Source organism: Cherax quadricarinatus, unplaced genomic scaffold (assembly GCF_038502225.1).
Source record: "Cherax quadricarinatus isolate ZL_2023a unplaced genomic scaffold, ASM3850222v1 Contig760, whole genome shotgun sequence".
In the NCBI taxonomy this organism is placed as follows: Eukaryota; Metazoa; Arthropoda; class Malacostraca; order Decapoda; family Parastacidae; genus Cherax; species Cherax quadricarinatus.
In genome coordinates this window covers 9,376-81,464 of record NW_027195786.1, presented here as the reverse complement: position 1 = coordinate 81,464, position 72,089 = coordinate 9,376, and the positions used below count along the sequence as shown (strand labels likewise).

At 40.6% G+C, this 72,089-nt stretch overlaps 2 protein-coding genes across 2 annotated transcripts; both read left to right on the top strand.

The window, feature by feature from the left end:
• Positions 1 to 11,432: 11,432 nt before the first annotated feature.
• On the top strand, positions 11,433 to 62,228 carry LOC138851480 (uncharacterized). The gene is made up of 2 exons (XM_070080649.1): positions 11,433 to 12,289; positions 61,596 to 62,228. The coding sequence occupies exons 1-2, from the start codon at positions 12,131 to 12,133 to the stop codon at positions 62,226 to 62,228; spliced, it is 792 nt and encodes a 263-aa protein (XP_069936750.1). The 5' UTR covers positions 11,433 to 12,130.
• A 47-nt stretch (positions 62,229 to 62,275) lies between these two features.
• On the top strand, positions 62,276 to 69,167 carry LOC128691813 (zinc finger protein 84-like). The gene has a single exon (XM_070080650.1). The coding sequence runs from the start codon at positions 63,645 to 63,647 to the stop codon at positions 64,683 to 64,685; it is 1,041 nt and encodes a 346-aa protein (XP_069936751.1). The 5' UTR covers positions 62,276 to 63,644; the 3' UTR covers positions 64,686 to 69,167.
• The last annotated feature ends 2,922 nt before the right edge of the window (positions 69,168 to 72,089 follow it).

Below are 72,089 nucleotides of genomic sequence, written 5' to 3'. Positions count from 1 at the left end.
TTACTTATAAATACAGGTTGGGTCCTATAGCCCCATAACACCTCCACCTCCAGACGAAGTCTCACAAAAGCTAGCCGTGTCCCTCAGGATACGGCTAGTAAGAAGTATATTGCTCAAGTCTGAAGGCGGTAAGCAAGACTACTAGAAATGCTACATATTTCCCAGCACCATAACTACTCTTCACTTTACTGTTATTTATAACAGATTGCAGAATTTTTTTAGAAAGCATTTTAACCATACCCATATACTCAAGTGTGTAACTATTTACAATTTTAGTGGCTTTTAAAAACAATACACATTACAATGCAAGAATTGCACACAGTGTCCACTGTGAAAGCCCGCACCAACAGGCCTGTGCCTCTGCTACGGTAATCCACCAAGCAACTGGTACTCCAGGGTGGCATCTTCCTGATCAGGAGACGAGAGTAGAGCCAAACCCAGAGCAGTCAGGTGTACACCAGGCAGGAAACTTAACAAAATATGTCAAGGTGTCTCTCACTTGGTGGCCGAACCAAACAGTGAGACTTCCAGTCAACACTCAAGATCCTTAACATGGTCAGGCACTCAAGCCCATCTTCCGAGGTCCCACTCCACACAGATGCTCCAAACTTATGAATAGGAGGCTGACATAGAACATGGAGGGGTCCAAGGGACCACAAAGGCAAATCGTTGGGCTGTTTTGTATATAGAGCACACCAAGACACAACATCACATACCTTCCTGAACGTCTCATGTTACCGAAGGTTGTCAACCACTGCCTCAACTCACATTTACGTACACACTGACCCTCGTCACACTTTTGGCTCCGACTCGACTCCTTCACAGTCAGATGGCTGGTAGAGAGTACTTAGGCCCACCGAGAGTTCACCACTGCAAAAACAACAAGGTCAGCACATGACAAACACTATGTACAAAGTACGCACCATGCATCTACATGAAACATCTAGAGAGAGCATCAGCAACCACATTCTCTGAGCCTTTTATATATTTAACTTCCAAATTAAAAGGCTGTAGGAACAAAGCCCATTTTAAGAGTCTGATTTTAGTCACCATACACAGGAACAGGATGAAGAGATCCTGAGACATGTACAAATGCTGAATAGCCAGCCCCAAAATGAAAATGTTCTTTCCTGTGGTAAAATGTTGACATTTAAACTTAGAAGGTTGTTCATAGATAGTAACAGTTCTGCAACCTCTCGCAGTGCAACAACAAACACCAAAGACATCTCTTTGCACCCAGGTTGGATACATCAAGTTTACACAAATACCATCACGTTCCATCTCGCACACAAATTTTAAGCACACAATGAACACAATTTGCATTACACACATTAAAATGGTACTGGAACACAGACCATGGAAATAACATCTTCCTGCCCCATGTTTTAGTTTATTTAAAATGTTTGCATCTCTTACTGCATCAGTATCAATCTTTCTAATCCTGTAAACCTTAGTTGTTAAATGTACTTTGTGGTAGTCAGTGTTTATGCCCAGGGTGCCATCTAATTTGGGAACCATGAAGCATGGGAATGCCCACTGACTCTCACTAAGCACTACAAACTGGTGGTGGAAGAATTTCACTTCTTCCTCTATATCCAATTTTTCATACAGATTTTTCCCACACAAAAATTGTTGAATTGGCTCAGCTTCCTTAACAATTTCCTCATGGAGTTTCAACTTTTCCCCACATTACTGACATCCCAAACTTTTATAAGGTTCCAAGGTGGCTGAGCCAACTCTCCAACATTTTTCTTATTAAAACCAAGCATGCATTTCCCAAAATCTTTTACACACATGTTATTTCTTAAATACACTTTTGGTATTTCATACAGATTATTGTTTTGAAGCCCTTTACATTCCATTAAAACATTGGTCTCTCTGAATTTCTGACATAACTTCAAACCCTTTAACCGGTTACTGTGTACACTATACTCATTCTTTTTTTGCTTGGGGGTGTGGGTTTTATATCTAACCCCTGGGAACTTTCCCCACAACATGTTCAGCTCACAGCAACTTGCCATACAGATTTTCACATGAATTGGCTCCAGTATCAGCACTTCCTCTACAGACTCCAGAGCATTATGATCCCATATCATTATCCTGGTCTGGTTGATGGGCACGTTCACTGGTACCATCCACCTCATACGAGCCAAACAGTGTCTGAAACTGAGAAAAAGCTCTGAGGGGGGAGCATCACCATCCTCCCCAAGCCAATAGCTCAGAGATTCCAAAGTGCTTCCCCACTCAGCAAATACAAAGGAAGGGATCCTCTCATCCCAGTTGTTAGTATTGTCTATACCATAGGCTTGCATCATTGTCTTGAGGGTTTGATGTAATTTCTCTATTTTCCCTTGAGATGGAGAGTGATACACAGTTGAACACTGAGGCTCTACTTTTAATCCCTTCAAAACATTTCTAAAAGACTTTGAGGTAAAGTTAGGCCCTTGGTCTTTTTGCACTGCTTGAGGGAAACCAACATGAAAAAAGAACTTCATCAAAACCCTTAATACTACATGAGCTGTTATCTTATGCAGAGGGACTGCTTCCAGGTACCTGGTAGTGGAGCAAATATTTGTGAGTAAATAATCATTTCCCAGTTTGGTCCTTGGGAATGGACCAAGTACATCTACTACCAGCTTGCTGAAGGGTTCACCTGGTGCTGAAATAGACTGAAGGGGAACAGGTTTAATACTTCGACTAGGTTTCCCTATAAATTGAAAGACATGATTGGTTTCAATATGCTCTCTGACAGTTTCCCACAGCTGAGACCAGAAGAAATGCCTGGAAACCTTGGACATCACCACCTGGGGACAAAACCCTTGTTCTCCTTCCATCCATACTGCAAACAGAGGTGAATTCTTTGTAAGAGTTTCCTCCCTGAAATGAAAACACTTATTTAACTGTAAAATCTCTTCTTCAGCAACAGCGACATTTTCCTGCACAGAAATTAATTGCACCCTAGTAGGTGCAGCCTCTCTCACACTATTTAACTGATCCATTCTCCAATCATGCTCAGCTCTGGCTGGAACATCCTTTTCTTCAGTTGACTGCAGTTCAACATCAGAAAGCAGAGTTACCAAACTTAAGCCCTCACCATCCTCATGAGAAATATCATGACTGTTGGTAGCATGATCATGAGCCATACTTCTCATGGTGGAACCATTAGGGAGAAGGTCTGGCAGGATTTTCCTAGCCATTTCCTCCCAACATTTGGGATTTGGCTTCCCCAAACTAGTTTTTCCTCACTGTCTAACAGGCCCATAACATTATTCCCTAATAAGAGGTCGACCCCTTCGAAGGGAATTTCATCTGAGATACCTACAGGGAGATAGCCAACTTGGTATGTAGATTCTACCCATAATTTGTGTACAGGTGTCCTTATGTTTGAACCCGTAATACCCTTCAACAATATATCTACCCCAGTATAGGTATCCTTAGACACTGGCAGCACTCCAGCACGTAGCAAAGGGTAGGTGCTACATCCATCTCTCAAGGACAATATGTTCTCAATTCTGCCTACATCCTTTTGCAAACCAACTGTGGACCTACTAGAAAATATACACATCCTGGGGTCTAGATCCAAAGGTTCCTCCTCACCTTGCCTTGAAGACCTAATGCAGGCAACTGGATGTATCTCTGCAGTTAGAGTCCTCTGGGGTGGTTCCTCCCTTTCCTGATCTCGCTGCTTTGACCAGCAAAACTTTTGTGTGTGTCCAGTTTTGTTACAGTAGTAACAGGCATAACAAAGGTATTTTTACCTTTGGTGTAGGACTGGTACTGTTTACTCGAGGACTTGAAAAATTAAATTATTGACTAGGCAAACTTTGAGCTCCAGCTGACTTGCCTTTTCTTTCTATTTTAGAGGGTGCCTCAGCCTTCATTTCTCCCTGAAAATTCTTGTCCCACTCACCTTTATGACCATAGGACTTGGAATAAGGTTTAGAACGAGTGGGGAAATTTTCAGAAGCATGACTGTTTTTACTTACCAATTCCCTGCGAGCCAAGAATCGGTCACCTAGATCCAGTGCTTCTGAAAGATTATCTGGGTTTCTGTCCTCCAAATATTCTCTGAGGTCAACAGGGATTGTATTGTACAATTCCTCATGAACCATCAGATCTACTAATTTGTTATAGTCTTTATTAACTCCTTTAGAACAAACCCATTTCTTAAAAAGGAACAATTTCTCATTCCCAAACTCAGTTAAGGTCTGCCCATCCCGAAATTTTTGATTCCTGAACTTTTGTCTATATTTCTCAGGTATCATTTGGTATGCAAGCAATAATTCCTCTTTAATCTTATCATAATCAGAAAAATTTTGCCCCTCCAGAGTCACTACTCTCTGGAATCCTTTACCCACAAGTTGTGTGCGAACTAGGGTAGCCCACTTCTGTTTGGGCCATCCTTGCTCCAAAGCAGTCTTCTCAAAAAAAGAAAAATATCTATCTGGGTCACTCTCTGTAAACTTAGGGACAAAATTTGCAGCTTTAGTTATGTTAAAGTACTGCTCAGGCTCTTGTTCTGAACCTCCTAACCTTTGACGCTCTTCCTCCTTAGCTTTCATTAATTTCATTTCAGCCTCTAGCACAGCTAATTTCAGTCTCATCCATTCCATTTCTGTAACACCTGGAGTAGGTGATCCCTCATGTTCACTGTTAACAGGCATGTTTACTGATGAATTATTACCTTCCTCCCTGAAGCCAAAAAAGTTTAAAGACTCATCTTCTGACATAGTTTTTATCTTTAAACACTTGCTTCCCTCTTACAGTATCAGTGGACAAAGTTTTCCCACAGGCACATAAAATAACACAAATTGAATGTAAACAATGCACATAGCACTTACCATAACCACAACAAAAATGTGTTACTCAACCTTTCTCCCACCTTAGGAGAAAAACAACCTGTAACCTAATATATGAAAACAACACTTCCACTGACACCACCTTGGTAAATCTTCTACCAGAAACATGCAACTGTTATTACTCCATACCAGTACATATAGTTCAAAGAATGTTTTGAGTTATTTTAGCAGTCAAATAACTCTCCAAGTCAAGCTCCCATGTTACGTTGGTTTGTCCCTTATTATTTTGATAGTAAGGTTCTCACTACATGTTCTAGTGTGGGGTAGCTTTTTACTTAATGTCCTTATCTGTCTAGGGGTAATACTTACATCATGGCTGATCATCTTGAGTGTCTCTGATATCCTTTCACCAGCCCTCTTCACAGGTTATGTAAACTACTACTACAAAAATATAACTGTATTCTCAATAGAAATGTACAGAATATACAATTACAGCCTCACATTTTCAAAACAAAGATCTACACACTCCATAGCTGTTCTCCACATGGTGTATCCCAACAACTTTTGTCCTTCTCTCTTCTTGACATAACTCTGGGCTAACCAGTGTTTTGACACACTTTATTCACCCTGGGTATGGTGGCCACAACTTAAGTTATAAAAACTCACCTCTGGAGCACACATAATGCCCCAAAAGATAGAAAGAAGGGCCCAGAGATCTTGCCACCTCCATGTCAACAACAGAAGAGAGAGAGAGAAAGAGAGGGAGAGAGAGGAGCCTAGCTAAGCTCCTCCCACCAAAACAAAAGACTGTTGTCAAGCACAATTCTCTTGTTACCACAATTCTACCACACCTTAATTTTACTTTTACAAAAAGAAATACAACTTCATAAACTACTTACTTAAATTGTGTGTTTGTGTCTATAGTATAACCTATTATATTGAGAAAATAGGCCTGACCCAGCTGCCTCTCAGTCATAAGAGTGATCAGCCCTTATGACATTTAGAGCAAAGTCCCCATCAATTCAATATAATTAGGTATTCCAGAGTAACTGTTACTTATAAATACATGTTGGGTCCTATAGCCCCATAACAATCAACAAATTACAAAGTAATGAACCACTGATACGTCCACACCTGGTCACAATTGCAATGAGTTATAAATAGAAATATTAAGTGGATCATACACCCACACTAGTGCACACGTGCACACATACACACGAGGCCGCATGCACGGACATGTGCACACGAGCGTACAAATATATGCATACACACAAGGACGCACACCCACATACACACACGCACACCCACACACAAACCCACACTCACACCCACACTCACACACCCACACCCTCACACACACCCTCATACACACACCCACACACACACACCCACACACAAACCCACACTCACACCCACACTCACACCCACACTCACACACCCACACCCTCACACACACCCTCATACACACACCCACACACACACACCCTCACACACACACACACACTCACACACACAGGATCCATACATAGCTTTAAGCAGAGGTATGATAAAGCTCACGGCTCAGGGAGAGTGACCTAGTAGCGATCAGTGAAGAGGCGGGGCCAGGAGCTCGGACTCGACCCCCGCAACCTCAACTAGGTGAGTACAACTAGGTGAGTACACACACACACACACACACCCACACACACCTACACACACACACCCACACACACCCACACACACCCACACACCCACACACACCCACACACACCCACACACACCCACACACACCCACACACACACCCACCCACCCACACACACACACACACACACACACACACACACACACACACCTATGACTCGACCCCTGCAACCACAAATAGGTGAGTTCATGGTAATGCATTATTTACAGCTAGCAAAGTCAGGGTATTTCTCCAGAATGGTCTGTAATATACCACTGTGGATAAAATACTTTGCCATTTCTTGAACATTTCTGAGTGAGTTGTTTCTAATTTTATTAATTTGGTCACACTCCAGTACATAATGATGCAAGGTGTGACAATAGTCCATCTGGCAAAGTTTACATTTCGTTTGGTCTACATCTGGTGGTGGTGATTTAACCTGCCAAAGATACTTGTAACCCAGCCGGAGCCGGGCAGTAGTGACATCCAAGAGTCTGCTTATCTTGTTGGATGCACCATAGACATGTGGCTCCTCCTGCATGATGGAATGATGATAGATGGACTTGTGTCAATCTCCCTAAGTCTTAAGTCAATAAAGTTCATTTGAAGTTCTTTTCATATTATTGTTCTCAAACTGCTAACTGACAACCCAAGATTGTAATCTACTCCCTCTTTGAAAGCATACAGCTTAGCCAATTTATCAGTTCTATCATGCATCTGAAGACCAATGTGAGATGGAATCCACAGCATGTGCACTCTGACTCCACTGTCCACAATCTTACCATACCTGTGTCTGGCTTCTGACACAAGCATGCCAAAATTTATACTTAATGAGTTGAGAGAATTTATGGATGACAGAGAATCAGTTACAATTAAAGTGTCAACCTTAGATACATGGACACATTTGAGTGCAAGGAGTATGGCAAACAGTTCTGTTTGAAGGGTAGAGGCGCAGTTATTGATGCGTGCTCTAATTTCTTTATGAGAGCCATCACTCTGTGTGACAACAACAGCACTACCAGCTGCACCAGTGGACTGGTGAACAGAACCATCAACGTAAATAATTTGTGAAAGATTGTTCTGTGTGACTAAGTTATCAGTACAGCTTAAGGCATCATGTTTAGCTTCAAGACGAAGCTTTGGTTGTGATTTAAGAAGAGTTTTGGTGGGAAATGGAGGAATTGTAGTTTGGAATGGGGTAATATCCCATGGAGCAGGGAAATGTCTCTGTTGTCTAACTTGATATAGATCATTTAGCTGGTTCATGTGGACCTGACAGCTGCCTTGTGGTCGAACTCCACGGCGCTGTCCCTACAGTGCCATCGCTGATGTGGTTGTGCTGCTGGGAGGTGGGTGGGTGAGTCGGGTGGAGTTGAATGGTTGAGGCTCAAGTTAGTTTACCATGCACCCCACACCCATCCCGTGGGCGGCAGACAAAAGATTACAGAGGGTCATTGTTTACTACACACGGGGCAAGGCCCGGGGAGTGGGGTTGAGGGGCACTTCCCTGCACACTGATTGTGCATTGGTGTTCACACCATCCTGCCTACAACAAACACAACATTCATTTGTTTCCTATGCATATCATGAACGATATGGGCATGTGACTCTCTAAAACCAACAATGTTCACTTCATCTCCACCCACACACTCAGCCTCCTCCCTCTGGCAGCATGGGGGGACACTGCCTGGTCCCAACCTGGCCACGCTCACCACACCAAACTCTCACAAACTGCACAACACTTCCATGACTTACGCTGAAACGATGCACTGGGATGTCCTCTCACTGCTCTGGAATCTTCACAAGGCATTCACACAGCGTCCTGCTCAGTTGTGCCCTGGTCAGCCCCTTGGATCAGGAGCTATCCTTGAAAATCCTGCAGCTAGCCCACCACACATTCTGCCATGTCGGCCATATTGGTGGATGTACTATGGTTGAGAAGAAGTCATTTATCTTGTTAGCTGTATCAGTGGGATGCAGTGGTGTTTCATTAGGTTTAGTTAGGACAATATTCTTGTTTTTTTGAGTTTGTGGGTCCCCAGAATCTGGGAAAGTGTTTTCCAGGTCTTTTTTATATCTCCTCTTGTGTCAGTGAATCTGCTGAGTAGTATAGTTGTTTGGCTTTCCTTATTACTTTGGTGAGAACTGATGAATAGTGTTTAAGAATATCTTTGTGTATTAAGCCCTGTCTATATTGGTAGGTAAGACACATAGGCAACATTTAGGCAACTTTATTCCAGAACGTTTCGCCTACACAGAAGGCTTCTTCAGTCGTGTACAGAAAGTAGGCAGGAACAGTAGAGATGTGACATCATGTAATCAGTCCATCACCCTTGAAGTCGTAGATTTGAGGTTGTCAGTCCCTCAGCCTGGAGAAGTTCATTTCCATAGTCTGGAACTGAACTTCTCCAGGCTGAGGGACTGACAACCTCATATCTACGACTTCAAGGGTGATGGACTGATTACATCATCTTCAAATCTCTACTGTTCCCACCTACTCTCTGTATTCGACTGAAGAAGCCTACTGTGTAGGCGAAACATTTTGAAATAAAGTTTCCTGACTGTTGCCTGTGTGTCTTACCTACCAACCTGTCAGTATTGTATACCATTTTGATATTCACCCTATCAGACACTGCAACACAATGGCATCTTGGTACAGAAAACACCTTGGACAACTTTTACAAGTGAGAATTGTTTGGTCTAAGAGGGACGTGACCTCTCAGTGGCTACATTCTCACTACTACTACTACTCTACACCTCTCCTTCCGACAGTATTTAAGTCTCTGCACTTTCGCTTGATCTTCAGATAGTTCCTGTCTATTGAACTGAACTTCTCCAGGCTGAGGGACTGACAACCTCAAATCTACGACTTCAAGGGTGATGGACTGATTACATCGTCTTCACAATCATGACACACATGTGTCTAATTTATCAACATGTTGGTTCTCTGTACCATTCATCTACAATCCTGTCAGACACTGCAACTTCTTGGGATCTTAATACTTGGGAATTCTTCACTTGCCTAACCCTTGGGCATGACCTACTTCTACATTGAACAAATGTGACACCACCTACCTCTGCTGCACCTCTCCTGCCTATGGTTTATAAGCTCCTTCTCCGCCCATATGCTGTATTCTATTCAAGATTGATGGACTGACCACATCGACTCAAGGTTGAGGGACTGATTACCTCATTCTCTTCCTGTTCTTCAAGATTCTCCTTGGTATGGACTAATGAAGCCACTGTGTGGTGAAACGTTTCCTCAATAAAGATACCCAGGAGTTGCGCATGTGTCTAATTTATCAACATGTCAGTTCTCTGAACCATTCATCTACAATCATGTCAGACACTGCAACTTCTTGGGATCTTAATACTTGGGAATTCTTCACTTGCCTAACCCTTGGGCATGACCTACTTCTACATTGAACAAATGTGACACCACCTACCTCTGCTGCACCTCTCCTGCCTATGGTTTATAAGCTCCTTCTCCGCCCATATGCCGTATTCTATTCAAGATTGATGGACTGACCACATCGACTCAAGGTTGAGGGACTGATTACCTCATTCTCCTCCTGTTCTTCAAGATTCTCCTTGGTATGGACTAATGAAGCCACTGTGTTGTGAAACGCTTCCTCAATAAAGATACCCAGGAGTTGCACATGTGTCTAATTTATCAACAACAACTTGTGTCGTTGGTGGATGGGTGTGATGGACTTCTGCATCAGCCTTCGTCGGGTGTGGATGTCTCTCACCTGAGTATCAGTGACAAATTTCCCCCATTCTCACTGGGACGCTTGTCCTCATCTATTTAGCCCGCCGGGCACTCTACAGGAGGGGCATCTGTTCATCGGCTTACTTTAGCCAGCTCCATTTTTTTCCGCTTTGCGGGAAATTCTTTAACAGTCTTTGGTGGGAAGCCGGTTACTGAACTCAGGTGGGAGTGTTGGCGTCCCTCTCTGCTGGGGCTTGGCAAGGGCGTCCCTCTCTGCTGGGGCTTGGCAAAGGTGTCTCTCTCTGCTGGGGCTTGGTAAGGGCGTCCACTGGATCTAATTGTAAACTTCAAGTCTCTATCTCTATTTACAAAGGAACTTTTATTCCTTGTCTCTCATCGCCCAGCCTTTGGCAACAATTTTCTCTCGTACCATCGGGAAACCGGGCTCGATACAGCATATGCTGTCAGTGCCCATGATAAACCCAACAAAGAAAGAAAGAAAAAGAAAGTGTGATAAAGTCAACAATAGTGGACATTGCATTGACTCGCCTTCGAGTCGGGCACTCACGACTGGCGGCTCATCTATATCGCCTTCGGATGATGGATTCTTCGTACTGCCCATGGTGTCCCTCACAGCCTGAGATGGTGGAACACTTCCTGCTATGGTGCCCACGTTATCACTCTGCATGGACTGCTCTCCGTGCGGCCTTGCGCACACTTGGGGTGCACACTTTCACTTTACCTGTCCTCCTCAATGGGGAGGGGTTTCGCCCTCTGGACCATCAGGAGATATTGGTCTCTACCTGCTCCTTCCTGCTGGCTTCAGGGAGTATCAGAGACATGATACAGGCCCGGTGGCCTGGTGGCTAAAGCTCCCGCTTCACACACGGAGGGCCCGGGTTCGATTCCCGGCGGGTGGAAACATTTCGACACGTTTCCTTACACCTGTTGTCCTGTTCACCTAGCAGCAAATAGGTACCTGGGTGTTAGTCGACTGGTGTGGGTCGCATCCTGGGGGACAAGATTAAGGACCCCAATGGAAATAAGTTAGACAGTCATCGATGACGCACTGACTTTCTTGGGTTATCCTGGGTGGCTAACCCTCCGGGGTTAAAAATCCGAACGAAATCTTATCTTATCTTATCTTAAGACATTCTTCCTCTTTGGTCGATATTCCCTCTCCTAGCACTGGATGGTTAGTTAGTTTAATATGTTTATTATGCACCCCATACCCATCCTGTGGGCGGTAGTCAAAAGATTACAGAGGTACATAATTGGTCCAGGGACTGGACTCCAAAGTTTTGATAGCTGAGCAAGTTACAGAGGTAATGAACTCACAATTTACAAAGGTAATGAACTCACAATTTACAAAGGTAATGAACTCACAATTTACAAAGGTAATGAACTCCAGGTAAGTCTGGTCACAATCATGACAAGTTACAAAGGTATTTACAGATTACAGAGGTACGTAATGGGTCCAGGGACTGGGCCCCCAAAGTTTTGATAGCTGAACTAGGTACAAAGGTAATGAGCTCACAAGTTACAAAGGTAATGAATTCTGTAGAATGGTTACTTACGTTTATACTTTGGCTACAATCATGAACAAATTATAGAGTAATGAGCAATTCACACTTCCACACCCGGTCACAACTGTAATGAGTTATTGGTGCAAATATTGATTGTTGAGTCACACACACCACACACACACACACACACACACACACACACACACACACACACACACACACACACACACACACACACACACACACACACACACACACACACACACACACACACACTTTAGTTTAATATCTTTATGCACCCCATACCCATCCTGTGGGCGGTAGTCAAAAGATTACAAAGGTACATAATGGGTCCAGTGACTGGACCCCAAAGTTATGATAGCTGAACTAGTTACAAAGGTAATGAACTCCAGGTAGATCTGGTCACTAATCATGGCAAGTTACAGAGGTAATGAATCAGCTTCACTCCTATATGCTCGATACGACGTACACTGTCAGTGGCCCTATAAACAACAACAACAACAACTTGTGTTATTGGTGAAAGGCTGTGATAAAATCAACAATAAACAGTGTTTGTGGTGTCTAACAAAGGTGAGTAACACCTACCTTTATTACAATACAACATTCATGTGCTAGATGATACATAGAGAGAGTTTGACCCATGAAATATAGTGTATTAAGGCGCCAGACATGATCATATCTGTGTCTTGTTGACTGTGTCAGGTGTTAGGTGCTCAGGGGTTGACTGTGTCAGGTATTAGGTGCTCAGGTGTTGAATGAATCAGGTGTTAGGTGCTCAGGTGTTGACTGTGTCAGGTGCTCAGGTATTGACTGTGTCAGGTGTTAGGTGGGTAAGACACACATGCAACAGTTACGTATCTTTATTTCGAAACATTTCGCCTACACAGTAGGCTTCTTCAGTCGAGTACAGAAAAGTTGATAGAAGCAGAAGATACTTAAAGACGATGTAATCAGTCCATCACCCTTGAAGTTTTGAGGTGGTCAGTCCCTCAGTCTGGAGCAGTATGGAGTTGAAGTGACAGGATTGAGCCAGGAGGTGAGATGTAGGCCACTAGTAGAGGTAAGAATGTTGTCGTTGGAAGGTCAGGTCCCTCTAAAATCAGCCATTCTCACTAGCAGAAGTTGACAAAGTTGATTTCAGGTCTGTACCAAGATACCCTTGTGTTGCAGTGTCTGACAGAGTGAGCATTAAAATGGTATAAAATACCGACAGGTTGTTAGGTAAGACACATATGCAACAGTTAGGTATCTTTATTTCAAAACGTTTGGCCTACACAGTAGGCTTCTTCAGTCGAGTGCAGAAAAGTTGATAGAAGCAGAAGATACTTGAAGACGATGTAATCAGTCCATCACTCTTGAAGTTTTGAGGTGGTCAGTCCCTCAGTCTGGAGCAGTATGGAGTTGAAGTGACAGGATGGAGCCAGGAGGTGAGATGTAGGCCATTAGTAGAGGTAAGAATGTTGTTTGAAGACCAGGTCCCTCTCAAATCCAGCCATTCTCACTAGTAAAAGTTGACAAAGTTGATTTCAGGTCTGTACCAAGATACCCTTGTGTTGCAGTGTCTGACAGAGTGAACATTAAAATGGTATAAAATACCGACAGGTTGTTAGGTAAGACACATATGCAACAGAAGCCTTCTGTGTAGGCGAAACGTTTCGAAATAAAGATACCTAACTGTTGCATATGTGTCTTGCCTAACAACCTGTTGGTATTTTATACCATTTTAATGTTCACTCTGTCAGACACTGCAACACAAGGGTATCTTGGTACAGACATGAAATCAACTTTGTCAACTTCTACTAGTGAGAATGGCTGGATTTGAGAGGGACCTGACCTTCCAACGACAACATTCTTACCACTACTAGTGGCCGACATCTCACCTCCTGGCTCCATCCTGTCACTTCAACTCCATATTGCTCCAGAGTGAGGGACTGACCACCTCAAAACTTCAAGGGTGATGGACTGATTACATCGTCTTCAAGTATCTTCTGCTTCTATCAACTTTTCTGTACTCGACTGAAGAAGCCTACTGTGTAGGCGAAACGTTTCGAAATAAAGATGCCTAACTGTTGCATATGTGTCTTACCTAACAACCTGTCAGTATTTTATACCATTTTAATGTTCACTCAGGTGTTAGGTGGTCGGGCAGCAGCAGGTGTTAGGTGGTGAGGCAGCAGCAGCAGGTGTTAGGTGGTGAGGCAGCAGCAGGTGTTAGGTGGTCGGGCAGCAGCAGGTGTTAGGTGGTGAGACAGCAGCAGCAGCAGCAGTTGTTAGGTGGTGAGGCAGCAGCAGCAGGTGTTAGGTTGTGAGGCAGCAGCAGCAGGTGTTAGGTGGTGAGGCAGCAGCAGGTGTTAGGTGTTGAGGCAGCAGCAGCAGCAGGTGTTAGGTAGTGAGGCAGCAGCAGCAGCTGTTAGGTAATCAGGCAGCAACAGTAGGTGTTAGGTGGTGAGGCAGCAGCAGCAGGTGTTAGGTGGTGAGGCAGCAGCAGCAGGTGTTAGGTGGTGAGGCAGCAGCAGCAGGTGTTAGGTGGTGAGGCACCAGCAGCAGGTGTTAGGTGGTTAGGCACCAGCAGCAGGTGTTAGGTGGTGAGGCAGCAGCAGCAGGTGTTAGGTGGTGAGGCAGCAGCAGGTGTTAGGTGGTGAGGTAGCAGCAGCATGTGTTAGGTGGTGAGGCAGCAGCAGCAGGTGTTAGGTGGTGAGGCAGCAGCAGCAGGTGTTAGGTGGTGAGGCAGCAGCAGGTGTTAGGTGGTGAGGCAGCAGCAGCAGGTGTTAGGTGGTGAGGCAGCAGCAGCAGGTGTTAGGTGGTGAGGCAGCAGCAGCAGGTGTTAGGTGGTGAGGCAGCAGCAGCAGGTGTTAGGTGGTGAGGCACCAGCAGCAGGTGTTAGGTGGTGAGGTAGCAGCAGCATGTGTTAGGTGGTGAGGCAGCAGCAGCAGGTGTTAGGTGGTGAGGCAGCAGCAGCAGGTGTTAGGTGGTGAGGTAGCAGCAGCATGTGTTAGGTGGTGAGGCAGCAGCAGCATGTGTTAGGTGGTGAGGCAGCAGCAGCAGGTGTTAGGTGGTGAGGCAGCAGCAGCAGGTGTTAGGTGGTGAGGCAGCAGCAGCAGGTGTTAGGTGGTGAGGCAGCAGCAGCAGGTGTTAGGTGGTGAGGCAGCAGCAGCAGGTGTTAGGTGGTGAGGCAGCAGCAGCAGGTGTTAGGTGGTGAGGCAGCAGCAGCAGGTGTTAGGTGGTGAGGCAGCAGCAGCAGGTGTTAGGTGGTGAAGCAGCAGCAGCAGGTGTTAGGTGGTGAAGCAGCAGCAGCAGGTGTTAGGTGGTGAGGCAGCAACAGCAGGTGTTAGGTGGTGAGGCAGCAGCAGCAGGTGTTAGGTGGTGAGGCAGCAGCAGCAGGTGTTAGGTGGTGAGGCAGCAGCAGCAGGTGTTAGGTGGTGAGGCAGCAGCAGCAGGTGTTAGGTGGTGAGGCAGCAGCAGGTGTTAGGTGGTGAGGCAGCAGCAGGTTTAAGTTAGTAAGTTTTAAGGTTTATGTTACATAATAAACAATATTGTTGGCAGAACATTCATATACAAGGTTCATTATTTAACCAAGAATAACCTAATAAGTTAATAAGTTTATTTAGTTACAAGTACACATAAATACACTTAAACAAATTATCATACATAGTAACATGTACATTAACCACCAGAGTAACACAAAAATTATCATACATAGTAACATGTACATTAACCACCAGAGTAACACAAAAATTATCATACATAGTAACATGTACATTAACCACCAGAGTAACACAAAAATTATCATACATAGTAACATGTACATTAACCACCAGAGTAACACAAAAATTATCATACATAGTAACATGTACATTAACCACCAGAGTAACACAAAAATTATCATACATAGTAACATGTACATTAACCACCAGAGTAACACAAAAATTATCATACATAGTAACATGTACATTAACCACCAGAGTAACACAAAAATTATCATACATAGTAACATGTACATTAACCACCAGAGTAACACAAAAATTATCATACATAGTAACATGTACATTAACCACCAGAGTAACACAAAAATTATCATACATAGTAACATGTACATTAACCACCAGAGTAACACAAAAATTATCATACATAGTAACATGTACATTAACCACCAGAGTAACACAAAAATTATCATACATAGTAACATGTACATTAACCACCAGAGTAACACAAAAATTATCATACATAGTAACATGTACATTAACCACCAGAGTAACACAAAAATTATCATACATAGTAACATGTACATTAACCACCAGAGTAACACAAAAATTATCATACACAGTAACATGTACATTAACCACCAGAGTAACACAAAAATTATCATACATAGTAACATGTACATTAACCACAAGAGTAACACAAAAATTATCATACATAGTAACATGTACATTAACCACCAGAGTAACACAAAACTTATCATACATAGGAACATGTACATTAACCACCAGAGTAACACAAAAATTATCATACATAGTAACATGTACATTAACCACCAGAGTAACACAAAAATTATCATACATAGTAACATGTACATTAACCACCAGAGTAACACAAAAGTTATCATACATAGTAACATGTACATTAACCACCAGAGTAACACAAAAATTATCATACATAGTAACATGTACATTAACCACCAGAGTAACACAAAAATTATCATACATAGTAACATATACATTAACCACCAGAGTATAGTAACATGTACATTAACCACCAGAGCAAAACAAAAGTTATCATACATAGTAACATATACATTAACCACCAGAGTAACATAAAAATTATCATACATAGTAACATGTACATTAACCACCAGAGTAACACAAAAATTATCATACATAGTAACATGTACATTAACCACCAGAGTAACACAAAAATTATCATACATAGTAACATATACATTAACCACCAGAGTAACATAAAAATTATCATACATAGTAACATGTACATTAACCACCCTAGTAACACAAAAATTATCATACATAGTAACATGTACATTAACCACCAGAGTAACACAAAAATTATCATACATAGTAACATGTACATTAACCACCAGAGCAAAACAAAAGTTATACATAGTAACATGTACATTAACCACCAGAGTAACAAAAATTATCATACATAGTATCATGTACATTAACCACCAGAGTAACACAAAAATTATCATACATAGTAACATATACATTAACCACCAGAGTAACACAAAAATTATCATACATAGTAACATGTACATTAACCACCAGAGTAACACAAAAATTATCATACATAGTATCATGTACATTAACCACCCTAGTAACACAAAAATTATCATACATAGTTACATGTACATTAACCACCAGAGTAACACAAAAATTATCATACATTGTAACATGTACATTAACCACCAGAGTAACACAAAAATTATCATACATAGTAACATGTACATTAACCACCAGAGTAACACAAAAATTATCATACATAGTAACATGTACATTAACCACCAGAGTAACACAAAAATTATCATACATAGTAACATGTACATTAACCACCCTAGTAACACAAAAATTATCATACATAGTAACATGTACATTAACCACCCTAGTAACACAAAAATTATCATACATAGTAACATGTACATTAACCACCAGAGCAACACAAAAGTTATCATACATAGTAACATGTACATTAACCACCCTAGTAACACAAAAATTATCATACATAGTAACATGTACATTAACCACCAGAGTAACACAAAAATTATCATACATAGTAACATGTACATTAACCACCAGAGTAACACAAAAATTATCATACATAGTAACATGTACATTAATCACCAGAGTAACACAAAAATTATCATACATAGTAACATGTACATTAACCACCAGAGTAACACAAAAATTATCATACATAGTAACATGTACATTAACCACCAATGTAACACAAAAATTATCATTCATAGTAACATGTACATTAACCACCAGAGTAACACAAAAATTATCATACATAGTAACATGTACATTAACCACCAGAGTAACACAAAAATTATCATACATAGTAACATGTACATTAACCACCAGAGTAACACAAAAATTATCATACATAGTAACATGTACATTAACCACCAGAGTAACACAAAAATTATCATACATAGTAACATGTACATTAACCACCAGAGTAACACAGAAATTATCATACATAGTAACATGTACATTAACCACCAGAGTAACACAAAAATTATCATACATAGTAACATGTACATTAACCACCAGAGTAACACAAAAATTATCATACATAGTAACATGTACATTAACCACCAGAGTAACACAAAAAACTCAAAGTGACTTAATTGTGCTCCTTGTAATATCTTATTATTTAAACATTAAAACAACTAAGTAACTCAACTGGATGAAAATTAATTAAAATTTTGTTTGGATTTTTAAACCCAGTGTGTAAGCCACACACAATAAATCAAGAAAGTTAGTGCATCATCGAGTGACTCTGTCTTATTTCCATTGTAACCGTAATTTTGTCCCTCAGTATGCGACCCACACGAGTCGACTAACACCCAGGTACCTATTTGCTAGGTGAGCAGGACAACATGTGTAAGGAAATGCATCAAAAGTTTCCACTTCCACCGCAAATCAAAGCCAGTTCCTCAGTGTGTGAAGTGAGAACTTTGCCAGCTAGGCCACAGGAAGATATATTAGGAATAAGGGTGACACATGGCCTGGCAAGGGTAGAAACTTTTGGGGTGTTTCCTTACACCAGGTGTCCCATTCATCTACCAAGCAGGTAGGTACCTGGGTATTAGTGGAATTGTGTTTACCTGGAGAGGGTTTCAGGGGTCAACGCCCCTGCAGCCCAGTCTGAGACCAGGCCACATGGTGGATCAAGGTCTGATCAACTAAGCTGTTACTGCTGGCCGCACACAAGCTGATGCATGAACCACAGCCCGGTTGGTCAGGTACTGATTTTAGGTGCCTGTCCAGTGGCTTCTTGAAGACAGCCAGGGGTCTATTGGTAATCCTCTTATGTATACTGGGAGGCAATTGAACAGTCTTGGGCCACAGACACTTATTGTGTTGTCTCTCAGTGTACTCGTGACACCCCTGCTTTTCATCGGGGAATGTTGCATCACCTGCTGAGTCTTTTGCTTTCATATGGAGTGATTTTCGTGTGCAAGTTTGGTACCAATCCTGGGGTAAAAGATTGAGAACCTCTTTAACACACTGACTTTCTTGGGTTATCCTTGGTGGCTAACTCTCCAGATTTAAAAATCCAAACAAAATCTTAAATTAAGGTAAACTGAGTTATTTATATTAACATTAAAAAGAGGATCAACTTACAGTAATAGGTACTTATTTATATTATAGTACTATTAATTTACATAGTCACATAGATACATTATTTAATGTAACAGTGAAATTCAATTCAGTTGAATATATTAGGTTACCATATTAACAATATGCTACCATATTGCTACCATATTACCAATACAGTGGAACCTCGGTTTTCGTCATTAATTCGTTCCAGAAAGTCTAACAAAAACTGAATTCAGTGAAAACTGAAGCAATATTTCCCAAAAGAAATAATGTAAATCCAATTAATCCATTCCAAACATCCAAAAGTATTGACAAAAAATACATTTTATAGAGAATAACAAAAGTTTTAACCCTTTGACTGTCACAAGCCCCTTTCTGAAACTGTCATTCTATGTCGCAAAAGTTTTGGAAAAAAAAAAAATATTTTTTCTTATGAAATGATAGAGAATCTTTTCTGGATGGTAATGACACCAAAAGTACGAAATTTGGTAGAAAACTCACGTAATTACTCTCCCACGAAGTTAGCGGTCTCGGCAACATAAACTCATCGGCAATTTTGCCTACTTTGAACCCTGTTTTTCGCCACTTCCATTGTTCCAGTTGACCAAACTCATAGCTATTTCTTTAGAACTCCATTTTTTCTATCAGTTGAGTACAAGAAACTGCCCATTTACCAATTTGAACTACCCAGTAAAGTGGTCAGAAATTGGCAATTTGACTAATTTTATGCAAATTAAAAAAGATGCCAATTTCAAAATAGGGTCCAGAATAAACAATGTAGACATTCGTGGCACTAAAATAACATATCCTCTGTTCATTAGTCACGTCTCTAGGCCCCTGTTATATAACTATTGCTTTATGTTTTGATTTTTTATTCATACAAAAAAAAATATTTACTGTTATGAAGACTACTGCATTATTGCAAAAATGGTATAAATAATATCAGTGCACTAGTGAAAGAATATTAGACTCCTCAGTTGACGTGTATTGGACATGTGGAGTAATTTGCTTACTCCTGAACATTGGTAAAAATCGAACATTTCCGCTACTTTGAGCTCAATTTCAAGGTCGTTTTCATCGTGTAAGTAATGAAAATCATCTCTATTTCTGTAATATATTTAACATTTTATCACCTGAGACCATGAAAACGTGAATACAATGATAAATACTATACGAAAATACACCTCTAGGCGTATTAATCCAAAAAAACGGTCAGAGTTTTTTTTCCTTATTATGCACTGCTTGCCGCAGGATTTTTTTATATGGTGCACACTAACCACACAGACCCATTCTCTCACATGCGGGCCTACCAGCTTTCTCCTGCTTGATTTGAGACCCACTTTACTGGGTAGTTCAAATCGGTAAATGGGCAGTTTCTTGTACTCAACTGATAGAAAAAATAGAGTTCTAAAGAAATAGCTATGAGTTTGGTCAACTGGAAGAACAGAATTGGTCAAAAACAGGGTTCAAAGTAGGCGAAGTTGCCGATGTGTTTATGTTGCCGAGACCGCTAACTTCGTGGGAGAGTAATTCCGTGAGTTTTTGACCAAATTTCATACTTTTGGTGTCATTACCATCGGGAAAATATTCTCTATCATTTCATAAGAAAAAATAATTTTTTTTTTCCAAAACTTTTGCGACATAGAATGACAGTTTCAGAAAGGGGCTTGAGACAGTCAAAGGGTTAAGGACCCCAATGGAAATAAGTTACACAGTCCTCGATGATGCACTGGCTTCCTTGGGTTATCCTGGGTAGCTAACCCTCTGGGATTAATTGTTTCTAGGTAATTGTTTCTCATTAAGCCACGCCAACGACACACTCTCCACGTCTTCGAGTAGTACAGCTGATGGTGAAGCAACAGCTGATGGTGGTGCAGCAGCAACTGACGGTGGTACAACAGTATTTCTCACCCTTTATACCACAGGGTTGGCACTAGAAGCTCTCTTTGGGGCCATGGTGGCTTATTTAGCAGTTACAAGCACTATAAACAATGGAATAATACAAAATGTATCGAATGTATGCATGCAACCGGCCACCCTGGCTTGTAAATAATAATGGCAGGGCAGTTGAGACGCTCAGGCTGGGCAGACAGGTTCGGGATGAATCATGTTGGTCAGCAGCAGCTGACTGCCATGCAGCAGCAGCTGACCATGGTACAGCAGCAGCTGACCATGGTACAGCAGCAGCTGACCATGGTTCAGCAGCAGCTGACTGTGGTGCAACAACAGCTGATTGTGGTGCAGCAGCAGCTGATGGTGGTGCAGCAGCAGCTGATGGTGGTGCAGCAGCAGCTGACTGGTGCATCAACAGCTGACTGTGGTGCATCAACAGCTGACCGTGGTGCAGCAACAGCTGACCGTGGTGCAGCAACAGCTGACCGTGGTGCAACAACAGCTGACTCTGATGCAGCAACAGCTGACTGTGGTTCAGCAGCAGCTGACTGTGGTGCAACAACAGCTGATTGTGGTGCAGCAGCAGCTGACGGTGGTGCAGCAGCAGCTGATGGTGGTGCAGCAGCAGCTGACTGGTGCATCAACAGCTGACTGTGGTGCATCAACAGCTGACCGTGGTGCAACAACAGCTGACCGTGGTGCAGCAACAGCTGACCGTGGTGCAGCAACAGCTGACCGTGGTGCAACAACAGCTGACTCTGATGCAGCAACAGCTGACTGTGGTGCAGCAGCAGCTGACCATGGTACAATAGTATTTCTCACCCTTTATACCACAGGGTTGGCACTAGAAGCTTTCTTTGGGGCCATGGTGGTTTATTTAGCAATTACAAGCACTATAAATAATGGAATAATACAAAATGTATCGAATGTATGCATGCATGCAACCGACTGCCCTGGCTTGTAAACATTGATGGCAGGGCAGCTGAGGCGCTCAGGCTGGATGGACAGGTTTGGGAGGAATCATGTTGGGCGAGTTTTTTATCATTAGGTGGGCCAAAATTTTTACACTCAAACGCTTCGTTAGGCAGATTTAACGTTACACGATGTGTTTAATTAGGTGAGGGTCCACTGTATTTGTAAAAATAGTACAGTGAACCTTTGGTTATCGGTCATAATCCATTCCAGAAGGTCGGCCTAAATCCGAAAAGGCTGAAAACCGAAATAATATTTCCCGTAAGAATTAATGTAAATCCAATTATGTGTAATCAATTTCAGACATCCAAAAATATTAACAAAAACTACATTTTTTAAAGATTAACTATAGTTGTTCATACAGAAAACAATGAGAAATAAATATATAGGTCAAATTTTAATGATAAACGAACATTACATACCTTTATTGAAGAAGGTGAGGAAGGGAGATGGAGTTAGGAATCCCCTCCATAAGGACTTCAGGTATAAAAACCCTCTCTAGGGCTACTTCCCTTCTTTGTCATATACTGCCGCAGTACATTCATTACTTACCTTAAAATATTTGTAGTCTGAATGTAGGGAAAAAGGTGAGTAATATTTGTAGGAAGTCAGTGTAGGTAGTGGTAGATGTAGGTACACAGAGTATGTAGCCCCTCTGGGTTAAGATAAGAGATAAAAAAAGATTTCATTTGGATTTTTAACCCCAGAGGGTTAGCCACCCACGGTAACCCAAGAAAGTCAGCGCATCATCGAGGACTGTCTAATTTATTTCCATTGGGGTCCTCAATCTTGTCCCCAAGGATGCAACCCACACCAGTTGACTAACACCCAGGTACCTATTTGCTGCTAGGTGAACAGGATAACAGGTGTAAGGAAACGTGTCAAAATGTTTCCACCTGCATGGAATCGAACCTGGGCTCTCTGTGTGTGAAGCGTGAGGTTTAGCCACCAGGCCACCGGGCCTCTACACAGCCATATTATTACCATGTTCACGGAGTTTAATAATTTCTAACTACCTTTAGATGCCATCATAAACAAAAGGAGAAGTAATGAGTAATTCATGCAGAGAATTGTAAACAAATGCGTATGAAGGGCAGTGACTGGGCCAGATGTGAGATTCACAGTTTTTTCTAACGCTGAATCAGAGAAAACAATTCACTGGTACTCACCACTCGATAGCATATTAACATTGCATGTTTATATGCTATGTATTACAACCCAGGGAAAATAAGACCTGTTATTCTAGGTGTAAAGGGGAGCAAGGAGCAGAACAAACACAGCTGAATGGCTTAGAAATATATTTTCCTTCACCAAGAGCAATGTGGATATTTACACATATGTACACTATATACAGTTGGAAATGTATGTGTACAACACAGTTTAGGCAAGTAGGGCTAACGTAGGTCCAAAATACCTGTGGATGGAAGCAGGACATCCCCTCACTGAAAAAAAATATATAAAAGGAGGGAAAAAAAGAGCTAGAAACTGGTTACCACAGGTCCCTAACACATCCTAACCTAATACATATAAAATCTAGACTCTAGATAATGAGTCTGCCAACTTATTTTCTTTACCAGAGATATGTTTTACCCTGATATTATATGGTTGCAACTGGAGGAACCACCTCATGATTCTTGTGTTGTGATTCTTCCTATTTTGGAGATAAATTAGAGGGTTGTGGTCGGTGTAGAATGGAACACCTGCGAAGTCTGGCCCACATAGGTATCGAAGTGCTCCAAGGCCAGTACCAGCGTGAGGGCCTCTTTTTCAACTGTTGAGTAGGCCCTCTGGTGCGGCTGGAACTTCGCTGAGAAGAAGGCCACAGGCTGCAACCCCTCATCCCTGATTTGCAACAGTACTGCCCCAACCCCAGACTCGCAAGCATCAACCTGTAATGAGAAAGGTTTGGAGAAGTCTGGAGACAAAACAATTGGTGCAGTACACAATAATCTTTTTGCTTTTGTAAAAGCATTTTGACATTCTGGGGTCCAATTAAAGGGAACTTTGTGACTGGTAAGAGAGGTAAGAGGGGCTACAATATCTGAACATTTTTTACAGAATCTTCTGTAAAATCCTATCATGCCTAGGAGATGTTGAACAGATTTCCTATCATGAGGAACTGGATAATCTTTAATGGCAAGAGCTTCAGCAAATTTAGGGGCAACTTTGCCACTACCTACTTCATGGCCAAGAAAATTAACAGTAGCCTGGCCAAAGGAAGACTTAGATAAATTAACAGTTAAATGGGAGCTCTGGAAGGTCTCAAAGAGAGCCTTAAGCCTAAACAGGTGTTGATCTCAAGTATCAGACACCACCACTATGTCATCTAGGTAAGCTGCCGTGCCTTCAAATCCTTTAATAGCCTGATGGATAAGTTTCTGGAATGAAGAGGGAGAGTTTTTTATTCTGAAGGGGGTAACTGTATATCGATAATGACCTGGAATTACGAAGGCAGAGATTTCCTTCACCTTATCCATCAAAGGTACCTGATATTAACCTTTAATGAGATCTAACTTGGACACAAAAGTAGCCTTACCTGCAAAGTCGATTACGTTATCCAGACGAGGAAGAGGGTAAGCATCTGTAATTGTGACCTCGTTCACCTTACGGTAGTCTGTACAAATTCGAAAACTTCCATCAGGTTTTTTAACAAGGATGCATGGTGAAGCCCATGGACTAGATGACTCCTCCACTAACCCATGCTCTAACAGAAATTCTACCTCCTGCTGAGGTAGCTTCTGTTTTCCAGGATTAGCTCTGTTGGGGGAGAGTTTAATAGGTTTAGAGTTTCCCACATCTATGTCATGATAACCTAATGTACATTTTTTTGGCATGTCCAAAAGAATATCAGGGTACGATTGTAGAAGTGCAGTTAAACTTGTTACTTGAATTTTAGATAGCCCCACCATTAAAGGGCTAGGATTGTTGAGGAGGACAGAGTTTGGAAGCTTTACAGTAATATCAGAAATAGAGTGCAAAGAGTCAGTCATCCTCAGAGGCAGAGGACAGAGTCATTACTGGGACTTTATCTGGTGTATTAAATGTTTTAATTTGATTAATGTGTTAAGTTTTAGTTTTTTAGGTCTTATCAAGGGGAGACACCACATACTTTACATCAGATAATTTACTTACAATTTGCATAGGTCCCACAAATCTAGCTTTCAAGGTGTGGCCAGGTATAGATTCCTGTACCAACACCTTGTCTCCTGGATGTAAGGAGCGGAATTGTGCATTTCTGTCATACCTCTGTTTCATCTTGTTTTGAGCTGTGTTTAAGTTAGTGTTGACTAACTGAAGATGGGTTGTAGAGTGTTGAGCTAGCTTCTTCTCCCATCCATCCTTCTTTAAGCACCCTAAGAGGACTTCGTACATTGTGCCCAAAGATCAGCTCAAACGGACTATACTCAGTAGACTCTTGCACAGTTTCTTTTATTGAAAACAGCAACAAAGGTAGTGATTCATCCAAGTCTGTAAGAAAATGCATACAAAAAGTTCTCATCATGGTTTTTAATGTCTGACGTAATCTTTCCAAGGCGCCTTGGGACTGAGGATGATAGGCAGTGGATAAATTGTGGATTATCCCTAACCTAGTTAATGCTTCCCTAAATGCTTTGGCAGTGAAGTTAGTGCCTTGATCACTTTAGGAATGCCAAAAACAAGAGATAAATTTTGTTAAAGCCTTGAGAATGGCTTTAGTATAAATACTGCGCAAGGGAATTGCTTCTGGGTATCTAGTTACTCTACCCATAATGGTCAATAAGTACTGATTTCCAGACTTGGACTTAGGTAGTGGACCTAAACAATCTATAATTAATTCTGGAAAAGGTTCTCCATTAACAGGTATAGGCTGGAGAGGTGCAGGTTTAATGGAATGTCCAGGTTTCCCTACTTGCTGACATTCTCGGCAACAGCGGATATGATTCTTCACATCCTTCCTTAATTTTGGCCAATAGAATTGTTTTGTGATTCTATATAATGTTTTAGTAATTCCTAGTTGACTTCCTAATGAAGTATTATGAGCTATATTCAATATTTGAGGTCTAAATTTTGTTGGAACCACTAACCTGTCTGACAGTTGCCTACCCTCTATCTCCTTACCAGTCTCAGTGCAGATCAAATAGTCATTTTTAAGTTTATATTTGACAGGATGATCCAAAAAGGATTTACCCATGGCTGCCTGTAAAGTGAAATTCAATAAAGGGTCCTTTCGTTGTTCCTCTCGGAAGGACAGTCCCTCTGGCATGGAAACAGAGATACCTGGCAATCCTGCAACCCTGGAATAGGAAGGTTTCATCTGGGTCTGTTCACTAAATTTACGAGGCTCTAGCCAGTTTTCCTCGTAAAACAAATTGTTTTTTATTATTATTATTATTAACACACTGGCCGATTCCCACCAAGGCAGGGTGGCCATAAAAAGAAAAGCTTTCACCATCATTCACTCCATCACTGTTTTGCCAGAAGGGTGCTTTACACTACAGTTTTTAATCCTTTGACTGTCGCAGCCGTATATATACATCTTACGAGGTACAGTGTTTGACGTATATATACTCATAAATTCTAGCGGCTTCAAATCAAGCAGGAGAAAGCTGGTAGGCCCACATGTGAGAGAATGGGTCTGTGTGGTCAGTGTGCACCATATAAAAAAAATCCTGGAGCATGCAGTGCATGAGAAAAAAAAACTCTGACCATATTTTTAATTAAAATGTTGAATTTGTGATCTATTTTCGTATAGTATTTATGGTTGTATTCTCGTTTTCTCGGTCTCATTTGATGGAATGGAAAATATATTATAGAAATAGGGGTGATTTTGATTGATTTTTTTATAAAAAGAACCTGGAAATGGAGCTCAAAGTAAGGGAAATGTTTGATTTTTGCCGATGTTCAAAAGTAAACAAATAATGTCATTGTCCAATAAATGTCCAACTAGCCATTCTAATATGCAGTCATGAATTGGTTGATGTTATTTACACAATTATTACAATATTGCAGTAGTCTGCATAACAGTAAATCTTCTATTTTTTGTTTGAATAAAAATTCAAAATAGAAAGCAAGAGTAATATCAGAGGGGCTTGGAGACATGACTGATGAACAAAGAAAATGTTATTTTAGAGCCAGGAATGTCTGCATTGTTTATTCTGGACCCTGTTTTGAAATTGTCATACTTTTTAATTTTCGTGAAATTGGCCAAATTGCAAATTTCTGACCACGTTATTGGGTAGTTGAAATTGGTAAATGAGCAGTTTCTTGTACTCAATCGATTGAAAAAATGGAGTTATAAAGAAATAGCCATGAGTTTGGTCGACTGGAATAATGGAATTAGCCAAAAATAGGGCTCAAACTGGGCGAAATCGCCGATTTGTAAATATCGCTGAGGTCGCTAACTTCGCGAGAGCGTAATTTCGTCAGTTTTCCATCAAGTTTCGTTTTTTTGGTGTCATTACAATCGGGAAAAGATTCTCTATCATTTCATAAGAATTTTTTTTTTTTTTTAAATTTTGCAACACCAGGAGACACCTCAGGATTGGGGGTTGCGACAGTCAAGGGGTTAAAATGCAACATTAACACCTCTCGTTCAGAGTGCAGGCACTGTACTTCCCATCTCCAGGACTCAAGTCCTGCCTGCCGGTTTCCCTGAATCCCTTCATAAATGTTACTTTTCTCACACTCCAACAGCACGTCAAGTATTAAAAACCATTTGTCTCCATTCACTCCTATCAAACATGCTCACACATGCCCGCTGGAAGTCCAAGCCCCTCACACATGAAACCTCCTTTACCCCCTCCCTCCAACCTTTCCTAGGCCAACCCCTACCCTGCCTTCCTTCCACTACTGACTGATATACTCTTGAAGTCATTCTGTTTTGCTCCATTCTCTCTACATGTCCAAACCACCTCAACAACCCTTCCTCAGCCCTCTGGACAACAGTTTTGGTAATCCCGCACCTCCTCATAGCTTCCAAACTTCGAATTCTCTGCATTATATTCACACCACACATTGCTCTCAGACATGACATCTCCACTGCCTCCAGCCTTCTCCTCGCTGCAACATTCATCACCCATGCTTCACACCCATATAAGAGCATTGGTAAAACTATACTCTCATACATTCCCCTCTTTGCTCCAAGGACAAAGTTCTTTGTCTCCACAGACTCCTAAGTGCACTGCTCACCTTTTTTCCCTCATCAATTCCATGATTCACCTCATCTTTCATAGACCCATCCGCTGACACGTCCACTCCCAAATATCTGAACACATTCACCTCCTCCATACTCTCTCCCTCCAATCTGATATCCAATCTTTCATCACCTAATCTTTTTGTTATCCTCATAACCTTACTCTTTCCTGTATTCACTTTTAATTTTCTTCTTTTGCATACCCTATCAAATTCATCCACCAACCTCTGCAACTTCTCTTCAGAATCTCCCAAGAGCACAGTGTCATCAGCAAAGAGCAACTGTGACAACTCCCACTTTATATGTGATTCTTTATCTTTTAACTCCTTGCCTCTTGCCAAGACCCTTGCATTTACTTCTCTTACAACCCCGTCTATCAATATATTAAACAACCACGGTGACATCACACATCCTTGTCTAAGGCTTACTTTTACTGGGAAATAATCTCCCTCTTTCCTACATACTCTAACTTGAGCCTCACTATCCTCGTAAAAACTCTTCACTGCTTTCAGTAACCTACCTCCTACACCATACACCTGTAACATCTGCCACATTGCCCCCCTATCCACCTTGTCATATGCCTTTTCCAAATCCATAAATGCCACAAAAACCTCTTTAGCCTTATCTAAATACTGTTCACTTATATGTTTCACTGTAAACACCTGGTAAAACAAATTGGCTATTCCGAAATCAGAGTCATCCAAGGGTAAGTCAGCATTCTCGCCAGACAACCCTTGGGATGTTGCTCGAGTTATGACCAACACCGGAGAAGAATTAATCATTATGGGTTCAGGACATGCACTAGAAGTGGTAATGTTATTACCCAGTAATAACATGGCATCTTTCATAGGAAATCTTCCAGATACACCTACAGTCAAATATCCAGTGTAATATCTGCACTGTATATAGATTCTATGCAAGGTGACAGAAAATATTGTTCCTCCAAATGCTTCTAGCACAACAGAGGATTGTAAGGAAGTGTGTTCAGAAAGGGGAAGTACTCCCTCTCTTATAAGTGAGCAATATGCTCTAGTATCCCTGAAGGTTCTGACTTCAGTTTTCTTTGAGTCTTCCTGAAGGAAAATATGACTCTGACAATAATAATTCAATTCAATTCAATTCAGTTCAAGTTTATTCTCTATAAGGGTTACAATGTGGGGTTTACAGGTTTTGGGTGTTGTGTGGTTTACAAGTTATAAAATACTAATTACAGAGGGGGCCACTAGGACACCTAGCATGGCTAGGCATTTTGGGCAGACTTAGATTAATTCTTAACATTAAATCCTTACAGATTATGGTATTAAGGCTAAGTGACTACATCATAATTTGTGAGTTTAGCAATGTGAATGCTTTTGTTTTGGCACAATACAAAGTGCCTATATTGGAGTATCATAGGCAAACTTATGACTAGTTAGGATTTATTATTTTAAGATTAAGATTAGTATTTCTGGGTTTATTGTCAGTGGGTGAGTGAGTGTAATTGTGAACCATCAGGTGGTTATCATGTAGTTAGTTGTTGGGGTGTATCAGGGAGATAAGATGTTTTCTAACTGTAGTTTTGAAAGTGATGAATGTGTCTGCAGTTCTAGAGTTTTCAGGTAGGGTGTTCCAGATTTTAGGTCCTTTGAAATACATTGAATTTTTGTAAAGGTTTAGTCGAACATGGGGAATGTCATAGAGATGTTTGTGTCTGGTGTTATGCCTGTGGATCCTGTCACAACTATCAAGAAAGCATTTTAGGTCAAGGTTAATATTGGAATTTAAGGTCCTGTAGATATAGATAGCACAGTAGTAAGTGTGGATGTTCTGAACAGGGAGTAAGTTTAGATCTATGAAGAGTGTGGAGTGTGTTGCCAGGGATGGGATTTAGTGATTATTCTTACTGCGGCTTTTTGTTTGGTTATTATTGGCTTTAGGTGTGTTGCTGCAGTTGAACCCCAAAGTTGGAAAGATGCTGTGGAGTTTCACTTCGCCTGGCAGTGGGGTAGGTGGTGGTGGTAACACGAGTCTTCTTAGTTGGTAATATTGTGTATTTTTGGGTGATTTCTGCAGTTGATTTATATCATTGTGGATCTCCACACATGTCAGTGTTATGTGGGTCTTTACTAGGCCATCACAGTGTTGTTAGGAACCTCAGGTGAAAGAAAAAGAGAGAAGCAGGGATCTTGTTTCTATCGCTGCTGCCCCAGTTATTGCTGATACACCACCGTTTTACGTTTGTCCTCCATTTTATGTTGCACTCTCAGTGAGTGTTGGTTCTTCTGTTATGTGAAATTTTTCTAATAGTCACATCAACACTACATTTTATAAACAGTATTATATTCTTCAATTTTTGCACACTAATATCAGGAAAATAAAAAAAAATCGTTTCAGTAAGTGTTCTTGCATAAGAGGGTTGTTTAGAATCCCTGCATGATTTTTTTTAAATGATCTTATTACATTAACTTTGGGGACATTTTCTTTTAACCTTTTTGGGGTCCATCTCATAATGTTATGCCTTTGAAGCCAGTTGTGGCATGCAAAGAGTACGTAACCTTTATTCAGAGCATGTACACACCCTCATTAAAAGGTTACCTCCCCAACCAGCAAACCAGATACTAAGGGTCACATAATGGAGCCCTATCGTCAGATCATCTAGGTTCAGCCAATGAGAAGGTGGATCTGGCAATTGTGATGGTAACATGGCTACAACTCTAAAGATCATACTTGACCACCTACAGGTTAATGTACCAGTGTCAGAAATAAAAGAATCACTGTTACTAGGGAACCATTGTAGAAAAAGTGTCATGCTCGGATTTCACACATAAGACAGGAAAAAAGATTTAATAAGTTCATCTATTAACTCTTTCAGGGTCCAAGGCCAAAATCTGAAGTGCTGCTCCAGTGTCCAAGAAATTTTGAAAAAAAAAAAAATATTTTTTCTTACAGAATTAAAGATAATATTTTTGTGAAGGTAAAACCCAAAAAAAATTTTTGATCAGTACTTACCGAGATACAGCGGCAGGAAGTTGACCCAAAATGACCGGGTGGCGGCAACATCAGTGACTTCCGCAAAATCCCATTTTTTTCTTTTATGTTTTTTATACTTTTTTCTTTAATAAATTTTTTTTCTAATAACATTTGTGGCTTGTGAGACCAGTATAATGTATATTGTATAAGTGTACACTCATTGTATTCAACACAATAACTGCACTAATTTGTTTATCATTATATTGCTTACAAAACTTGCTTACAAGTTTATTGTAGACAAAATGATGAAAATATTAGTGCGGTTATTGTGTTGAATACAATAGTACCATATAGTACCATATGGTACAATGGTGCCATAGGGTGCAATTGTACCATATGGTGCAATGGCACCATATGATACAATGGCACCATATGGTACAATATGGTACAATGGCACCATATGATACAATGGTACCATATGGTACAGGGTACCATATGGTACACAAATAACCCGCATATAAAAGAGAGAAGCTTACGACGACGTTTCGGTCCGACTTGGACCATTAACAAAGTCACACTAACCAGAAGTGGAGCAGGACGGCTATATATAGGCAGGAAGAGGTGGTGGTAGTAGTAGTAGTAGTAGTACAAGAATGGTATATAATACCAACAAGATGAAATTAAGACACATGCGCAACACCCGGGCATCCCTATCGTAGACGTTTCGCCATCCAGCCAGCCACTGGATGGCAAAACGTCCACAACAAAGACAACCAGATGCCGCACATGTGTCTTAATTTCATCAGTAGTAGTAGTAGTAGTAGTAGTAGCAGAAGAGGTAGTAGTAGTGGTAGTTGTAGAAGTGGTGAATAAGGAGGACGAGCCAGTCAAATACAAAGGGGAGCACTGCAAGAGAGCTAGGTGCCCACAGAGGGAGAGCAAGCGCACAGAGGTGCGTGAAAGGGGAAGTGGTGAAATAAATGAAGAAGGAACAGAAACACGAGACAGGAGAGAGAAAGACAACCCAGAGGAGAAAAAGGAAAGAGGAAAGGGGGAGAGGGAGAAGAAGAAAAAGAAAAAGAAAATATGAGGAGTCAGGTTAAGTCACGGGTGTTCTGAAGTTTGGAGCATTTTACAATGTAGTGGGAGAGGAAGGCATCTACAGAGACGAAGCAAGGGCTAAGATTCATACAAGGAAAGTTGTGTATTAGAGAGAATTCAACTGGACGGCGACTGTTCGAGTTGGAAGTAGGGAAGACAGTTTTAGCAGAAGACCAGTCAATAGGATGGCTATGATCTCTGATGTGACAGAAAAAAGCATTGTTAGTGTCGGCAAGCCTAACACTATTTTTGTGCTCCCTAAGTCTGTCAGAAAGAGATCGACCAGTTTCTCCGAAGTATTGAAGAGGACAGGAGGAGCAAGAAATAGAGAAGACACCAGGAACATCTGTAGAGGGAGGAGGGGTATGAATGAGATTAGTGCGAAGAGTGTTAGTCTGGCGGAAGGTAAGCTTGATGTCTAAGGGATGGAGAGAATTGTTGAGATTAGAAAGACCGGAAATGTAGGGAAGGCAGAGGATAAAAGAGTTCCCAGGAGTAGAGAGTTTGGTAGAGAAGAAATTGCGTTTAGCACGTGAGAGGGCAGAGTATATGAAATGGGAAGGGTTGCCAAGACGGGAAAACGAATTATGAAGAGTGGAAATTTCTGCTGGAAGGAACTGAGGATCACAGATGTGGAGGGCACAGAGAAAGAGGGAGATAAGAACACTTTTCTTGACAGGGGAAGCATGATAGGAGAAGTAGTGAATGTACATGCCACTGCATAGGTTTTCGGTAAACGGAAAAGGAAAAACCTGTATCTGACCGGTGGACATGGACATCAAGGAAAGGAAGCAAGGAATTAGATTCCCATTCAGCTTTAAACTTAATGGAAGGGGCAAGATTATTAAGAGTTTCAAGAAAAGGTTGGAAGAGACTGGAGTCATGAGGCCACAGAGCAAAGATGTCATCCACATAGCGGAGCCAGAGTGGAGGTTGCACATCGAGGGTAGGAAGAAGAACAGTCTCGAAGTATTCCATGTAAAGATTAGCAATGACAGGAGAGAGAGGAGAGCCCATAGCGACATTGAAGGTTTGAGAATAATATTTCCCTTGGAAGGAAAAGGAGTTAGAGTCCACACAGAGGCGGATAAGATCAAGAAAGACATCAGTAGGTATAGGGAGATGTAGAAACCCTTCATGGGCCTTCTCTCTAAGGAAATCAAGGACATCATCAAGAGGGACATTGGTGAAGAGGGACTCAACGTCAAGACTAAGCATCTTACAGGTTGGGAGAGAGCAAACCCATTCAGTGAAGTCTTGAGAGTGACGGAGGTGGGCAGGAGAAAAAGTACCAAGAAAGGGAGTGAGGATTTTGGCCAGCCAAGAAGCAAGAGAATAAGAGACAGAACCTCTAGAGGATATGATAGGACGAAGAGGAATATCAGGTTTATGAGTTTTGGGAAGGCCATAGAAATAGGGAAGAGAGGGACAGATGACACAAAACCATTGAACAAGGTCAAAGTCAGGAGGACAGAGGTCAGAGAGAGTCCTTAGTTTCTTGTTGAAAGTTCTCTTGATGGGATCAAGAGGGTTGGAAACGAGAGGAGTGTAGGTACATGAGTCAGAGAGCAAGACATCAGCTTTACGGAGGTAATCCTCGCGATCAAGGATAACTACCGAATCACCTTTGTCAGAAGATAGTATGACAATGTTAGTGTTGGATTTAAGAGAAGAAAGGGCAAGTTGGTAATGGCTTGGAAGGTGGTGATTCTTAGAAAACAGACTAACAAGAGCAGGGAGGAGAGTGCCACGAAAAGTGGACAAGTCAGGAAGATTACGGGATTGAGATTGACAAAAGGAATCAAAAGAGCTAATCAGGGAAATACCAGCGCGAGGGGTAGGCGAAGTGGCAAAGGAAAGGCCAAAACCAAGAAGTTCAAGCTCATACTGAGAAGTGAGACAGAAGACAGGTTAGTAACACAGTGAGGGAGAATTTAGACCAAGGGCTAGCTGAGATGAGACGCTGAAGTTTATTCTGTAGTTTAGAAGAATGAATTTGTGTATTCAGGTGAGCAGTGTCAAAGGCAATGGTAGAGAGAAGGTTACAGAGATCCTGTGGTAGAGCCGCAAAGAGAGCATGTTGACATTGACGGAAAGTAAAGAAGGCATCTTCAACCTGTGTTTTAGTAGAAAGAATGAGCTGTTGAAGTAGGAGACGGGCATGATCAGGAAAGGGAGTGCCCAGTGGGTTGGTTTTCAGGAAGTGGGAGAAGGAAGGGGGCAGAACTTGTTCAGCAAGACAGTCACGTAGGAAGCGAAGCTGTTTCTTACGACGCCTGGTAGCAATAAGAGCAGCCTCATAAGATCGAAAGAGGGGTTTAAAACAGGGAAGAACATTAAAAAAGTTGGAGAGAATATGACGCTTAACTGCGGGTTCCATAAATAACAAAAAAAGGCACAATACCGTGACTGGAACGATACACAAATAACCCGCACATAAAAGAGAGAAGCTTACAATGACGTTTCAGTCCAACTTGGACCATTTACAAAGTCACACTAACCATAAGTGGAGCAGGACGTCTATATATAGGCAGGAAGAGGTGGTGGTCGTAGTAGTAGTAGTACAAGAATGGTATATAATACCGACAAGATGAAATTAAGACATATGTGCAGTGTCTGGTTGTCTTTGTTATGGACGTTTCGCCATCCAGTGGCTGGCTGGATGGCGAAACATCTACGATAGGGATGCCCGGGTGTTGTGCATGTGTCTTAATTTCATCTTGTCAGTATTATATACCATTCTTCTACTACTACTACTACTACTACTACTACTACTACTACTACTACTACTACTACTACTACTACTACTACTACTACTACTACTACTACCACCACCACCACCACCACCACCACCACCTCTTCCAGCCTATATATAGCTGTCCTGCTCCACTTACAGAATAAACTTCAACCTCTCATCTCAGCTAGCCCTTGGTCTAAATTCTCCCTCACTGGCTGTGTTACTAACCTGTCTTCTGTCTCACTTTCTCAGTATGAGCTTGAACTTCTTGGTTTTGGCCTTTCCTTTGCCATTTCGCCTACTCCTTGTGCTGGTATTGCCCTGATTAGTTCTTGTGATTCCTTTCGTCAATCTCGATCCCGTAATCTTCCTGACTTGTCCACTTTTCGTGGCACTCTCCTTCCTGCTCTTGTTATTCTGTTTTCTAAAAATCACCACCTTCCATGCCGTTACCAACTTGCCCTTTCTTCTCTTAAATCCAACACTAACATTGTCATACTATCTTCTGACAAAGGTAATTCGATAGTTATCCTTGATAGCGAGGATTACCTCCATAAAGCTGATGTCTTGCTCTCTGACTCACGTACCTACACTCCTCTCGTTTCCAACCCTCTTTATCGCACTAGAGAACTCTCAACAAGAAACTAAGGACTCTCTCTGACCTCTGTCCTCCTGACTTTGACCTTGTTCAACGGTTTCGTGTCATCTGTCCCTCTCTTCCCTATTTCTGTGGCCTTCCCAAAACTCATAAACCTGATATTCCTCTTCATCCTATCATATCCTCTAGAGGTTCTGTCTCTTATTCTCTTGCTTCTTGGCTGGTCAAAACCCTCACTCCCTTTCTTGGTACTTTTTCTCCTGCCCACCTCCGTCACTCTCAAGACTTCATTGAACGGGTTCGCTCTCTCCCAACCTGTAAGATGCTTAGTCTTGACGTTGAGTCCCTCTTCACCAATGTCCCTCTTGATGATGTCCTTGATTTCCTTAGAGAGAAGGCCCATGAAGGGTTTCTACATCTCCCTATACCTACTGATGTCTTTCTTGATCTTATCTGCCTCTGTGTAGGCTCTAACTCCTTTTCCTTCCAAGGGAAATATTCTCAAACCTTCGGTGTCACTGTGGGGTCTCCTCTCTCTCCTGTCCTTGCTAATCGTTACATGGAATACTTCGAGACTGTTCTTCTTCCTACCCTCGATGTGCAACCTTCACTCTGGCTCCGCCATGTGGATGACATCTTTGCTCTGTGGCCTCATGACTCCAGTCTCTTCCAACCTTTTCTTGAAACTCTTAATAATCTTGCCCCTTCCATTAAGTTTAAAGCTGAATGGGAATCTAATTCCTTGCTTCCTTTCCTTGATGTCCATGTCCACCGGTCAGATACAGGCTTTTCCTTTTCCGTTTACCGAAAACCTATGCACAGTGGCATGTACATTCACGACTTTTCCTATCATGCTTCCCCTGTCAAGAAAAGTGTTCTTATCTACCTCTTTCTCCATGCTCTCTGCATCTGTGATCCTCAGTTCCTTCCAGCAGAAATTTCCATTCTTCATAATTCGTTTTCCCGTCTTTGTTACCCTTCCCATTTCATATACTCTGCCCTCTCACGTGCTAAACGCAATTTCTTCTCTCCCAAACTCTCTACTCCTGGGAACTCTTCTATCCTCTGCCTTCCCTACATTTCCGGTCTTTCTAATCTCAACAATTCTCTCCGTCCCTTAGACATCAAGCTTATCTTCCGCCAGACTAACACTTCGCACTAATCTGGTGTCTACTCTATTTCTTGCTCCTCCTGTCCTCTTCAATACTTCGGAGAAACTGGTCGATCTCTTTCTGACAGACTTAGGAAGCACAAAAATAGTGTTAGGCTTGCCGACACTAACAATGCTCTTTTCTGTCACGTCAGAGATCATAGCCATCCTATTGACTGGTCTTCTGCTAAAACTGTCTTCCCTACTTCCAACTCGAACAGTCGCCGTCTAGTTGAATCCTCTCTAATACATAACTTTCCTTGTATGAATATTAGCCCTGGCTTCATCTCTGTAGATGCCTTCCTCTCCCACTACATTGTAAAATGCTCCAAACTTCAGAACACCCGTGACTTAACCTGACTCCTCATTTTTTCTTTTTCTTTTTCTTCTTCTCCCTCTTCCCCTTTCCTCTTTCCTTTTTCTCCTCTGGGTTGTCTTTCTCTCTTCTGTCTCGTGTTTCTGTTCCTTCTTCATTTATTTCACCACTTCCCCTTTTACGCACCTCTGTGCGCTTGCTCTCCCTCTGTGGGCACCTAGCTCTCTTGCAGTGCTCCCCTTTGTATTTGACTGGCTAAAACCATAGAATTCCTCTTCAGCTCCACTTCCATCAGTCTTAGAACTGTAAGTTGTGAAGAGGAGAGTCAGAATTCACCCAGAGAGTGAGTGGGGAGTGAGAGCTTCCTTGCCGCCAGGCATGATGAGCAAAGCTACTTTGCCGGCGTTCCCACAATGCCATGAGGGCGTTCAGATTTTCTCTATAGTGTGCACACTGACCACCCCGACCCATTCTCTCAGATGTAGGACTACAAGCCTTCTCACGCTAAATTTGACGCAGGTAGAATTTTGGCGTAGATCTACGGTTTTGACCCTGAATGTATCTCAACTACTTGGATTTATCTCAAGAAGTATAAGTAACAGAAGTCTAAAAGTTATTTTACAGCTCTATACATCACTAGTGAGGCCTCATTTAGATTATGCTGCTCAGTTTTGGTCCCCTTACTACAGGATGGACATAGACTCATTAGAGAACATACAGAGAATGACTAAAATGATTTGCTGTGTAAGGAACCTCCCGTATGAAGATAGACTTAAAGCCCTAAATCTCCACTCTCTGGAGAGGCATAGAATGAGGGGAGATATCATTGAAGTGTATAAGTGGATGACGGGCATAAACAAGGGAGATATTAATAAAGTACTGAGGGTGTCGAACCAGGTAAGAACCAGAAATAGTACATTTAAGTTGGATAAATTTAGATTTATAAAGGACATTGGTAAGTACTGGTTTTCTAACAGAGTTGTAGATGCGTGGAACAGTCTTCCCAGTGAGTTGATAGAGGCTAGGACCTTGGGTAGCTTTAAGAACATAAGAAAGTAGGAACACTGCAGCAGGCCTGTTGGCCCATACTAGGCAGGTCCTTTACAATTTATCCCACTAACAAACATTTGACCAACCCAATTTTCAATGCCACCCAAGAAACAAGCTCCGATGTGCAAGTCCCTCTCAAATCCAACCCCTCCCACTCATGTACTTATCCAACCTAAATTTGAAACTACCCAAAGTCCTAGCCTCAATAACCCAACTAGGTAGACTGTTCCACTCATCAACTACCCTATTTCCAAACCAATACTTTCCTATGTCCTTTCTAAATCTAAACTTATCTAATTTAAATCCATTACTGCGGGTTCTCTCTTGGAGAGATATCCTCAAGACCTTGTTAATATCCCCTTTATTAATACCTATCTTCCACTTATACACTTCGATCAGGTCTCCCCTCATTCTTCGTCTAACAAGTGAATGTAACTTAAGAGTCTTCAATCTTTCTTCATAAGGAAGATTTCTAATGCTATGTATTAATTTAGTCATCCTACGCTGAATGTTTTCTAACGAATTTATGTCCATTCTGTAATATGGAGACCAGAATTGAGCTGCATAATCTAGGTGAGGCCTTACTAATGATGTATAAAGCTGCAGTATGACATCTGGACTTCTGTTGCTTACACTTCTTGATATAAATCCCAGTAATCTATTTGCCTTATTACGTACGCTTAGGCATTGCTGTCTTGGTTTAAGGTTGCTGCTTACCATAACCCCCAAGTCCTTTTCGCAATCTGTATGGCTAAGTTCTACATTATTTAACTTATAAGTGCTAGGGTTATGGACACTCCCGAGCTTCAGAACCTTGCATTTATCTACATTGAACTGCATCTGCCACTTTTCTGACCAAGAGTAGAGTTTGTCTAAATCCTCCTGAAGTTCCCTAACATCTACGTTTGAATCAATTATCCTACCTATCTTCATGTCATCGGCGAATTTGCTCATATCACTAGTAATTCCTTCATCAAGATCATTGATATATATTATAAACAACAACGGGCCCAAGACTGATCCCTGTGGAACGCCACTTGTTACTGATCCCCACTCGGATTTAACCCCATTTATGGACACTCTCTGCTTCCTTCTGTGAGCCATGATTCGATCCACGAGAGCACCCTTCCCCCAATGCCATGAGCTGCCACTTTCTTTAACAGTCTATGGTGCGGAACTCTATCAAAAGCCTTACTAAAATCTAAGTCCCTCTTGTCCATATAGTCACTTTTTTTTAAAATACTCTAGGTGCTATTGACTACCTCAGGTGCTACTGATTTTGTTTTTAATACATTCTATTATTGTTATATTCACTAGCTCCCTAATTTTAGCTGTAAATATCAACCATAGTTCATAAACTCAATTTTTTTTTAAATAATTAAGGTGGTATTAAATGCTTAAGTGTTTAACTGAATTATCTATTCTGTAATAATCTCTTTTTCTTTTAAAATTTTTACAAGTTTTTAGAATAATTACAGAGTCTTATTCATAAGTCTAGTTGTAGATTCAATATAAATCTTATAATATTTTACTCAGAAAATCTAGTTTGTAAAATCATTCTCATCATATGACTACAGGCATAGATCCAGATATAAACTTTTTATTAAATGAATTACATGAATCAAACAGCAACTGTAATTACTATACAGCAGACCAAGCAAAGACATTACTCAGTGCAAACAATAACATAATCATCTTTAACTATAATGTCAGATCCTTGAGCAAACATTATGATGACCTCACACCATTACTCAGTTCCCTTCATTCCAATATATCAATCATTACACTCACAGAAACCTGGCTTAAGCCTGATATTACAGATGTCTGTACCATTCCTGGCTACATGGCCATACACAACTGTAGAACAGACCAGCAAGGGGGAGAAACAGCTATATACTACTCAAATCAACTCAAATGTATCAATAAATCTTGCACAAGGGATGAACATGGAAAATATATCATAGCCAAATTTAAATCAAGACCTGCAAAAACCCCTCATGGTTATAAACATCTATAGAGTACCACAGTCAAACATTTACCACTTTAGTGAAAAACTAGGAAATAAGATTACTGATGCACACATGAACAAAGACCACCTACTACTAACAGTAGATTTCAACATAAACATACTACACAACTGTGACCCACAAGTAACCAAATTCACAAACACAATGAGCAACTGCCTGTTGCTACCAGGAATATCTAAACCTACAAGCATCACTGAGACAAGTATCTCCTTAATAGACTACATCTGGATAAACACCATATCCTCTTTAAAATCAGTCATATTCACAGAAAACACTACAGACTATTACCCAACCTTTCTCATAACTAATCTGGGCAAACTACCACAAGACATTACTAAAGTAACCTTCAGACTACATAATGAGACAGCATTTAACAACTTTATAGCAGCTATGAATAACATCGATTGGCAAAATGAGCTCGACATATATACAGATGTGAATGAACGTATGAATAATTTTCTAAAAGAAAGCCCAAAGCCTCTATAACAAACATTGCCCCAGAAAAACTAAACAGATCACAGCAAAAAGACTGAATAATCCCTGGCTAACACCAAGCATACTCAAATCCATTAACACAAAGCACAAATATGAAAAACAGTACAGAATGGGTCAAATGACTAGAGAACAGTCTAAACGTTACTCGTCAGCTCTTACCAGCCTGATAAGAAGATCTAAAAAAATGTTTTATGATAACAGATTACATAACATCAAAGGTGATATGAAAAAACCTGGGAAACTATCTGAAATTCTTGGAACTAAAAAGTTATCCATAAACAAAACAATTAAACTAACAAAATCAGATTAACCCATACTCACACCAATTGAAACAGTAAATAGACTCAATGTTTTCTTCTCCATAGGAAAAAATCTAGTGAACAAAATTCCAAGCGCAAACACCCGTCCATCAGACTACCTCATAGGTACCTACCCTAATACGCTATTCCTAGCTCCAACCAACCCAATAGAAGTTACGCTTATCATAAACACCCTTAAAAACAAGGCAGGAGACATAAACAACTTGCCTGCTTTTATGTACAAAAAAGCTTCTCAAGTATTGTCACCAATTATTGCAACACTCTTTAACAAATCCATTGAATCATCTACCTTCCCAACAATCCTCAAAATAGCGAGGGTCACTCCGATCCACAAAGGAGGTGACCAAGCTGACCTGAATAACTATAGACCAATATCTAACTTACCACTGCTCTCTAAAATCTTTGAAAAATTAATTCATAAGCCTTCTAGCATAAGAGGGTTGTTTAGATTCCCTGCATGATTTTTTTTAACCCTTTGAGGGTTTTGGACGTACTAGTACGTCTTACGACCCAGGGTTTTTGACGTACTAGTATGCCTAAATTCTAGCGCCCTCAAATCTAGTGGGAAAAAGCTGGTAGGCCTCCATATGAAAGAATGGGTCTATGTGGTCAGTGTGCACAGTATAAAAAAAATCCTGCAGCACACAGTGCATAATGAGAAAAAAAAACTTTGACCGTTTTTTTTTAATAAAACAGCGACTTTGCACTGTATTTTCGTATGGTATTTATTGTTGTATTCTAGTTTTCTTGGTCTCATTTTATAGAATGGAAGGCATATCATAGAAAGTGAGATGATTTTGACTGGTTTTACAATGAAAAGTACCTTGAAATTGAGCTCAAAGTAGCAGAAATGTTTGATTTTTACCAAAGTTCAAAAGTAAACAATTCATGCTATGCATCCAATACACATCAACTGGTGAGTCTAATATTCTTTTGCAAGTGCGCCAATATGATTCATACCATTTTTTACACTAATGCAGTAGTCTGCATAACAGTAAATCTTCTATTTTTTGTGAGAATAAAAATTCAAAGTGGAAAGCAAAAGAATGTAAGAGGGGCCTTGAGACGTGAGTAATGAACAGAGGAAATGTCATTTTAGTCCCAGGAATGTATTTCTTGTTTGTTCTGGACCCTATTCGGAAATTGGCATCTTTTGAAATTTGTGTCAAATTGGCAAAATTGCTAAATTCTGACCACTGTACTGGGTAGTTGAAATTGGTAAATGGGTGGTTTCTTGCACTCATTCAATAGAAAAAATGGAGTTCTAGTGAAATATTCATGTTTTTTGTCGACAAGTACAGTGGAACTGGCCAAAAATGGGGCTCAAAGTGGGCAAAATTGCCGATCCATAAACATCGCCGAGACTGCTAACTTCGCGAGAGCATAATTCCGTAAGTTTTCCATCAAATTTCATATTTTTGGTGTTATTGTGATCGGGAAAAGATTCTCTATCTTTTCATAAGAAAAAATAATTTTTTTTTTTAAATTTGGCCGACCCTGAAAACGAGTCTCGGAGAGGGCCTGTCGACCCTCAAAGGGTTAATGATCTTATTACACTAACTTTGGGGACATTTTCTTTTAACCTTTTTGTGGTCCATCTCATAATATTATGCCTTTGAAGCCAGTTGTGGCATGCAAAGAGTATGTAACCTTTATTCGGTGCATGTACACACCCTCATTAATAGGTTACCTCCCCAGCCAGCGAACCAGATACTAAGGGTCAGATGATGGGGTGCTATTGTCAGTTCAGCATCTAGGTTCAGCCAGTGAGAAGGTGGATCTGGCAATTGTGAAGGTGATGTGGCTACAACTCACATTTTCACCCATGTCATTTCCATTCGAGAGCTGGTTGAAGCATGGTCTGTTCTATAGTGGCATCCATTCTGCCTTGATTACCCTTGTGTGCACTAATACCTATTGATGTACATAGTGTATATAGTGTACATACTTCTGTTTATACTTGGTGAAGAATTATACAAGTCAAAGTTTTTCTGCTGTGTTTATTTTGCTCCCTATACACCCAGGATAACAGACCTTTGAGTTCCTGGGCCTATTCAAGGGGGGCTCCTTGTCATGGTGAAGAGGCTCTTGATCTGAGGAATTAGACCTGTTGGTCTCCTTCCTCAGACCGAACCTAATTACCCCCCAATCCTCCCTTCCCTATCCCATCCTCCCAATCCTCCCTTTTTTTTTCCTCCTCCGCCCTACCCCTTCCATTTACCCTTCCTCTTTTTGGCCTTTGGGATTTTTCCCACAGACACGCTAGTTCCTGGGTAGGGGGAAGGGTACCGGGGTCCATCCCATTCTGTTGAGGTTCTTGGTGGTGGTGTAGTTTGCCATGGCATCTGGATCACCTGGGGATGTCCCACTCCCTCTCTGGTCTCCAGAGGGGTGGCTTCAGGTGTCTTTCGGGCGACGGGTGTATCTCTGGAGGCTGCCTTTTGGATTCTGGGGGTGGTGGCCAAAGGTGGTATGCTTTGTGGCATATATCCGGCCGCCCTCTCTTTTGTCCACCGAGGTAGCTCAGCAGATGTGAAGTTGCTATCCCAGATTGCTGGTTTACTGGCATGAAGGGTAGGGTATGGCACAGGTTCCATGCTGCATCTGCAGTACTTGAAGTGCTTAGGTCCTCTTGGGCATGGAGGGAGATTTCTGGTCCTTTCATTCCTCCCAGGAACTATCTCTCTCCAGTCCCTCCTTTTATACGTACTTTTTTTATTTTTATTTTCATTTCTTCTTTCTTTCTTTTTCTTAAAAACAAATAGAAAGAAGTAACCTAACCATGGAGGACCCAATCCATAAAAACACTACCCCCGAGCCCCTTCTTGTTACTGCACCCTGTTCTGACCCTGCCTCATCTTTTGACCACTCTTCGGACACTCCTAATGCTCCTGTACCTCTTGCTGGAGCTGTTTCATCACCAGCTTCAGGTGCCAGGGCTTTGACTGACTCCTTCGATTTGTCTGACCTCCGCTCTCCTTTGACTATGCTTCTGGCCTCTCCCTCTACGGTGTGACAATTTTCGAATCGCCAACCCATCCCACGTTGGACCAACTCTGGTCCCACTCCTAAACGCCAACGACAATTGTCTGATGATACTTCTGTGCCACCTTCTCGTTCTACTCAGAAAAGACCAACATGTTGTGCTCTCCCTTTCCACGCTCAGTTTCAGGATGCACAATGGACTAAATTCTTTACTTTACTTCCTCTATTGCCTATCTTTCCGACCATAGTATTGGCAAGGCACTCCTATGCCACATTGGTAGGGATATTTCCTTTCACACTCTCAAGAGCGGTACCCACATCATCACTGTCCAGAATGCCACCTAAGCTTGTGATCTTTCTCTTCTTTCACATATTGATACTATTCCTGTCACTATCAAAAAACATCATTCCCTCAATTCTTGTAGTGGTACTGTTATTCTGCCCCATACCATAATCCAACAGAATTTCCAGACATGTGGCAATGACATTCTAGAACAGCTGGAACTCCAAGATCTCCAAATCCTCAAAGTAGACACTTACATCCTTCCTGCCCGCGGGCGGAGATGCCACCCTTGCAATATGGCTCGATTAACTTTCGATAGCCATGAACTCCAATCCTCTGTTTATGTAGCAGGACATCATTTACACGTTAGAGAGGTGATCCCTGCCCCACAACAGTGTAGAAACTGCTGGCAATTTGGTCACCCTCCGAATTACAGATCTATAGCCGAATGCCCAGTCTGTGGTGCTGATGACCATTCTAATACGTCTTGTAGTCAACCTCCCTCTTGCCTTAATTATCATGAAGCTCACACCTTCTTACTCTCGCTGTTGCAAGGTCTACTTAAATGAGCGAGAAATCCGTTGCCTCAAGGAAGCTGAAGGTCTCACTTATTCTATGGCAGTTTCTCAACTGTGTCTCCATGGGAGACTGCAGCGTATTTCTTATTCTCTTGTTTCTAAGCGTCCCCCCACTTCCGCAGTCCCATCTTCTACAACTTCCTATGTGGTCACCCCTCCCATAGTCACTCCTGTCTCTAATTCTTTTGCTGTCCTGGGCTCAGAAGCCCCTACTTCAGTACCTCAGTCTGTTCTCGCTTCTTCGTGTTCTCCCTCAAAAGCCCCGGCATCGACAAGACTTCATACGACACCTCCCAATTGTCTCTCTACTTCTCAAAAGTCAAAAAATCTCCATTGCTCAAATCTACTTTAACCCCTCCATCCCTTCTTCCTCCTCCTCATTTTACCTTCCCAGTCTCTGTACCTGCCCCTTACCCTCTCAATAACTCTGTTACAAGTGTGGAGGTTAACCCTCCTCCTCGTACTGTACCTTCCTCCCCTACTCCCTCCGAAGTTTCTTCCTCTTCTGCCACCTCCTAGCTTTCTGCCTCTTCTGTCCCCTCCCACACTTCTTCTCCAGTTCCCTCCACCCTTTCGCCCCCCCCCCTTCATTGGTATGGTCCATTATGGTTCCAATCTTTACTCATCCTCCTCCTTCCATCTCCAATATTGTCTCCCATATGATGTCTTTGAATTCCGAAACACTTGAAGCTATCTCTGAATATATTGCAGAGACCAGACCATCAATGGACACTGATCCACCCCCTGTTCCTTCTCTTTCCACTCCTCCATCTGCGCAACTCCTTTCTTTGCAGCACACAGCTCCTTTGCTGCTTGAACGTTTTCCGCTGCCACTGCATGTAGACTTTTCTAACCCCCTAGTCTGTAGGTACCCTTACCTGAGGATTTCTGTTATCTTTATCATTGCCTATCATGGCCTACTTACAGTGGAATATATGCGGCCTCGGGTAATCGGGGTGAGCTTCAGATGTTCCTCCCAGTTTTCCCTTGTTGGTGTTTGCTTACACGAACCAAAATTACACTCTGCTGTTATGTATCCCATCTCAGGCTATAATTTATTGTATTTTTCGGATCCTTTTTCTGACGGGACCTTTAATGAAAGTGCCCTTCTTCTACGCACTGATATTCCGTACCATCAGCTATTTGTTTGTACTTCGCTGCATTACACAGCAGCCCGTATCCACTTGCATAAGTGGTATGCACTCTGTTCTTTGTATCTCTCTCCTTCTCGGGCATTATCTATCCCAGATGTTGCCTTTCTTGTTTCATCCTTACCACCACCACTTCTGTTACTTGGTGATTTTAATGCCCATCATTTCCTCTGGGGGTCTCACTGTGATTCCTGTAGCATTCAGTTGGAGGCTTTTCTTGCTTCCCACCCCGTCCATGTTTTAAATACAGGTACTCACACCCATTTTGATCCTCGTACTCATACTCTCTCTTGCATTGATCTCTCAGTCTGCTCTTTTCTGCCACACTAGACATCACCTGGTCTGTTCTCCTGGACTTACATGATAGCGATCATTTTCCAATCAATCTTACTTCTCCTTCATATTCACCACCTCTCCGTAGCCCACGCTGGCAATTTGATCAAGCAAATTAGGACCTTTACTCACAGCTAACTGTTTTTAGTGAGGTTCTTTCTTCGTCCTCCATTGATGAGCTTTTACACCTCTTCTTGTCCTCAGTTTTAACCGCAGCTTCTCATTCTATACCCCAGAACTTGGGCAGGCATTCTCAGAAATGTGTGCCTTGGTCTCCTGCTTGTGCTTGTGCAGTACGTTTGAAATGCACCGCGTGGGGCAGGTACCAGTACAATATAACCACTGAGAGACTTCTTGATTTTAAGCAGAAGCGTGCAGCCGCTCGCCGTGTCATCCGTGATACTAAACGCACTTGCTGGCGAAATTATGTTTCTACCATCACCTCTGCTTCTTCTATGAGTGCAGTCTGTAAAAAAGTGAGGAAATTGAGTAGTAAATACTCTTCTGACCCGGCTCCTGTTCTACGGGTCGCTGGTGTTGATATAGCAAACCCTCTTGATTTTACCATTGAAATTGACAGTCATCTGGTCTGTATTTCTTGGTGGCTCCATCTATGCCCCTCGTTTCTTTCCTCAAGGTCTGCCAGAGAGTTAGCACCCTTGGACTTTTCTTCTCTCAGAGAACAGTATAATATGCCTTTTACACTTCAGGAACTGGAGGCAACACTCTCAGCTTGCTGATCATCGGCAGCTGGGCCTGACGACATCCATATTAGGATGTTACAACATTTACGTCAGTCAGCTCTTGCAGTCATCTTACATCTCTTCAATCTTATTTGGTCACAAGGAGTTCTTCCCCAGTTGTGGAAATCTGCCATTGTTCTCCCTTTCTGCAAACCGGGTACTACTGGACATGATGCCTCTCACTGTCATCCCATTGCTCTTACCAGTGCAGTTTGCAAAGTGATGGAACGTCTGGTAAATCGACGTTTAATATGGTATTTAGAGATGCACAACAGTCTCTCCACTCGTCAATATGGATTTCGTAAGGGCTGTTTTTTCATAGACCCCTTGCTACACTTGGATACATATGCTCATAATGCCTTTGCGAATAACCACTCAGTTATTGCCATATTTTTTTACCTTGAGAAGGCATATGACACAACTTGGAGGTATAATATTTTGGCCCAAGCCCACTCCTTAGGCCTCTGAGGCAATCTACCATCCTTCCTTAAGGACTTTTTAACTGACAGACATTTCCGTGTTTGGGTTAACAATGTGCTCTCCCCGGACTTTATCCAAGCTGAAGGTGTACCCCAGGGATGTGTTCTGAGCACAGCACTTTCTCCTTGCTATAAATGATTTGGCCTGTAGTCTTCCATCCAATATTTGGTCATCGCTCTATGTTGATGACTTCGCTGTTGCTTGTGCAGGCACTGACTGTCACCTCATTGCAGCTTTTCTCCAGCATGCGGTCGACCGTGTTTCCAATTAGGCCACCACATATGGGTTTAAATTTTCCAGTACCAAAACTCGCCAAATTACTTTCACTAGACGCTCTGTCATCTCCGATCATCCTTTGTACCTCTATTGCTCCTGTATCCCTGAACGTGATACAGTCAAGTTTCTAGGCCTTCTCTTTCACCGTAGGTTATCCTGGAAACCTCACATTACCTCTCTGAAGGCAACTTGTCACAGCCGGCTGAACATTCTTAAAACCCTTGCTCATCTTTCATCGGGAGCTGATTGTCGAACTCTCCTTCACCTACATTCCACCCTCATTTTATCAAAACTCGGTTATGGTGACCAGATGTATTCAGTGGCCTCTCCTGCTACTCTCTCTAGCCTTAACCCCATCCATCACCAAGGATTACATTTATACCTTCGTGCTTTTCACTCTTCCCCTGTTGAGAGCCTCTATGCAGAAGCAAACGTTCCATCCTTGTCCAGTGGCCATGATGCCCATTGTCTTTGCTACTATGTACGCTCTCGTGATCTCCGCAATCCTTCTATTTATAGAATGGTCACTGATATTAGTAGGCATTCTTTATTTGTTCGCCACCCATTTTCTCCGTCCCTTCTCTCTTTGCCTACATTTGCTCTTGTCTTCTCTTCAGTTGCCACCTTTTTATGTTTGTGTAGCATCTCACTTTTCTCTAACCCCCTGGAAAGTTCCAGCTGTTTGAGTCTGTTCTTTCTCACTCCCTTGCTCAAAAGCCCAACTGCCTATGGTAGCTTCCCGCTCTCTTTTTCTTGACCAATTCCACTCTCATTCTCATGCCATCGCAGTGTACACAGATGGCTCTAAGTCTTCTGATGGTGTCAGATTCGCAGCAGTGTTTCCAAACAGCGTCATGCGAGGGCATTTGCTACCTTCGGCTAACATTTTTACTGCTGAATTTTATGCCATTCTTGCAGCACTTATCCTTATTGCATCTATGCCTGTGTCATCATTTGTGGTTGTCTCAGATTCCCTTAGTGCTTTACAGGCTATACAAAAATTTGATACACCTCAGCCCTAAGTTCTCCGTATCCAACGTTGGCTATGCCGCGTCTCTACCAAGCATAAAGATATTGTTTTTTGTTGGGTCCCTGGTCATGTTGACATACAGGGCAATGAACAGGCAGACACTGCTGCACGATCAGCAGTACATTACCTACCAGTTTCATATAGAGGTATTCCATTTATGGACTATTTTGCTGTAGTAGCTACCCACCTTCACACCAGTCAAGAACAACATTGGTCTACTCTGCTCTGTAACAAAGTTCAGTCTATTAAACCGAGTATAGGTTACTGGCCGTCTTCTTGTCATCAGTGTCGAGGTTGGGAGACTATTCTCTCCTGTCTTTGCATTGGCCACACTCATCTTACTCATGGGTATCTCATGGAGAGGCACCCTGTTCCTCTGTGTGAGAAGTGTGAGGTTCCAGTATCGGTTAGCCACATTCTGTTAGACTGTCCTCTCTATCAACGAGCATGCAGAATTTACCTCCAACATTGTCTCCGCTCTACTATACTTTCTTTGCCTTCCCTTCTCACTGATGGACCCTCCATTAATCCTGACTCTCTCATTGACTCATTGACATTGGCTGATTTACTCCACAAACTCTGATGATGATACCTTTCACACTCCCATCAGCCCTTTCTACCTCAATCTCTTGCTACCCTCTGGCCCTTCACTATCCACTGCCCTGCTGTTCTCCATAACCTACTAATCATCCCTCTCCCTTTTACCACCTGATACCCTCGCTTCCTTCCTGCCCTGCAGTGCTGTATAACCCTTATGGTTTAGCACTTTTTTTATTATAATAATAATAATAATGAGTTCCTGGGTTGTAATTCCAGTGTTGGTTCTATAATACTATACCAAAATTCTAGCGGCTTCCAATCTTGCTGAAGAAAGTTGGTAATCCTATATATGATAGATTGGGTCTGTGTACAGAAAAATAAAATCCTGCAGCACATATTGCATAATGAAAAATAAACAGCAACCTTGTTTTTGGTGTAAAACAGCAACTTTGCGGTGTACAGTGGAATCTCGACCAATGGCTTTAATCTGTTCCAGAGAGCTAGACTTGAATTAGCTGTTAGTCGAATTAATTTTCCCCATAAGAAATAATGGAAATAGAATTAATCCATTTCAGACACCCAAAAGTATTAAACAAAATAATTTTTTTTACATGAAATATACATTTCCCTATGCAGAAATGAATGGTGCATACAAACTAAACAATAATTAAATGCCACTTACCTTTATTGTGGAGTAGTTGATGAGTGATGTGCCAGCAGCAGGGGAGATTCAACTGTTCTATTGTTTGGAAGGGGAATCCCCTTCCATAAAGACTTCAGGTACCAAGTCCTTTGCTGAGGTTACCTCCCTTCTTGGTTTTTAATGCCACTAGGACCAGCTTGAGAATCACTGGACCCCTGTCGGGCAAAATATTTGTCAAAATAGCTCTGTTTCTCATGTGCCCTTAGGATTTCCCTAAAATGGGACACAAGAGTGTCATTGTACATGTTGCCAATATGGTTTGCAACAGCTGTGACAGGATAAAATTCATCCATAAATGCTTGTACCTTTGTAAACATTGTACACATTTCCTTAATAATTGATGAAGGCAACTTCCTCCTGTTCTGAAGCACATTCCTGAGGTGTGATCTGTTGCTTTTGCACCTTAAGCTCTTGCAGCTCTGCAATGGTTAGTTCTTCATCGTTGTTTTGCACCAGCTCTTCACATCCTAGCCACAAACCTCCAACCCCATGGACTTCCCCAATGACACAATTGATTCCACAACTGGAATAGACTCCTGAGGGTTAGCCCCAAACCCTTCAAAATCCCTCTCTTGTACACATTGTGGCCAGAGTTTTCTCCAAGCAGAGTTCAAAGTCCTGGAAGTCACTCCCTCCCAAGCCTTAGCTATAAGGCTGAAGCAATGGAGGATAGTGAAGTGATTCCTCCAGAACTGTCTTAGGGTCAACTGAGTGTTCGAGGTCACTTCAAAGCACCTTTTGTGTAGAGTTTTTTAAAGTTTGAAATGACCTGCTGGTCCATGGGCTGGAGGAGAGGAGTTGTATTAGGAGGCAAAAATTTAACTTTTATGAAGCTAAACTCCCCGCAATTTGCTCTTGCAAATCGTGAGGATGAGCAGGAGCATTGTCCATTATCAGGAGGCACTGGAGTGACAATTTCTTTTCCAGGAGGTAATTTTTCACAGTGGGGTCAGACACATCATAAAACCAGTCCAGGAAAATTTCCTTAGTGACCCATGCCGTACTGTTTGATCTCCACATCACACACAAATTACCCTTGATGATATTATTTTTCCTGAACACACTGGGAGTGTCAGAGTGATACATGAGTAAAGGTTTCACTTTGCAATCACCACTAGCATTACTGCATAACGTAAGTGTGAGCCTATCTTTCATAGGCTTGTGTCCTGGGAGTGCTTTTTCCTCCTGAGTAATGTAGGTCCTGTTTGGCATTTTCTTCCAAAACAGGCCTGTTTTATCATAATTAAGCACTTGTTTGGGTTTTAAGTTTTCACTCTCAATGTACTCCTTAACTCTTTGACTGTCGCAACCCCAAAATCCTGAGGTGTCTCCTGGTGTCGCAAAATTTAAAAAAAAAAATTAGTTTTTCTTATGAAATGATAGAGAATCTCTTCCTGATTGTAATGACACCAAAAAAACGAAATTTGAAGGAGAACTGACGAAATTATGCTCTCGCAAAGTTAGCAACCTCGGCACTGTTTACAAATCGGCGATTTCGCCCACTTTGAGCCCTATTTTCGGCTAATTCCATTATTCCAGTCACCCAAACTCATAGCTATTTCTTTAGAACTCCATTTTTTCTATCGATTGAGAACAAGAAACTGCCCATTTACCGATTTCAACTACCTAATAATGTGGTCAGAAATTTGCAATTTGGCCAATTTCACAAAAACTAAAAAATATGACAATTTCAAAATAAGGTCCAGAATGAACAATGCAGACATTCCTGGCTCAAAAATAACATTTTCTTTGCTCATCAGTCATGTCTCCAGGTCCCTCTGATATTACTCTTGCTTTCTATTTTGAATTTTTATTCAAACAAAAAATTGAAGACTTACTATTATGCAGACTACTGCAATACTGTAATAATTGTATAAATAACATCAACCCATTCATGACTGCATATTAGAATGGCTAGTTGGACATTTATTGGACAATGGCATTATTTGTTTACTTTTGAACATTGGCAAAAATCAAACATTTCCCCTACTTTGAGCTCCATTTCTAGGTTCTTTTTATAGTAAAATCAATTAAAATCATCTCTATTTCTATAATATGTTTTCCATTCTATCAAATGAGACCAAGTAAACGAGAATACAACCATAAATACTATACGAAAATAGACCACAAAGTCGGAATTTTAATTAAAAAAAACGGTCGGAGTTTTTTTTTCTCATTATGCACCACATGCTCCAGGATTTTTTTTATATGGTGCACACTGACCACACAGACCCATTCTCTCACATGTGGGCCTACCAGCTTTCTCCTGCTTGATTTTAAGCCGCTAGAATTTATAAGTATATAAACGTCAAACACGGTACCTCATAAGATGTATATATACGGCCACGACAGTCAAAGGGTTAAAGTCCTGCACATATTATTCAGCCACTTTTTTGTCTGAAATGGCAGCCTCACCTTGCCTTATCACACTGTGTAAGCTACTACGATTCTTAACCCTTTCATGGTCGACAGGCCCTCTCAGAGACTTGTTCTCAAGGTCGGCCAAATTTGAAAAAAAAAAATTCTTATTAAAAGATAGAGAATCTATTCCCTATCATAATGACACCAAAAGTATGAAATTTGATGGAAAACTTACGGAATTATGCTCTCAAGAAGTTAGCGGTCTTGACGATGTTTATGCATCAGTGATTTTTCCCACTTTGAGCCCAATTGTCAGCCAATTCCTGTGTAGTAGTCGACAAAAATCTTAACTATTTCGTTAGAACTCCATTTTTTCTATCGAATGATTACAAGAAACCACCCATTTACCAATTTCAACTATCCAATACAGCGGTCAGAATTTAGCAATTTTGCCAATTTCACACAAATTTCAAAAGATGCCAATTTCCGAATAGGGTCCAGAATAAAAAGAAAGACATTCCTGGCCCTAAAATAACATTTCCTCTGTTCATCAGTCACGTCTCCATGCCCCTCTTACATTCTTCTGCTTTTCACCTTGAATTTTTATTCTCACAAAAAAAATAGAAGATTTACATATAACAATGGTTATAAATGACCATAATTTTTAAAGGGGTGGACCGGTAAGCCAGCGGAAGGCCTCGGTCAGATGACCAAAAGCTCCAAAGGCGGGTCATCATCTGACTAAGACCCGCGTCAGGAAACATTTGTCCTGTTTCCTGACGAACCTTACCTAACCTAACCTAACTGTTATGCAGACTACTGTATTAGTGTAGAAATGGTATAAATAACATCAGTGCACTTGTAAAAGAATATTAGACTCACCAGTTGATGTGTATTGGATGCATAGCATGAATTGTTTACTTTTGAACTTTGGTAAAAATCAAACATTTCTGCTACGTTGAGCTCAATTTCAAGTTACTTTTCATTGTAAAACCAGTCAAAATCATCTAAATTTCTAATATGTCTTCCATTCTATAAAATGAGACCAGGAAAACTAGAATACAACAATAAATACCATACGAAAATACAGTGCAAAGTCGCTGTTTTAATCCAATAACATGGTCAAAGTTTTTTTTTCTCATTACACACTGTGTGCTGCAGGATTTTTGTTATACTGTGCACACTGACCACATAGACCCATTCTTTCATATGTAGGCCTACCAGCTTTCTCTCATTAGATTTGAGGGCGCTAGAATTTAGGCATACTAGTACGTCAAAAACCCTGGTGCATAAGCCGTACTAGCACGGCTGAAACCCTGAAAGGGTTAAATCTCTCAAACCAGCCTTTGCTGGCTTAAATTCATCAATATCATCACTATTTGCTGGCATTTTTTAATGAGATCATCATGCAACTGCCTTGCCTTTTCACATATTATTGACTGAGAAGCACCATCTCCTGACAATTGTTTTTTGTTTATCCACACCAACAATAGTCTCTTGACCTCTTCAATTATTTGTGATCTCCATTTTGAAAACATACTTGCACCTTTCACAACAACAGCTTCCTTGATTGTGTTACTGTTTGCCTTTCCAACTCAGACATATGTGCTCCTCTTTCATATTTTTCAATGATCTCTTTTTTTCATTTCTATTGTTATTCTCACCCTTTTTACCACAGGCTTGGCACTAGAAGCTTTCTTGGGGCCCATGGTGGCTTATTTAGCAGTTACAAGCACTAAAAACACTGTAATAATACAAAACGTATCTCAGGTACATGTGGGATCGACTGAAATGGCTTGTAAACAATGTCAGTACATGGAGTCTTGTGTGGCTGGGCCCGCTCAGGTCGTGCTCCTGCCGCATGGACACGTTCAGGACGAAATCCATTAGACAATTTTTTCAGCATTGGTAGAGCCAATTTTTTTTATGCCAAAGAACGCCGTTAGTCAATTTTGGTGTTAGTCAATGCTTCCGTTTGTTGAGGGTCCACTGTATTTTCATATGGATTTTATATTTATAGTCTCAGTTTCTTGGCCTCATTTGATAGAATGGAAAATATTTTATAGAATTTGAGGTTTCTGTAAGCTAAATTTCATTTCACTCGGGTTTGAGAGATTGAGATGGAGGATGATTGTCAATCATTTGCAGACTAAAAGTAGCTTGAAATTGAGTTCGAAGTAGCGGAAATGTTCAATTTTTCCTAATGTTCAAGAGCAAACAAATCACGTTGTGCATCCAATAAGCAAGCAACTGGCTGGTTTAATATGAGGTCATGAATGGGTTGATATTAGTCAATAGTCAATTTTTTTCTTTTCAGCTGAGTACATTGAGATTATGTACTGTGGAACCTCAAATTTTGAACTTAATCTGTTCCAGAAGCTAGTTCAAAATTTGAAAAGTTTGAAAAGCGAAGCAATATTTCCCATAAGAAATAATTGAAATACAATTAATCCATTCCAGAAACCCAAAAATATTCACAAAAAAAATTCATTTTATAGAGATTAATTATAGTTTTACATAAACACAACAAATAGTGTTCAATTATGTACATACTAAAAAATTAAAATAAACATATAAAATAACATTTTTACCTACCTTTATTGAAGATTGGTGATGGCATCTGGAAGATAGAGAGGAGGAGGAAGAGAGTTGGGGTTAGTGTTTGGAAGGGGAAGCCCCCTCCATAACGACTTTAGGTATCAAAGCCCTCTAAGGAGTAACTTCCCTTCTCTGCCTTTTAAATGCCACTAGGACCAGCTTGAGCATCACTGGACCCCTGTCTCACAAAATAACTGTCCACAGTCCTATGTTACTGGCTCCTCTTTAAGATTTCCCTAAAATGGGACATGGTTCTGTCACTGAACTTGTTGCAAAGATGGCTTGTTTCAGCTTGCTCAGGGTGGTACTTCTCCACAAACATTTGGACATCAATCCATTTGGTGCAAATCTCCTTAACCTTTGAATCGGCATGCAACTTCCTTGCCTTTTCACAAATAATTGTCTCTGAAACACTATCACCTGCAATCTCTTTATTCTTGATCCACACCAGCAACAACTTCTCAACCTGATCGATTGTCTGTGGTCTATTTTTTGGTTAGTATATTAACATCTTTCTTCTCTTTTTTCTTAGTAAATGTTTACAGGAGAAGGGGTTACTAGCCCATTGCTTTCAGCATTTTAGTCGCCTCATATGACATGCATGGCTTACGGAGGAAAGATTCTTTTCCACATCCCCATGATCAATAGAAGAAATAAAGAACAAGAGCTATTAAGTAAAAGGGGGAAAACCTACATATATGTACAGTGGACTCCCGACCTACGATGTCCCCAACCTATGTTGAAACCGACCTATGATGCTTTTCAGCATAAAAATTTGACCCCGACATACGTTGAAAAACTTGACTTACAGCATTCATCCTCAACGCGTACATCTGGTCTGTCTGGCCAGAGCGTCTCAGCTGAGCTTGTGTGACATTGTTTACAAGCCAGGGCGGATGGTTTCATGCATACATTCGATAAATTTTGTATTATTCAAGTGTTTTTAGTGCTTGTAACTGCTAAATAGGCCACCATGGGCCCAAAGAAAGCTTCTAGTGCCAACCCTGTGGTAAAAAAAGTGAGAAATACTATTGAAATTCTATCGTACCACGGTCAGCTGCTGCTGGTGTACTGTTGTCAGCTGCTGCTACTGCTGTACCACAGTCAGCTGCTGCTGCTGCTGCTGCTGCACCACAGTCAGCTGCTGCTGCTGCTGCTGCTGTACCACAGTCAGCTGCTGCTGCTGCTGTACCACAGTCAGCTGCTGCTGCTGCTGATACACCATGGTCAGCTGCTGCTGCTGTACCATGGTCAGCTGCTGCTGCTGTACCATGGTCAGCTGCTGCTGCAGCTGTACCACAGTCAGCTGCTGCTGCACCACGGTCAGCTGCTGCTGCTGTACCACAGTAAGCTGCTGCTGCTGCTGTACCACAGTCAGCTGTTGCTGCTGCACCATGGTCAGCTGCTGTTGCACCACGGTCAGCTGCTGCTGCTGTACTGTGGTTACCTGCTGCTGCTGCTGCTGCTGTACCACAGTCAACTGCTGCTGTTGCTGTACCAGTCAGCTGCTGCTGCTGCTGCACCATGGTCTGTTGCTGCTGATGTACCATGGTCAGCTGCTGCTGCTGCTCCTACACCATGGTCAGCTGCTGTTGCACCACCGTCAGCTGTACTACTCGAAGATGTGGAGAGACTGTTAGTGGTGTGGCTTATCAAGAGTACCGAGAAACAATTAACCCCAGAGGGTTAACCACCCAGGATAACCCAAGAAAGTCAGTGTGTCATTAAGGACTGTCTAACTAATTTCCATTGGGGTCCTTAATCTTGTCCCCCAGGATGCGACCCACACCAGTCGACTAACACCCAGGTGAACAGGAAAAAATGCCTGGAACTAGTGTTCATATTGGTGAATTTAAGGCCAGCAAAGGTTGGTTTGAGAGATTTAAGAATCATAGTGGCATACACAGTGTGATAAGGCCTGTTCTGGAAGAAAATGCCAACCAGGACCTACATTACTCAGGAGGAAAAGGCACTCCCAGGACACACAGTGTCTCATCACTACATCTTCAATAAAGGTAAGTGTCATGTATTCTTCATTTAGTAGAGTAGTACATGCACAATATATATTGTGTATGTACTACTCTACTACTGTGTGTGTATCCTTCTTTTTGTGTGTTGCAAAATGTATATTTATGTGGTCATTTTTGTTTTTTCATACTTTTGGGTGTCTTGAACAGATTAATTTGGTTTCCATTATTTCTTATGGGGAAAATTGATTCAACCTAGGATCATTTTGTCTTACGATGGGCTCTCAGGAACAGATTAATATCTTAAGTCGGGGGTCCATATATATATATATACAGTGGACCCCCGTTTAACGATCACCTCCAAATGCCACCAATTATGTAAGTGTATTTATGTAAGTGCGTTTGTACGTGTATGTTTGGGGGTCTGAAATGAACTAATCTACTTCACAATATTCCTTATGGGAACAAATTCGGTCAGTACTGGTACCTGAACATACTTCTGGAATGAAAAAAGATCGTTAATCGGGGGTCCACTGTATATATATATATATATAGTTACAGGAAAGTGGGTGCAGGAGGGAAGAGGAGCGATTGGTGGAATGATGATGTAAAGAGAGTAGTACGGGAGAAAAAGTTAGCATATGAGAAGTTTTTACAAAGTAGAAGTGATGCAAGGAGGGAAGAGTATATGGAGAAAAAGAGAGAAGTTAAGAGAGTGGTGAAGCAATGTAAAAAGAGAGCAAATGAGAGAGTGGGTGAGATGTTATCAACAAATTTTGTTGAAAATAAGAAAAAGTTTTGGAGTGAGATTAACAAGTTAAGAAAGCCTAGAGAACAAATGGATTTGTCAGTTAAAAATAGGAGAGGAGAGTTATTAAATGGAGAGTTAGAGGTATTGGGAAGATGGAGGGAATATTTTGAGGAATTGTTAAATGTTGATGAAGATAGGGAAGCTGTGATTTCGTGTATAGGGCAAGGAGGAATAACATCTTGTAGGAGTGAGGAAGAGCCAGTTGTGAGTGTGGGGGAAGTTCGTGAGGCAGTAGGTAAAATGAAAGGGGGTAAGGCAGCCGGGATTGATGGGATAAAGATAGAAATGTTAAAAGCAGGTGGGGATATAGTTTTGGAGTGGTTGGTGCAATTATTTAATAAATGTATGGAAGAGGGTAAGGTACCTAGGGATTGGCAGAGAGCATGCATAGTTCCTTTGTATAAAGGCAAAGGGGATAAAAGAGAGTGCAAAAATTATAGGGGGATAAGTCTGTTGAGTGTACCTGGTAAGGTGTATGGTAGAATTATAATTGAAAGAATTAAGAGTAAGACGGAGAATAGGATAGCAGATGAACAAGGAGGCTTTAGGAAAGGTAGGGGGTGTGTGGACCAGGTGTTTACAGTGAAACATATAAGTGAACAGTATTTAGATAAGGCTAAAGAGGTCTTTGTGGCATTTATGGATTTGGAAAAGGCGTATGACAGGGTGGATAGGGGGGCAATGTGGCAGATGTTGCAAGTGTATGGTGTAGGAGGTAGGTTACTGAAAGCAGTGAAGAGTTTTTACGAGGATAGTGAGGCTCAAGTTAGAGTATGTAGGAAAGAGGGAAATTTTTTCCCAGTAAAAGTAGGCCTTAGACAAGGATGTGTGATGTCACCGTGGTTGTTTAATATATTTATAGATGGGGTTGTAAGAGAAGTAAATGCGAGGGTCTTGGCAAGAGGCGTGGAGTTAAAAGATAAAGAATCACACACAAAGTGGGAGTTGTCACAGCTGCTCTTTGCTGATGACACTGTGCTCTTGGGAGATTCTGAAGAGAAGTTGCAGAGATTGGTGGATGAATTTGGTAGGGTGTGCAAAAGAAGAAAATTAAAGGTGAATACAGGAAAGAGTAAGGTTATGAGGATAACAAAAAGATTAGGTGATGAAAGATTGAATATCAGATTGGAGGGAGAGAGTATGGAGGAGGTGAACGTATTCAGATATTTGGGAGTGGACGTGTCAGCGGATGGGTCTATGAAAGATGAGGTGAATCATAGAATTGATGAGGGAAAAAGAGTGAGTGGTGCACTTAGGAGTCTGTGGAGACAAAGAACTTTGTCCTTGGAGGCAAAGAGGGGAATGTATGAGAGTATAGTTTTACCAACGCTCTTATATGGGTGTGAAGCATGGGTGATGAATGTTGCAGCGAGGAGAAGGCTGGAGGCAGTGGAGATGTCATGTCTGAGGGCAATGTGTGGTGTGAATATAATGCAGAGAATTCGTAGTTTGGAAGTTAGGAGGAGGTGCGGGATTACCAAAACTGTTGTCCAGAGGGCTGAGGAAGGGTTGTTGAGGTGGTTCGGACATGTAGAGAGAATGGAGCGAAACAGAATGACTTCAAGAGTGTATCAGTCTGTAGTGGAAGGAAGGCGGGGTAGGGGTCGGCCTAGGAAGGGTTGGAGGGAGGGGGTAAAGGAGGTTTTGTGTGCGAGGGGCTTGGACTTCCAGCAGGCATGCGTGAGCGTGTTTGATAGGAGTGAATGGAGACAAATGGTTTTTAATACTTGACGTGCTGTTGGAGTGTGAGCAAAGTAACATTTATGAAGGGATTCAGGGAAACCGGCAGCCGGACTTGAGTCCTGGAGATGGGAAGTACAGTGCCTGCACTCTGAAGGAGGGGTGTTAATGTTGCAGTTTAAAAACTGTAGTGTAAAGCACCCTTCTGGCAAGACAGTGATGGAGTGAATGATGGTGAAAGTTTTTCTTTTTCGGGCCACCCTGCCTTGGTGGGAATCGGCCAGTGTGATAATAAAAAAAAAAATAATAAAAAAAATATATATATATATATATATATATATATATATATATATATATATATATATATATATATATATATATATATATATATATATATATATATATATATATATATACATGCATGTGCATGCCTGTGAAGTGTGACCTAAGTGTAAGTAGAAGTAGCAAGATATCCCTGTTATCCATCATGTTTATGAGACAGAAAAAGACAACAGCAATCCTACCATCATGTAAAACAGTTACAGGTTTCTGTTTCACAGTCATCCTTCTTCACATCGATGGTGTTTCTCACTTTCTTTACCATGCGGTACCACTATCAAGTTTCTTTTGGGCCCATGGTAACTTATTTCACAGTCCCACAAGCACTGAACACAATGAATTAATCGTAAAATGTTTGAATGATAGCACAGGTTAGTGTTCACTCAAGCATCAGCAAAGTCACATTGGCTCACGGCGCCTGCACGGGGACATGGACAGTGGGCTGGCGGACAGGTCCGGTACCCGGCAGTTCAAAAATAGGGCGAGTTCAATAATAGGGACAAAGTTGGTGCGAAAAAAGCTCTTGATTTTCGAAGTATTTGGTAAGCTATATGTTCGAAATTTGAGGTTCCACTGTATTTAGAGTATTGTGTTGCAGTGCAAAGACAGCCACTCTCATGCCTAGGCATTATGGGCAGACTTAATTTAATGGCTTACAGACTTTTTAATACTTAAGAAATTTATCGTAGTTTAAGTTGTACAATAGTTTCAATAGTACAATTATTATAATTATACAATTGTATGACTAAGAAAAAACTTTTGTTTTTTGTGTGAATAAAAATTTGAAATGAAAAGCAAGCATAATATAAGAAGTTCCTGGAGAGATGACTAATGAACAAAGAAATTGTTATTTTAGTGTCAGGAATGTCTTCATTATTTATTCTGAACCCTATTTGTAAAATGGTCTTTCTTGAATTTTGTGTGAAATTGGAAAAATTAGTATTTTTTGATCAATTTACTGAGTAGTTGAAATAGGTAAATGAGCAGCTTCTTGTACTCAATCGATAGAATGAAAGGAGTTCTAACATCATAACTTTGAGTTTGGTTGACTGGAACACAGGAATTGGCCCAAATTAGGGCTGAAAAGAGGCAAAATCACTGATAAGTAAATATAGCATGACTACTAAATTTGTGAGAGCGTAATTCCAAAAGTTTTCCATCAAATTTTTGTGCTTTTGGGTCACAACCTTTCCTAACCCTACCTTTTGCACACTCCTACAACACATTTGTCTCTGACCTTTGTATATTCCTTCTTTAGCACAGTTCATGCTGCAGTGGTCTATGACCTTTTCAGGTTTAGCACCTTGATTATATTACTGCTTCTCCTCACTCAACAACAGAGTTCCATTCCTAAGACCATGTTGGTATACAAATTTATCACTAAGTGAGGAGCATAATATGATAGTGGGTTTGTGTCAACCATGTTTGATATTGTTTTAATGTCATCTTTGCTCCATTTATTACATTTCTGGTATATTTTTAAATGTTTATATAGTAGTGTACTGTATATTGTAATAAGCAGAATACAGGAAATCAGCTCTAATATACATTATTTAGGTATACATACTGGTCAGAGAGCCCATCGTAAGTCTGAGGTGTCGGTAAACGAGTACGTCGCTAAGTGAGGAAAGGCTGTATTAATATTATTATTCTCCAAGAATATAATAAAAATTAAGATGTTTGTGTTGAAGTCAAATTGTTTACTCAGTTATTAGTTAACATAATTATTATATACAACTTGTGATTTATCTTGAAGATCTTTACAGATAAACATTTAAGTGAGAATTTTATTTAGTGAAGCATGTGACAATAGAGAAAAAAATCTTTTTTAGTTGAGTATGTTGTGTTGGTAATTGTGGAATATTGTGCTATACTGACTCAAGTTTCTATTGCAGACGTATTTTGTGGAAGACTACCAGGTTGTGTCTTGCCAGACACTATATCTTCAGTACTTCAAGAAGCACCAGTGTAAGTGTCTTGAACAACAACTGATATTGCAGAAGTATTTTGTGGAAGACTACCAGGTTGTGTCTTGCCAGACACTATATCTTCAGTACTTCAAGAAGCACCAGTGTAAGTGTCTTGAACAACAACTGATATTGCAGAAGTATTTTGTGGAAGACTACCAGGTTGTGTCTTGCCAGACACTATATCTTCAGTACTTCAAGAAGCACCAGTGTAAGTGTCTTGAACAACAACTGATATTGCAGAAGTATTTTGTGGAAGACTACCAGGTTGTGTCTTGCCAGACACTATATCTTCAGTACTTCAAGAAGCACCAGTGTAAGTGTCTTGAACAACAACTGATATTGCAGAAGTATTTTGTGGAAGACTACCAGGTTGTGTCTTGCCAGACACTATATCTTCAGTACTTCAAGAAGCACCAGTGTAAGTGTCTTGAACAACAACTGATATTGCAGAAGTATTTTGTGGAAGACTACCAGGTTGTGTCTTGCCAGACACTATATCTTCAGTACTGTAAGTGTCTTGAACAACAACTGATATTGCAGGCAACAGATATTAACTAAGAAGCACCAGTGTAACAACAACTGATATTGCAGACGTAAAGACTAATTAAACAATTTTGCTTTTGATATTGGGCCTAAACATGAGAGAATGCATCTATGTGATAAGTGTGCACTATATAAAACAAATCCTGCAGCAGGCAATGCTTGAGAAAAAAACAAAGTGCAACTGTGTTTTTGGATTAAAACAGCAAATTTTTGGTGTATTTTCATATGTTTTTTATAGTAGCATTCACTGTTTCTTGGTCTCATTTGATAAAATAGAAGATGTATTACAGAAATGACTTTGATGGATTTTAGTACAGAAAATAACTTGAAATTGAGTTCAGAGTTGTGGAAATGTTCTGTTTTTGCTGATATTAGAGGATAAACAATCACATCACGTGTGCAATACACGTCAGCTGGCGGGTTTAATGTGTGCTGCTGAATGCACTGATATTATTTATACAATTATTACAATATTGCATAACAGTAACTTTTCTATTTTTTGTGTGCATAAAAATAATTTGTGAATAAGAAATCAAAATGAAATTCATCTGTAAAGCCTAAAAATATAACAAATAAGTAGTAGAAATGTTAGTTTAGTGCCAGGTTGCCTGCATTGATTATTCTAGACCCTATTTTGAAATTAGAATATTATGATTTTTTTGTGAAATTGGCCATATTTCCAATTTCCAATCACTTTATTGGGAAGTTGAAATAGTTGAATTGGGCAGTTTTATGTGCTTAATTGATAATATAGAACACATACTAGTGAAATAGCTAAGAATTTGGTCTAATGGAACTATGTAATTGGCCAAAAACAGGACTCAAAGTGGGGAAAATCGCCAATGCATAAATATTTCTGACACAGCAAAATTTACAGGACTATAACCTCATCAATTCTTTATAAAATTATTTCATTTTATTACATTAAGAAAAAGATTCTCTATGATTTCCTAAGAGAAAATAATATTTTTTAGACCCTGTGGGGAATTTTCAGATTGGGTGTCTGAACCCTCAAAGGGTCAATAAAAGAATAAAGAGAAATTTGTTTAAACACAAGAACAAATAATAATAATAATAATAATAATAATAATAATAACAATAATAATAATAACAATAATAATAACAATAATAATAATAACAATAATATTGTTGAGTGTATCTACAGTGTTCTAGTACATATATTAATCTTTTAACACAAAACAAAAATTATGAATGTTTTTTAACAATATGAACTTCATTAGTGCTCATAAGTAGGAAAAGTTTTACCTAAATAAGTCTTAACATGGCAATATGTTCATAAGGAAAACCATATGTTAAGTGTTCAAAATAGTTAAAAATCATAAAGTAGACTTGTGAGAACATAAGGAAGATTAACTATAACACTGTTGTATGACTAAAATATTTTAAATCAAATACCTTCATTTAAAAAATATGGGAAAACATAAAGAACACAAACCATATGAATGTTCTGAGTGTCTGAAATGTTTTAGTAAGAAAAGGAATCTTGTGTCACATGCGAGAGTACATACAGGACATAAACCATATCAATGCAATGAGTGTCTGAAATGTTTTAGCATAAAAGGCAGTCTTGTGAAACATATGAGACAACATACAGGAAATAAACCATATCAATGCTCTGAGTGTCTGAAATGTTTTAGTGAAAAAAGCAATCTTGTGAAACATATGAGACAACATACAGGAAATAAACCATATCAATGCTCTGAGTGTCTGAAATGTTTTAGTGAAAAAAGCAATCTTGTGAAACATATGAGACAACATACAGGAAATAAACCATATCAATGCTCTGAGTGTCTGAAATGTTTTAGTGAAAAAAGCAATCTTGTGAAACATATTAGAGTACATACAGGAGATAAACCATATCAATGTTCTGAGTGTCTGAAATGTTTTAGTGAAAAAAGCAATCTTGTGACACACATGAGAGTACATACAGGAGATAAACCATATCAATGTTCAGAGTGTCTGAAATGTTTTAGTGGAAAAAGCAGTCTTGTGAGGCATATGAGAGTACATGCAGGAGATAAACCATATCAATGTTCTGAGTGTCTGAAATGTTTTAATCATACAAGCAGTCTTGTGACACACATGAGACTACATACAGGAGATAAACCATATCGATGTTCTGAGTGTCTGAAATGTTTTAATAAAAAATGCAATCTTGTGACACACATGAGAGTACATACAGGAGATAAGTCATATCAATGTTCTGAGTGTCTGAAATGTTTTAATCAAAAATGCAATCTTGTAACACACATGAGAGTACATACAGGAGATAAACCATATCAATGCTCTGAGTGTCTGAAATGTTTTAATCAAAAAAGCAGCCTTGTGACACATATGATAGTGCATACAGGAGATAAACCATATCAATGTTCTGAGTGTCTGAAATGTTTTAATCAAAAAAACAATCTTGTGAGACATACTCAAGTTCATTCAAGAGATAAAACATGTTAGTGTTTAATATTTCAGAAATATTTTAGTTATAAACTCATCAGAATATATAAAAGGGATATACCATAACAGTGTTGAGAGTGAAATATGTTAATGAAATGTCAGTCACATAAATCATATTAGCTCATAGAGGAGATAAGTTGTATTAATGTTCAGAATATCTTATATATTTTATAAAAAGATTAGTCTTGTGTACTCATGAGAGCTAATATACAGTATGAACAATATACAGTGGACCCCCGGATAACGATATTTTTTCATTCCAGAAGTATGTTCAGGTGCCAGTACTGACCAAATTTGTTCCCATAAGGAATATTGTGAAGTAGATTAGTCCATTTCAGACCCCCAGACATACACGTACAAACGCACTTACATAATTACACTTACATAACTGGTCGCATTGGGAGGTGATCGTTAAGCGGGGGTCCACTGTATATATATATATATATTTTTTATTATCACACTGGCCGATTCCCACCAATGCAGGGTGGCCCGAAAAAGAAAAACTTTCACCATCATTTACTCCATCACTGTCTTGCCAGAAGGGTGCTTTACACTACAGTTTTTAAACTGCAACATTAACACCCCTCCTTCAGAGTGCAGGCACTGTACTTCCCATCTCCAGGACTCAAGTCCGGCCTGCCGGTTTCCCTGAACCCCTTCATAAATGTTACTTTGCTCACACCAACAGCAAGTCAAGTATTAAAAACCATTCGTCTCCATTCACTCCTATCAAACACGCTCACACATGCCTGCTGGAAGTTCAAGCCCCTCGCACACAAATCCTCCTTTACCACCTCCCTCCAACCTTTCCTAGGCCAACCCCTACCCCGCCTTCCTTCCACTACAGACTGATACACTCTTGAAGTCAGTCTGTTTTGCTCCATTCTCTCTACATGTCCGAACCACCTCAACAACCCTTCCTCAGCCCTCTGGACAACAGTTTTGGTAATCCCGCACCTCCTCCTGACTTCCAAACTACGAATTCTCTGCATTATATTCACACCACACATTGCCCTCAGACATGACATCTCCACTGCCTCCAGCCTTCTCCTCGCTGCAACATTCATCACCCATGCTTCACACCCATATAAGAGCGTTGGTAAAACTATACTCTCATACATTCCCCTCTTTGCCTCCAAGGACAAAGTTCTTTGTCTCCACAGACTTCTAAGTGCACCACTTACCCTTTTCCCCTCATCAATTCTATGATTCACCTCATCCTTCATTGACCCATCCGCTGACACGTCCACTCCTAAATATCTGAATACATTCACCTCCTCCATACTCTCTCCCTCCAATCTGATATCCAATCTTTCATCACCTAATCTTTTTGTTATCCTCATAACCTTACTCTTTCCTGTATTTACTTTTAATTTTCATCTTTTGCACACCCTACCAAATTCATCCACCAATCTCTGCAACTTCTCTTCAGAATCTCCCAAGAGCACAGTGTCATCAGCAAAGAGCAACTGTGACAACTCCCACTTTATGTGTGATTCTTTATCTTTTAACTCCACGCCTCTTGTCAAAACCCTCGCATTTACTTCTCTTACAACCCCATCTATAAATATATTAAAAAACCACGGTGACATCACACATCCTTGTCTAAGGCCTACTTTTACTGGGAAATAATTTCCCTCTTTCCTACATACTCTAACTTGAGCCCCACTATCCTCGTAAAAACTCTTCACTGCTTTCAGTAACCTACCTCCTACACCATACACCTGCATCATCTGCCACATTGCCCCTATATCCACCCTGTCATACACCTTTTCCAAATCCATAAATGCCACAAAGACCTCTTTAGCCTTATCTAAATACTTCTCACTTATATGTTTCACTGTAAACACCTGGTCCACACACCCCCTACCTTTCCTAAAGCCTCCTTGTTCATCTGCTATCCTATTCTCCGTCTTACTCTTAATTCTTTCAATAATAACTCTACCATACACTTTACCAGGTATACTCAACAGACTTATCCCCCTATAATTTTTGCACTCTCTTTTGTCCCCTTTGCCTTTATACAAAGGAACTATGCATGCTCTCTGCCAATCCCTAGGTACCTTACCATCTTCCATACATTTATTAAATAATTGCACCAAGCACTCCAAAGCTATATCCCTACCTGCTTTTAACATTTCTATCTTTATCCCATCAATCCCGGCTGCCTTACCCCCTTTCATTTTACCTACTGCCTCACGAACTTCCCCCACACTCACAACTGGCTCTTCCTCACTCCTACAAGATGTTATTCCTCCTTGCCCTATACACGAAATCACAGCTTCCCTATCTTCATCAGCATTTAACAATTCCTCAAAATATTCCCTCCATCTTCCCAATACCTCTAACTCTCCATTTAATATCTCTCCTCTCCTATTTTTAGCTGACAAATCCATTTGTTCTTTAGGCTTCCTTAACTTGTTAATCTCACTCCAAAACTTTTTCTTATTTTCAACAAAATTTGTTGATAACATCTCACCCACTTCTCATTTGCTCTCTTTTTACATTGCTTCACCACTCTCTTAACCTCTCTCTTTTTCTCCATATACTCTTCCCTCCTTGCATCACTTCTACTTTGTAAAAACTTCTCATATGCTAACTTTTTCTCCCTTACTACTCTCTTTACATCATCATTCCACCAATCGCTCCTCTTCCCTCCCGCACCCACTTTCCAGTAACCACAAACTTCTGCTGAACACTCTAACACTACATTTTTAAACCTACCCCATACCTCTTCAAGCCCATTGCCTATGCTCTCATTAGCCCATCTATCCTCCAGTAGCTGTTTATATCTTTCCCTAACTGCCTCCTCTTTTAGTTTATAAACCTTCACCTCTCTCTTCCCTGATGCTTCTATTCTCCTTGTATCCCATCTACCTTTTACTCTCAGTGTAGCTACAACTAGAAAGTGATCTGATATATCTGTGGCCCCTCTATAAACATGTACATCCTGAAGTCTACTCAACAGTCTTTTATCTACCAATACATAATCCAACAAACTACTGTCATTTCGCCCTACATCATATCTTGTATACTTATTTATCCTCTTTTTCTTAAAATATGTATTACCTATAACTAAATCCCTTTCTATATATACATTTATATATATATATATATATATATATATATATATATATATATATATATATATATATATATATACAGGAGGGCCCCACTTACATGGCGGGTTAGGTTCCAGGCTACCGCCGTAAAGCGGAAACCGCCGTAAAGTGGAACACCCTTTTTTCCACTTACAAATGCATACAAACACTAGATAACAAGTTTACACTAACATATATTATGTTAGCAATAGAACCAGGCATCAAAAAACAATAAAAAAGTACAATACACTCATAGTGCACTTATTACTTACCTTAAAATATTTATAGTCTTAATCTAGGGTGAGAGAAGTAGTATTTATTGTAAGAAATCAAGTGTGGTATGTATGGTAGTCAGCCAGGCTACCATACCAGGCCACCCCACCCGCACATACTTTTCTATGATATTTAAGCATCCCAGAGCGATAAAATGTATATACAGTTCACTCATTATTTACCTTAAAATATAGGGTGAGATGAGTAGTATTTATTGTAAAAAATCAAGTGTGGTATGTATGGTAGTCAGCCAGGCTACCATACCAGAGAGAAAAAATGAGTGCATGAGAGAGGACAGGTGCAGAGTTATGTAAACAAACCAGGCGAAGGTAAGTTTTGTAAACAGTGTACACGTCTGGTTTGTGTACAAGTTACATTGTGTACAGGTTGTCTCTACATTGATACGGTAGAATAAATAAAGAAGAACACTCCCATTCTCATGTAACATCATTTTGAGAAGAAATGATGCTCTGAGTGAAAGCAATGGAAGTAAGTCACTCTAACTTTTTTGGGTTATCCTATGTTCTCTACACATATGTTGTTATGTATTTATGTTATGTATCGTGTTTATTATATAATTTTGAAAAAAATATCACGGATGGATTAATGAAAATGTTTATATTAACGTAATATACAACATTTAATGATACACCGAGCTCAGACAGCGTAAACAAACAAACTGAACAGGTTGTGGACGATCACTCGGTCAGGCGAAATAGACGGTATTAATACGTGTCCAGTTTTAGTTCATTCATGCACATTTGTAAGAGTTTGTGAAACTTTTACCTTATAATATTTTTATTATTATTATAATAATTAAATCACGAAACAAATACTCTTACACTGTGTACAAGTTAGTACAGAATTATAGCTATAAAGTGAAGGCATACGAAAGGAATATTTTTCTACAGTTATCCCTAGTAACAGGTGACGGGCTAGAGAAAACGTAATTCTTCCGACAATTCTACAAACCGTTTGGTAAACATCTCATATATATTTGTATAAATTTTTATACTGTTGGTGCATGTATCATGTTTGTGTGTTACATAATGTGTTTTTTATATAATTTTGAAAAAAATATCATAGATAGATTAAGGGAAATGTCTATATTAATGTAATATGCGACATTAATGCGCCCAAGAGATTATTATTATTATTATTATTATTATTATTATTATTATTATTATTATTATTATTTTTATTATTATTATTATTATTATTGCATGAAGAGTAGAGAGACTCTTAGTGATTTTAATGTGTACCTACATGCCAGCACAGTGTGTAAGTTTATTTAGGTACAGGTGTACACAAGTTTAATTATCAAGTACAATACATATAAAATATACAATAACTTTAAAACACTTGAAATTTTGGAAAGTTTCCAGACATAATAAGGAGATGTGCTCAGGGAGAATGTAAACAAACTCGGTGGGCCGCTGTGACCGTATTAGAAAGACAGGTGGGGGGAGCCGTATAGCGAGTTTTGGTCATAATTTGAAATGTCCGTATTAGCGGAATGCCATAAAGCGAAACGCCGTAAAGCGGGGCCCTGCTGTATGTATGTATATATATATATATATATATATATATATATATATATATATATTATAGGTAGTAGGTTGGTAGACAGCAACCGCCCAGGGAGGTACTACCGTCCTGCCAAGTGAGTGTAAAACGAAAACCTGTAATTGCTTTACATGATGGTAGGATTGCTGGTGTCCTTTTTTCTGTCTCATAAACATGCAAGATTTCAGGTACATCTTGCTACTTCTACTTACACTTAGGTCACACTATACATACATGTACAAGCATATACTATATACACACCCCTCTGGGTTTTCTGCTATTTTCTTTCTAGTTCTTGTTCTTGTTTATTTCCTTTTATCTCCATGAGGAAGTGGAGCAGAATTCTTCCTCCGTAAGCCATGCGTGTTGTAAGAGGCGACTAAAATGCCGGGAGCAAGGGGCTGGTAACCCCTTCTCCCGTATAAATTACTAAATTTGAAAAGAGAAACTTTCGTTTTTCTTTTTGGGCCACCCTGCCTCGGTGGGATACGGCCGGTTTTTTTAAAAAAAAAAAAAAAAAAAAAAAAAAAAAATATATATATATATATATATATATATATATATTATAGGTAGTAGGTTGGTAGACAGCAACCGCCCAGGGAGGTACTACCGTCCTGCCAAGTGAGTGTAAAACGAAAGCCTGTAATTGTTTTACATGATGGTAGGATTGCTGGTGTCCTTTTTTCTGTCTCATGAACATGCAAGATTTCAGGTACGTCTTGCTACTTCTACTTACACTTAGGTCACACTACACATACATGTACAAGCACATATATGCACACCCCTCTGGGTTTTCTTCTATTTTCTTTCAAGTTCTTATTCTTGTTTATTTCCTCTTATCTCCATGGGGAAGTGGAACAGAATTCTTCCTCCGTAAGCCATGCGTGTTGTAAGAGGCGACTAAAATGCCGGGAGCAAGGGGCTAGTAACCTCTTCTCCTGTATATATTACTAAATGTAAAAGGAGAAACTTTCGTTTTTCCTTTTGGGCCACCCCGCCTCGGTGGGATACGGCTGGTGTGTTGAAAGAAAGAAAGATATATATATATATATTATTTTTTTTTTTATTATCACACTGGCCGATTCCCACCAAGGCAGGGTGGCCCGAAAAAGAAAAACTTTCACCATCATTCACTCCATCACTGTCTTGCCAGAAGGGTGCTTTACACTACAGTTTTTAAACTGCAACATTAACACCCCTCCTTCAGAGTGCAGGCACTGTACTTCCCATCTCCAAGACTCAAGTCCGGCCTGCCGGTTTCCCTGAACCCCTTCATAAATGTTACTTTGCTCACACTCCAACAGCACGTCAAGTATTAAAAACCATTTGTCTCCATTCACTCCTATCAAACACGCTCATGCATGCCTGCTGGAAGTCCAAGCCCCTCGCACACAAAACCTCCTTTACCCCCTCCCTCCAACCCTTCCTAGGCCGACCCCTATCCCGCCTTCCTTCCACTACAGACTGATACACTCTTGAAGTCATTCTGTTTCGCTCCATTCTCTCCACATGTCCGAACCACCTCAACAACCCTTCCTCAGCCCTCTGGACAACAGTTTTGGTAATCCCGCACCTCCTCCTAACTTCCAAACTACGAATTCTCTGCATTATATTCACACCACACATTGCCCTCAGACATGACATCTCCACTGCCTCCAGCCTTCTCCTCGCTGCAACATTCATCACCCACGCTTCACACCCATATAAGAGCGTTGGTAAAACTATACTCTCATACATTCCCCTCTTTGCCTCCAAGGACAAAGTTCTTTGTCTCCACAGACTCCTAAGTGCACCACTCACTCTTTTTCCCTCATCAATTCTATGATTCACCTCATCTTTCATAGACCCATCCGCTGACACGTCCACTCCCAAATATCTGAATACGTTCACCTCCTCCATACTCTCTCCCTCCAATCTGATATTCAATCTTTCATCACCTAATCTTTTTGTTATCCTCATAACCTTACTCTTTCCAGTATTCACCTTTAATTTTCTTCTTTTGCACACCCTACCAAATTCATCCACCAATCTCTGCAGCTTCTCTTCAGAATCTCCCAAGAGCACAGTGTCATCAGCAAAGAGCAGCTGTGACAACTCCCACTTTGTGTGTGATTCTTTATCTTTTAACTCCACGCCTCTTGCCAAGACCCTCGCATTTACTTCTCTTACAACCCCATCTATAAATATATTAAACAACCACGGTGACATCACACATCCTTGTCTAAGGCCTACTTTTACTGGGAAAAAATTTCCCTCTTTCCTACATACTCTAACTTGAGCATCACTATCCTCGTAAAAACTCTTCACTGCTTTCAGTAACCTACCTCCTACACCATACACTTGCAACATCTGCCACATTGCCCCCCTATCCACCCTGTCATACGCCTTTTCCAAATCCATAAATGCCACAAAGACCTCTTTAGCCTTATCTAAATACTGTTCACTTATATGTTTCACTGTAAAC

Coding starts and splice junctions, on each gene's coding strand:
- LOC138851480 (XM_070080649.1), top strand. CDS start 12,131: ATGGCAAGTTACAGAGGTAATGAATCAGCTTCACTCCTATATGCTCGA. Junction 12,290..61,595: donor GTTTGTGGTGTCTAACAAAG/GTGAGTAACACC, acceptor TTTCTATTGCAG/ACGTATTTTGTGGAAGACTA.
- LOC128691813 (XM_070080650.1), top strand. CDS start 63,645: ATGGGAAAACATAAAGAACACAAACCATATGAATGTTCTGAGTGTCTG.